We start from the raw sequence: 71,703 nt of genomic DNA, 5'->3' as shown, positions 1-71,703 counted from the left end.
ACAAAAACAGTGGCAGGTTCTAGGTAAGTTATTAATAAAATAATTTATAGTGGCACAGAAGGCTGACCCCAAACAGCTGAATTCACAGAATCCCAAATAAAAGTTTGCAGAATCCAGGAATTCAAATCAGGGCTGCTATTCTGGCATATGGAGCAGTGCTCCTATGGTGGAGCAAAAGTTAGGAAACCATGGCTACAGAGTTACATCCAGAAAGAGACTTGAGGAACCCTGTGACAACCAATACTGAATTAAAATCCTTCATACAAAGATCATTAATCCTGAATCCCAAATTCAAAGGCTGAAGCATCAAGTTCAAAATATGTGTGAAGTTTTGCTATCGTGAAAATGCCAGAACTGAGAGTCACTGGGATCCATGTTGTACACAAGAAAGTGTAAGGGTTTTCAATTTCAATTTCCATGCTTTAGAACCCCTTACAAAGCAGTGTGGAAAGACAGCAAGTAGCATAAGGGAGTTGGAGCCACAAAAAAAAAAAAGCATGCTCAGGTTGTTTGCCCTTACACTGCTTAAACCAGAACTTACAGCAAGAAATCACTACCCATAATAATATTGTCCATTATTAAAGTCCAGGGACATGTTCTGGCTGTATCTCAACTATACACTGGGAGCACTAGGCCACTGCATGAAGCAGTCTCACACATCTTTATCCTGCTATTATTACTTTCAGTTCAATATAAGGAATCCCAGATTGCTGCCCAGGCAGGATGTAGTTGGATCCAAACTATAATCAAAGAATCATTGAATCACTTAGGTCCACAAAAACCTTTAAGATCTTCAAGTTCAGCCATTAACCCAGCACTGCTCAGAGCACCACTAAACCATGTCCCTAAGTGCCACATCTACACATGTTTTAAATACCTTCAGGTGACTCAACAACTTCCCTGGACAGCCTGTTCCAATCACTGACAACCCCTTCATTGAAGAAATATCCAGTCTAAGACACAGCTTGAGGCTGTTTCCTGTTGAGCTGTCCTTGGTTACCTGGGAGAGGAGACAAACCCCCCACCTCCTTTCAGGAGTTGTAGAGAGTGGTGTCTCCCTCAAACCTCCTTTGCCTCCAGGCTAAACAATTCCAGCTCCCTCAGCTGCTCCTCAACAGACATGTGCTTCAGATCCTTTGCCCCTTCTCTGGACACTCTCCAGTGCCTCAATATCTTATTTGCAGTGAGGGGCCCAGAACTGCACACAGCACTGGAGCTGTGCCCTCACCAGTGCCGAGCACAGGGGGACAATCCCTGCCCTGGTCCTGCTGGCCACACTGCTGCTGATGCAGGCCAGGATGGCACTGGCCTTCTTGGCCACCTGGGCACACTGATGGCTCATGTTCAGACAGCTGTCTGTCAGGGCCCCCAGGTATTTTTCTCTCCAGTCACTTTTCCCTAACCCTCTAGTTCTACATGGGGTTGTTGTGACCCAAGTGCAGGACCCTGAAACTTAGTAGTTAGACTTCTTTCTGGAACTCTTGCACAGTCCAAAATATGTCACAGTCAATGTTACCTAATATTGGATCTCAACCATTTTTCTGTCTCCACTGTACCAAATTACCTACAATTCAATTTTTTTTCTGAAAACCTTGAGCAAGAATACCCTGAAGTTGGGATCCAGAAAGAAATTAGCTTGATTACTCTTCACATTTAATTTCATATTCATGAACAAAAAGTATTTGTATCCCCTATGTCAGATACATGGTAGTATTAACTTGCACAACCATGTGATAGGCAACAGTCATTTGTCATATTTACTTCAAAAAAAAAAAATCACCAAAAGCAGACTTGTACCACAACTGCAAATGTCCATGAGTTAAATGCAAAAAAATCATCTTAAAGTGACAATATTTTTTGTGCATAAAAATGTTAAGGTTTTAAGCACCGTTCCCCAACCTGCTGGTGCTAGAAATGGGAGTTTCAAGAGAAGGAGAACCTTGAATTTTTTCAAGGGAATATTTCACGTTTCTTACCCTGTAGTAATGTATTAGTGTGATGAGGTGACAATAGTCCAAGATCATGCAATGATACACATTCACAGAAGAGCTACTGAAGGTGACCTCCTAAGGGGAGAAGTTTCAAACATACTGTAAATAATGTCACTTAAAATACTATAAAATAGTGAATTCCTTTAAAATAACTTGATTTAAACTTTTTCCCAATGTGTGCCTGCTTGGCGTGGTCCAAACCTTTTACTGTTATTCATCTAGAGATGCACAGCTTATCCACAAGTGAGGTTTTGCTACCTGCTGACTCTGCACCTACATTAAACACAGGTTGGTAAAATTCCCCACTAGACCATCACGCAGTTTTTACTGCATAAAGGCTGACAGAACTTCCTTCAGGATAGATGTAGATTTTGGCTTCCTCACCTGGAGCACATTTGCTCACAATCAACAGCCTTTTACTCTCCAATGGCACAATATTTCAGCTGTTCACCCCAGTCAAGGAAATTAGGACATCAGCAATGAAGGGGTGCTTTAATCCTTAAGCACTGACATCTAAAATATATACACTGAGGTTCCAAATGTGATAGCTGGCATCAGTTCCTACTTATATGCTGACTGGATTATTTTTCCAGAGAAGGTTACTGGTTTTCTTTTCAATGAATATAAGCTTCCTAATGAACACCTGAATACAGCATGCTATCACCCCTAAGAACAAAAACCTAGTCTCGGTGCTGTTCCATGGATGTCAGGGTTTTGTCCACAGTTTCTAAAGTCTCAACAGAAACCGTCAAATAATATACAACAGACACCTGTACCCTAACAGAGCAAAACACTAATTTTTCTTGCTTAAGGTCACCCTAAAAACAAATTAATGGGTCTTTCTTGACTGAAGTGCTACAGAAATAGTATAACCACTTCTTTATTCTTCAGACTAGGTATTCTATTACCCATTGTAAACTTAGCCTACTTATAAGAGAAAATTTTGGCATTTGATTTTTCTGCTTATTATTTCCCTGTTAAAATTATAATGAAAAAAATCCTCTTATTAAAAAGGTAGGTATATATGTTGGAAAAAAATACTATGTGAAATATGAGCAGTGACAAACTTGAAAAGTGGTCTCACAACATGGCTATTAACATATGGTACCCTTGGCAGCATAAGTGGTCATTTAATGAAGCCCATTGTAGGTTGTGCATGTAACTTATGCTTTAACTTTTGTAAACATCACCTAGCTGCTATGGCTTGAGGCTCTATACAAATCATTAAACAAATATATTCAACAATTTATACAAAATCAAGAAGCAGGAAATCTCCATTTCCATATTTAAAACTGTCTGCATGTACTTCCCAATAGATGCCCTCCATCTGCGTACTATATTGAAAACAGTTACAGAACTTTGTATGGAAGTGGGGAAGCATAAGTTATACTGGGGTTTGTAACCTTTTTTTAAGTAAACAAGTCAAGAAGGGTCCATGACCACATTAATAAAATGGCTCCTTGAAAATGAGCTATGGCTGCAAGTCATCATCAAATCAAGAATTTCAGAGCAAGCATATACAATCTTTCCCAAGCTCATATCAGGCCTCATCCAGAAATTGAATGAGACAGTCCTACAAAGGCTCAAACACAGTCTTCAAACTTCATATGAGTAATCACATTAGCATCAGTTGAACTTTTCTTGAGCTTAAACCCATGTAAATCTTTGTGGTATTGGTATCTAAATTCATATGGTTATACTTTTATGGAATACAGAAACTGCTGAGTGCATAAGTCTAAAAAAAATGTACTTCTATCATTGATTTTACACCCAAACAGTTCAGAGTTCTAATAAAAGGCACACAGAATAATGGCATAAAATTATTCTTCTCCCTTATTCTCAGAAGCATCAGTCAATGAGAAGAAAAGACTATATCCTATCCATATTTAATTATAAAGAAGGTTTCTCTCTGATTAATTGAATCATTAAACATGCACAGATACATTTCATGGTATTAAATATTAGTTACCTTCCAGTATATTAAGAAGGAAAAATCAGAGTGGATTAAATGGGAAGAATTATTCTTAGAGTACATCTTGCACTGTATACCACCCCTCACTTGTTTCCCAGGAAACCAAAAGAAAGCATAGACATTTCACACAGAACAAGAAAATGCGCATAGGCTGCAGAACAACTGGCAAAAAAATCTTGACTTCTTTTTAATTTATTTATGGTTTTAGCAATTGTACTGTTTATTCCAGCCTTTACAATAGAATAATTTCAGCACTACTCATGATCCAGGGCTGGCAGTTGGTGTCTTCATTAAAAATACAATAAAAACACTACTTTAGGCATTAGTAGATATGGAAAAATGTACTGAACCAAAATATTTGCAGCATATGTTCATAATAACAGAGTATTTATCAAAACATTTTTATCTGAGAATCCATGTTTTAAGTGGCAAATAACTGTGTTAGCAAATGTTATGCCTCAGTTCACAGGTTTGTTTACATATATGTATATATATATACACAATTTACACCCAGAGACTTTATTTCTGTCCTATAACTTCATTAAAAGAGAGCATAAAGGAGAAGATTTAAAAAAAAAAAAAGGAAATTAGGTGTCACTCAAAGAAATGACAAGGCTGAGAGAATACTTTGGAGCAGAGGCTTTAAGCTGCCATGCTGTGCCTTTCACAGCTGCCTACACTTCATGTCATTAATAACCAGTAAATAAGATCTGCAGGTGGGCATATAGGGCACCCTGAGCCAAGAAGCTGTAGCTAGGGCTTCTGTCTCTAAGATGGGTGGCCAGGCTCATTTGCACAAGGCTGCTTATGTTTCCATACAGAAGTGTAACCCTACTTAGCATAGCTTCAGGGAAGCTGCTACAACAGAGAGAATGCTAATTACTGTAACCAACTGGCAATGATGCATCCAAAATTAAATGGCCTGTGACTGAGCAGATGAACAATTTTTATAGCCCTAAGTTCAGGGAACATGGATATTCTGTCAAATTAACAAACAGTCTATTTGGTCTTAATAGGTAAATTGAAGTATTTTAAAACACATTTAGATGTGCTATTAAGTTATCAGTTATTAAGTGCAGCTCTCCTTTCAGCTGAAAGGTGCACAATTTGAATCTAAAATACCTGTAGTCTACTACATTAAAAAAAAAAGAAAACACAACCAACCAAACAAACATAAACCTACAATATTTTATAGCCCCTATAAGCTTAATTTTCAGGTGAAACTGGAACATTGCCTCTGCTCTTACTCATAGTTTCTGTTCATCTCTTTGTACTTACACAAAATTCCCACTGAAGTCAGTAGCAGCTCTGAGCACAGAGGTCTTCAGGTACAGACACTGGAGGCTGCCTCCGCGGTTTGCAATTTCAGTGAAAGCTGGGACTTTTTTCAGGAGAACACTGCAAGATCGAAGTTATTACTTGACTTTCTAGAATGAACATTTCCAAGTAAATCAAAACCAAGGCCAGATACAAATAGTCCTTGATTTTTTTGTCACTGCACTTAGCAAATTAATTACCCATATATTTCAGCACAGATAATACAGCAGTCCAACTCTCCTACAAGCACTTTAAACAAATTAATGTATTCCTCAACTAACTTTATTATACTCCTTAAAGCTGCCAAAGATCTTTCTCTGAATACTAGAAAATACTTGATATAATGGAAAAAAAATAATAAACTATGTGCAAAAAAGTTTCAAAAGGCCGGTTTTATTGCCAGAGTACAATCCTTTTCAAAGGATGTTTTGTAGCATGTAAGACTCACAAAGAAAAACTATTGGTGCAGTATATTTGGCAAATGGTTCATTTATAGACTTGTCAGTAAGCAAGACTCTGGTTCATTTCAAGAAAACAGAATTGTAAGCAAGTCTGCCTTAGTGTCCCCCCAGAAAATAAACAGCTGGATCTAAAACCTACTGCACTTGGGATATGATTACAGAAATGTCACTGAAATCAAGATCTTTAGTTACCGGTCAGACTTTGCTTTTTTTGTGAATCAAATTGAAACAGATGTTTCTTCACCTGGTTTTCTAATACCAAGGTGTTGGATTCACTTTGTTAGCCCTAAGACAAATCTACGACACCTGGCCAACTCACTCTAGCAACCCTTTATAGGCCCTGGATTAAAACTAGGCACTCCTAGAACACAGTTCATCAAATTTATTTAGGATGTTTATCTGAAGATGCAGTGTCTCATATCCTAGAAAGCTCGGTTTCTTGGCAGTGACTCCCAGATGTGGTTGGTGAGATCTTCTCATATGTAGATACCTACATCCTTTTGTTGGGTGAAGAGGAATCTAAAAAATTTCTTACCCATTTTTCAGACAGCCAAAATGGAAGTTATGCACCCTGCACTCCCTTCAAAGAGCTCTTTATGAGTTCCTTGAAGAGAGCATACACACTGAGGGAGCCCTCTCTCAAAGCCACAGGGACACCACCTCCTCCACCCCCATGAGCACAGAGGGATGGGGGGAGCTGCAGGGATGAGCTGCAAGGAGCAAAGCTGGCAAAAACTGTTGCAGCCATCACTCAAGCCAGAATTTATGGATATTGATAACATTATCACAGTATCTCTACAGCTTTCTCATTGGCCCCTCACTCTGCCTATTCATTGTTCATTCCAATTAATTCTCTCTTTACTCTTGTTTCTCCATTTCCTTCCTAACATACACCCCCCCCCTTCCCCAGACAGATTTTAAAAACAATAGCACAAAGCTTATAAAACTGCAGCAGTTCCTGGATATACGTTACATCCTTCCCTCCCTTCTTCTCCTGTCAGTTTAAGATCTGTACAGCAGCCTATTTCTTGACTATGTTGTTCCTGAAACTTACCTCAGAGGCTAAGTCTACATTTACCTGAACTGTGGTGTCCCAGGAGCACTCTGAAGTCACTGAACTCACACCTGACAAGGTAATACTAAACACAGGGTGGGAGATTTCTGTTTTAATTCAGTGACATTACAATGACAGACAAGAACAAAAATTACTTGATTATTGAATATTTTGCTATACATTCTTGCAATGAAGAGATGGAAAAACTGGGATTACAGATTTCAGAGGTAAGTCAAGAAGGAAAGACCTGGGACTGATCTGGATCTATAGCATATTTTATATATTTCTGGCAAATGCCTGGTCCTGCAAGGAGCCATGTACAATGCCCTGGTTGCCACTTCACTCCAGAAGTCTCTGATTTTGAGCCAAGGATGACCATATATATATTAACAAAATGCAAAATGTTTTTTTACATTTTTAAAAAGAAAAGTTTTTAAATATCAGCTGAATTTAATCAATTCAAACCAATTAATGCAAAACTGAATGAAACAGATGTATCTACTAAATATACTCACAGGAAATGCATTGTTTTTCTCTTAAATTATTCTGAAGTTCAAAGAATTTCATTAAAATACACAGCTTTGCATATTCTGGACTAAAAGAACTCTGCATGTTTAGGGAAAGATTTAATTTTTAAAAAAAAGCATTTTCATGAGCTAGAACCTTATATTCAACTGCCATATTCATTCTCAGAAGTGCTGAAGTTGTTGAGTGGTGAATTAGTGACACAATACTTCAGTGGGAAAACACCAATTGGGCCATTTTGCAGGTGTCTGAAGCAAAAAGCCAGGAAGAGTTGGGGCACTGTTACAATCATCTCTCTCTATTGCTTTGCAGGTTTTCTTTTTCTTCTTTTCTGCCAGGAAAGATTGTCTGGGAGTACCAAACTCAGTACAATATAAAACACTGCTCAAATTCACCATAGCATCTGTCAAACCACTGGATAAACTGGGTAACCTGGAGAACCCAATTCCAGCCACCACACTATTGCAAAGAACTGCTCAGAGGGTGATATATTTACTGGATCTCCTTGGCATCCCTCCTGTTTGAAGATGCTAGCTACAACTCAGAATCCACTTCTGGTCGCACAATAGAGAACATACAAGCATTTTTTAAGTTTACAGCTGAAGCAATTTAACATGTCCTCAATTGCATACATTTGCTAGCATTTCTCTGCTGGAAATGATTGTGTCATAGCAGACAATGTCCTTTCTGTATTTGCCATAATGCAAAACAAACAAATTATGTCCAGCATGTTCATAGACCATGGATAATGAAAGCAAAAAAAGAAGTCTGACTTTGCAGCAAATAGATAAGAACAGAAGTAGGTAACAGCTCATAGGTGAAAATATCTTAAATCTTCACAGCTATTTGTAAAATAAATGGGTTATCTGAATGCCCTCTGCACATGTTTCTGACATGATCCTTACAGGATGACTTTTCTGAAAGTGCAGAAAAGCACTGTGTATGACAGATTTAAAGGAAAGGGTCTGATAATTTGCTGCAGTGTGATTTAATTTTTTATGGTAAATGAGTGGTATATTTGATTGGGGAATAGGATTCTGGAAATTACATCAGCTTTCTGCAACTTTAGATAAATGGATAGTCACAAAAATGATCCATTCTCCATCAGCAAAAATAAGGAATGCTAACAGGGGTCCGCATGACTCCATGCTGAAGAGCACACCAGGACACTCTGCTGGTCATGATTTGAAGCTGTATTTCAGAGCCTCTCAGAAGAACTGTGCCAGAATAAATAAGAGTTTTGGAGTGACAACAGTGGGCAACCAGTTTTGATGTGGGACATTAAAGATGAATCATAGAATTTTTCAGAGCTGTAAAAGATAATAGTTGCTACATGATCCCATTACTCCGAAGTCCTCAGTCAAGTGAGATTTTAGGGAACATTGACTTTGACACATTTTTTCTACCAAAGAATAGGACAAAGAACCAAATGTACTGCAGAAGCCAACCAAGAAATTTGTCATTCTCAGCACAAAGTACAGCATTCAAAGTAAAATACCAAGTATGGGGCAGAAAAGGATGCAGCCTGCACAGAGAGTGCTTCAGGTCACCCTTCAGATGTGTGCTCTTACCCCTGACATCTCCATATATCTGCTTCTTAAACTACAAGATCAAGCATAAACAAAAACACACAACAAAAAAAGATAATTAATTGTCAAGATGGAGATTATTAGGTGCAATTGGATCATGTTAACAAAAGATTGCTTGCATTGCTTCAGTACTGTTTCAAGTATGATGAACATGCTATGAGAAGGACTGTGTTCCCTCCAAATGCTTGAGATCAGAGTCCTTCCTCTTCCTTGCAGCACCTCACTTCAAAAATTCCTAGAATTCATGTTTACAGACCCAACTTCTGCAAAAGTACTGGATTTTTTCCTAAGCAGAAGAGAGGCAGTAGCAGGCCCTGCAAGAGCATTCCCAGGTACCCCCACTGTCCTAGAATGAGTCACAAGGTCATGTACGACCTCCATGACAGGGACTGCAGCAGGGCTGGGTACATTCAACCCATGTACCCTCAAACACACACCTCACATGGCCTGTGGGGTGTCTGGGAGGCCAAGGGGCAACCAAGTGCTCTAAGATAATCAGGAAGACACCACCATCTGTGATGGATTACCAGGAATTAGGATATGGCCACTGAGAGTGGGAAGAGAAACATCAGAAACCCTCTTTGCTCCTCTCAGAAAAATCCACACTTAGTCACAATCTACTCCTAGCTGGGATGAGTGGTGTGTATCTTCCACATGAAGAGGTTTATGGGTGACAGATGCCAGTTAGCAAGCCCTACAGGATGACCCATGGGCACTCAGGACCTTCCAGGAGGAGGTGGCAAACCTGCCGAAAAGTGGCACAATGTGCAGTGGTTGCAATGCTGGCTGGCTGCTCAAATTAAATTTTAATAGAACTTTTAAAAATAATTTCAGTGTAAACCACAATGTATGTGAGTGAGCCTAAATTAATAAAAAACTGTCTTTCAAGAATGAAGAATAAATGTAATCTGAGATCAATATTTATGAAGCTGTGATTAATTGACTGATGACCAAATGATTACAAACTTCTGTCTGAGGCAGCTACTCAAATGTATTAGCTTTGACAAAAAAAATTAAAAAAATACAAACTGGGTCAATGAAAAAATGCATTCCTAATCAATTTTTAATAGCACTTAAGATTTTATGATTTTTTAAACTTTCCTTTTAATAATTAATCAGAAAAATGAATCTAATTTAAACAAGGTGGTGTAAGGTGTTCTGTATCTGTTTGATGGTGTTCTTAATGAAGAAATTCAATTAGGGCTGACTTTTCACTATAAATCTCTGGTTTTAAGAAATGCTCTGATTGGCTGGCAAGCATTTGAGACTGGGAGAATAACGGAGGTGAACCACACTGCTCAGCACAATTTACTCATTAAGATTTTACACTGTTAATTCCAGCCTCCCCTTGCTTAACAGAAAAAGGGAAGGGAAGGGAAGGGAAGGGAAGGGAAGGGAAGGGAAGGGAAGGGAAGGGAAGGGAAGGGAAGGGAAGGGAAGGGAAGGGAAGGGAAGGGAAGGGAAGGGAAGGGAAGGGAAGGGAAGGGAAGGGAAGGGAAGGGAAGGGAAGGGAAGGGAAGGGAAGACCATTATTTCTGTAATCTCTGTAACTTTATCAAACTTTTCTGATGTTTTGCAGTGTTTTGACTCATTCTTCACTACATTCTGGCAGACAGATCCTCTGCTGGCAACAGGCACCACAAGGTGTTCTGAAAGGCTTTCATACTTGGAGCAATGCCACAGATAAGGTACCAACCAACACTTGCAGAATAATGACCCAAACATGATCTTCCCTGCAGAAGCAGTCTCCTAAGTCACTTAAATCTCTGCAGGTGGGTTAGTGAGAGACCTTCTATGCATAAAAGGTAGCTAAAATTCACCCCCTTCACTGTTATACTGCCTATTTCACAAAAGCTGTGTGTATACTAGCAAATAAAATAAGCAAATAATATTAAAAAGTCTGTTTATCCATACCTCTTGGTGGTCAGCATCTCACCTGGTACATCTGTGGCTCATTGCAACCAGCCTTCATCCAGACAGTCTCCTGTCCAGTGAAAAGTCCATGGAGACATCCTTAGGCTGAGACATACAAGCAGGGTAGAGAGTACTGCACAGCACAATACTTGTGGAGCTTCTCCCTGTCCTCAGATGTCATTCTAGTATAATACAGTTTAGATAAAATATCTGAACAAGGGTCTAAAGGGAAATCAGCCTCTTGCATGATGACCCTCAGAAAGGAAGAAGGGCATAGTCTAGTGTCTGTTCTAAGTATGAAAGCTGCACTGACTTCAGGTATATCCCAGCATTATCTATTTACTTGTTTGGCTCCTTGCTGACACATCAAGAAAAATGGAAAACATCAGAAGTGCAAGATCAAAAAAATCTAAAAGAGATCATGAAGAATGGGGTTCTTCTTCTTATTGAACTTTGGATGCCTAGGAGCAAGATGTCTACATCTGAGCTAGTCACTTTTAATTCCTTTGTGGGTTGTGGAACCTGAGAGCAGGAATATTCTTCTTTAAGAGGATAAAGTTACAGTGGTTAAACTCAAAATGAAAACTTTAAAAGTGATTTGTCGTCTTTTACTATTTCTTGTGAAGAAGACTTACTGCACTAAGCTTCAACAAGACTGTCAATCTCAAATATTACTAAATCAACAAATTCTTCTCTTTCTCTGTCCCAGTTCTCTTACCCAATGGCCAGAGATCAATCTTCTGGCCTCTAGCATTCATTTTATTTCCTTTCTGGAAATACCTTTTTTTTTTTTCACAGCCAAACCCCAAAATGCTGTCTTAAAGAGAGAGATTGAATTTGCTTACATTTTAAAATTAAAGCCACATGGGAACTCCCAAAGAGCAGGTGGCAAGAGCAGCCTACTGTCCTCAGGCAGCATAGAAAGGGGTATCTGACAGCTACATATTTCCACTGAATGGCCTCTGAATGGCAGCCGGTGAATCCCTGAGATGGTGTCGCACAACAGGAGCCAGTGAGGCCACCATGCTGCAGGGCTCCTCAGTAGTAATATCCTGAGCAGGAGGAACCTGTTTTCATCCTTTTGTGACCACAGGTCTGAATTAGGCACCTAGAATACAAGGCTTCTTTACTGAGTTTTAGGCAAATTTCACTCCGTATTCCCCTAAATCATGCAAAACTGCCAAGGAAACCCTTTTATAAAAGCTGAATATCCATCCAGTCTTGTTCCCAAAGAGGAAACTCTTCAAAGCCAACTTGAACAGACTTCACTGTTGCAGAAGTCACCACTGAGGGTGGACAGTTTGGCTATCAGTGGTTTATACCTACTTGTGTTGGTACAAAAAAATGACCTTTAAGTTAGGTTTTCAAGGCATAACACCTTACATCCAAATATATATATTTATATTCAAATTATAGGAAGAAATGCAACTGCATTATTTATCAGATTTGTCTGGGCTAATCAGCCATGAAGACAGACATTTCATACCTTCACCTGCTTCTTCCTCTCTCTGCACACTGCTGGGAAACATGTACAGATCCAAAATACAGGAATTTATGTACTTTAAGCAAAAAATATGGTAAGTTTATTAATATTTATGAATCAAACAATATATGTCTCAAGAAGAAAAGACTTAATTGTCTCAATTTAGTACTCTGACCAGTTTGTCTTGTGCTATATTGGTTTTCAAGCTGTAATCAAAGAACTTTTCACATTTTGTGACAGATGTTATTTTCATATTTCCACTATTAATCCTCTCAGGCTTCTGAGATTTCAGGATCAGGTAGTGAAGTTGCTGAAGTGTTTACAAATTAACCCCTGATCCTAGGAGATCATTCATGGTTAGAGTCTTGGCTTTTAACCCATCCTTTCTCTGTAGATTTACCAGCAGTGGCCAGATTGTTGGAAAATTGCCTGACTGTTTGATCCTTATGCCCCAGTGCCTCAGCAGAGGCATGCCAGGCATTCCAGGAATTTTTTTATCTGTTTCATCCTGGCTCCAGCCCTCTTGCAAAAGTATCCTTCATGCTATATGGACTATGGTGCTCAATAGCCTGGACCTGTTAAACATTTGTTACCTCCCATATTTACATGGTATTTCTCAACTCCCCTCAGCTGCAGCAGATTGTTACCCCTCCAGCTCCTTTCTCCTTGCTCTCTGAGGTCTCTCTTTCAGTACTACAGAATTAAGTATTTTCCATACCCCTGAAGAGTTGGTAACATCAACCCATATATTTCAATAAAACCTGAGGCGCTACTAGATCACAAATAATTTTTTAAGTATTCCTTCACGGACTAGGCATACAACTTCAGCAGAAATCCACTAAACAAATATATTTAACCTCCTTAAGAGAAAACATTTTCCTTTTAGCAGCTTGTTCAGAAAAATAAACTCCTTTACAAGTTATTTTTGGTTGAAAGAAAATATATTCATCCCAACAGAGCTTGTTCTCTAACAGGTCACTTTCCAGTTGCATACACTTTTTTGAAGCAGTGGAAGTCATGTCTTTGAAAGGGTTCCTGCTTTATCCCAGATTCATTTAAAAGAGTTTCACATGTCAAATGTGAGATGCATTTCCTTGCTTTTGATTTCTCTTTCATGCATTTACCCTTTCTACTCTCTATATTGTCTATTCACACTTTTTCATGCGTTTACCCTTTCTACTCTCTATATTGTCTATTCACACTTTTTCAATAAAAGTCAGTATAAAAATAAAGCTAAGAAAGATAAATAAGAGGGATTCACTGCATTCCCATGTAGCTTGCTGGCTGCACAATAAACTCACTCAAAGAATTTCAGGCTCCACTGGTTCTCTTTCAAGCTCAAATTTCTCAAAAATTTTACATTTCTCTTGAAAACATTTCTCTGAGCACCATTCTACCTAAGCAGCATGTCAGTGGTGCCAAGATTAAAAGAATCTCAAAGAGGATGTCCACTCACTCCAGCCTATATTAATTAATGGTATGTGCATTCTGTTGGTAAATGGTTCTTTTCTTATTTGGCAATAAGCATTTTTTCCTGAAGTTTACTAAAGCACTCAATTTTTATCAAGCGCACCTTATTCAAACCTGTCCTCTCCTACTCAAGCATTGTATTACCACCAAATCCACTAGGTCTGGTTTCTGCTGGAATGTCACCACGGATTAGCTTCCTCACTTTATTTGCAGTGACTTACCTATATCAAATTGAAATGCATCCGTGCAACTCTGCTATGTCAGTCTAAGATACTTTCCTTGTTAATCATTGCATCCACAACTTCATGCTTGTTTGAATTAGCTGCTCAGCATTATAAGCATTTATCTTGTGGTGCAATGTTAAATCACTCAGGTCTAAAATTTTCAGCATGCTGTGGTACGTTTACAAGAAACTACAGGAATCCTGGGACTGAGGTCAAGTGATCCTCATATCCCCCCAGCACTGCTTCCCAGCTGCTCTTCAGAAGTCCAGAAAGTGCAACACAAAAGCTCCATGATTTGGAGAGTTGTTGGCACAAGCTGGGTAGCCGATGCAAAATTTTCATCCTTGGATTTGGTCCCTTGGTTTTCATGGATCAGAATCTTCCACACAGCATCATCACTCACAGCACCTTGTAGGGTGTGAGGGCTTCTCCCAATCCTCATTTTATTGTTGCCCCCAAAGCTGCACGGGCTGTACAAATCCCAGCTGAGCTGACCAGCAATGCCATGGGCCAAGAAGCAAAGGCTGGGAGGGCAGTGTGGGAGCCCAGCTGTGATGCCAGGTGTGAGACTGCAGCAGGGCATGGGCTCCTGCAGATGGACTGGAGGTAATGGGGATGGGGGCTCATGCCCTGGCAGCTTCCACTAGAATAAGTGCCATGAAAATGTGTTCCCATATCCCAGGAAGTACAATGACTTGTGGGAGTGAGACCAGAAGAGGCCACCAAGTTGGTCAGAGGGATGGAGTACCTCTCCTAAGGCTAAGGGAACTGGGATTGTTCATGATAGAAAAGGCTCAAGGGTGACCTAATTGTGGCCTTTCAGTACCTGAAGAGAACTTACAGGAAAGATGAGTCAAGATTACAGTGAGAATTGATAAAATATTTGTGTTAATCATAAAAATATTGGGGTTTGTATAAACCAGAATACTAAGGTCTGAAGTGAAGCATGAACTAGATAGAGGAAAATATACGATCAAATCATTGTTTTAAATCCCCCTGTTATGAATACTATGTTTTCTAAATAAGTTGTATCTACTACCAGTTTGCAAAATCAGACTTCCCGTAGTCCAACAGATTTTGCAAAATCAAATTCCCTGCCTTTGTTTGATCAATGCTGCCTATCTACAAAGACCAGACTTCCCGATTTTTGCCAGTTTTTATCTACCAAGATCAGATGGTTATCTACGAGACTGACTATTGCCCAAAGATTTTACGGATGTTTATTCGACCACCACTGCTTACCTGGCAAAGTTAAAAATTACAATGAGAGACCATACTATAAGAAGAGGCTGCAAACCAAGGTTTGATGGAGCATGGAGTGGGCAGTGACTCCTCACGTTCCCCAGCCCTGCTTGCTCTGTCTATATAAAATAAAACAATCTATATTTTGCTGAATATTGAGACTTTTTGTTTCTCATTCATAACACTATTTACAAGGGCATGTAGCAACAGGAAAAGGAGGAGCAGATTCAAATTGAGAGAGAGTGGGTTTGGATTAGGCACTGAGTGTTGAGGCACTGGAACAGGCTGTCCAGAATTGTGGATGCCACATCCCTGGTTGTGTTCAAGGCCTGGCTGGATGGGGCTCTGAGCAGCCCGGCCTAGTGAAAGGCTGGGGGGCTGGGCCAAGATGATCCCTAAGGTCCCTTCCATCCCGAGCCATTCTGTGATCCTGTAATTCCGTAACTCTATGATTCTAAGATTCTGTGATTCAGGGCAATTAGCAGAATTTAAACAGCCATTTATTTAATTCGGCATGATGAAACCTGAGCACAGCATAGGTTTATCAGGGGAAAGGAGATCACCCTTCTGCACAGGCACTGGTGCCCGCGCTCCCCATGGCGCTGTGCTTCCCCCCAGGAATGCCGTGCGTAGGCTGAGACCGCCACGGACTCGCGGGCCATCTCCTCGGGGAGCAGCCGCCGCGGAGCAGAGCCGTGAGGGGCCGCAGCTCCCGCCCGCCCTCCAGGGGAGCGCTGCCAGAGCGCGCGGCGCTCCCCTGCGCTTGGCCTCGCCGGCTGCCGTAGCGGGGCTGGCGGGGGCCGGGGCCGGGGCCGCCCGCCCGCGGGACTTCCGTGCTGCTGGCGCCGGGCCGCGCCGCTCCGGGCCCGCCATGGCGCAGCACGGCCCCAGCGTCACGCTGTCCCTCACGCTGCCCATCACCTGCCACATCTGCCTGGGCAAGGTAACGGCGCCGCCGCTGCCCGGCCCCTGCGGGCCGGGGGTGGGTGCGGGGAGCAGGGAGGGCCCGCCGCTCGCTGCAGCTCTGAGGCCCTAGCGCGGCTCGACGCTCTGACCCCCATCGGGATTGTGTCTTTTAAGGCTCTGCGGCTCCGTGCGGAGAAGGAAATTGGGGTGTGGGCCGTTCCCGGCTGCGGCCGAGGCTTGCTGGCACCCTTGGGATGTTGGGAAGCGCGCGTTGCCCCGGCGGGAGCGTCCCGGAGGTGCTGAATGGGCCTGGGGGCACCAGGTCGTTGAAACGTGGGTATGCAGCTCCCGAGGTGCAGGTGTTCAGGGTCGGGGGTTTTCTCCCAGTACCAGCAGGATACTCTGTTATAAAATGCTCGGGGAGCTTCTGTTTGAGCGTGGTGCTGTGTCGCGAGGACAAGTGAAACAAAGAGGGGGTGTATAACCAAGTAGATTTAAAAAGTATTGAGCAAAAGTGCAGCAGTCTGGAGAAAAAGTTTCCGTTTCCTCTCTCTGACCCTTTCTCAGTTCCTTTCTCTTCTCCCTCGGGAAGCAGAGGGCTCTTGCTAGTCTGTTCTTCTCTAAAAGCCCCAGAGCTAATTTCATGGCTGTCACTAATTGCTTCTCAAATTCTTTGCTCATTCTTTACTACTCTTATTTTTTCCCCCCTCGCTCTCTTCTCTTAAAGCACAACAATTATTACAGGGGGAGAGACAGCCTTTTATGTTTGTACTCTGGCATTTGTTGTTTAGTTTGTTTCTACCTTACCTGGCCTTTACTCCCAGACCTTCTCTGTTGGGGTGATAACGAAAGAGCAGGCACATTTGATGTGTGAAGTCGGAGCGAAGCGCTGGTAGTGAAAGTAGTCAGACGTCGTTCTTTTCTCAAGTCTCATAATTCTGACAGCGTGTTACTTTTTAGCAACCATGTTTACTAATTTCTTGGCTTTTTTTGTGAAAGCCGCGCAAGTCTTCCTGGCTGTTGTCCTGTTACTTTTCTTTTTCTGTTTATCTGTCTAATGAAAATGGAACAGAACCCAAGTGTCCTCTGTATGTAATGCAGTGTGGATTCCCTTCACTCTGCAAAAAGTGGAAGGAGTGACAAGAGAGTGAAATCAAATTGACAAATATATTTGCTATTTGAATCCGTTCCTAGTTACTTTCTGGTCTAAGCACTTAACAGTTTGGTTAGGTATCCATTCATATCTTGCTGTAAAGCCACTGGCTTATTCCAAGCCACTATTTCATACTTTCACTTCCTTTCTAGATGTTCCTGAGTTTGTACTGGTTGACTTCCACACTCTTTCTTGCTCTCTTGCACTGAGATAATATATAAACATTATAGAAGTGAATCTGTTGGTGATACATGTAATAAATATATTTTTCTGCTTTCATATTTAGACATCTGTAAACCTGTTTAAATTTTGGCAGCTGACAGCTCTGACTGCCCTTTCTTTTTAATACAGATCTTTAGCTTGGAATGTCACTGAAAAACTTCACCAGAAAAACACATCTTCTCAGGATTAAAGTTGGAGAAAGGAATTTGTTTAGCCTGAATTAAGGAAAAAATCTTGTCAGTTTTTGCTATCTTTTAGGGGGGAACAGGGAGTATCATGGAGGTTTGACATCTGATACTTCTGTGGTATGTAGCATAGACTTCAAATCAGGTAGAAGACCCACCCTAAACTCAGAATGTATCTCTTGCTGTCCCTGCAAAATCTGCAAAGGGCTGACTGCAAGATACAGACTATTCACTGTGCATAACGATAAGAGGATAAAAGAGGAGATATTGCAGAGAGATTCTTTCAATGAATTGGCCACTCATTGTTTTTTAATGAAACTGAAATCTTGGGCAGCAGGGACGTGTTAGCCCATTTTGTTAATGTGAACAGTGTCAGAAAGTACATTGGCAAGATGTGTGAATAATCATTTAAAATAAGAGTGAATTGCTTGGATCAATTTCATGTTTGTTATGTGAATATTCTTGTGGTACAGTCTGGGCTGTCGTCTAACATACCTGAATGTTTTAATTAGCCTGCAGATCGGAAGCCATCTGCTTCAGACTTTACTCGTGGGCTTTACTTGTCCCAAGATGTCTGAAGGTCTCTCTTGTTGGTTTTGGTGTCAACAGGTTGCTTGGGCTCGAGACACAGTTCTGTGTTGGTTGAAACAGTGCAGGATGTCTAGGGATTGGTTCACTGTCTGATTTTCCATGTGCCTGCTCCTCCATTAGTGCTGCTGCTTGAAGGCCCAGGAGTGCCTTCAACACTTAGTAGATGTGTACAGGATTGGATTTTGATCTGCATAGGAATTGGCATTATGCTGGAGGGGAAAAATTAAGAAATTGCTCAAAATCACCTAGCTGATCAAGCCTTCTGAAATAAACTGTAGTCTTTCTAGATAGACATTATGGTCAATGAATGAACTGGAACTGTGCTGTAATTAAAGTGCTTTTTATTAATAGGTATGTCCTGGTCCCCCACCCCCTGGGGCTTGTCACAGTCGGTGGGAAGGGCAGTGGCACTACCAGCCATTGTGTGACATTTCAATAGCGGCTTTTGCTGTTCTGATGTGCATTGCTTTGTGTGGATCCTGAGCCAACTAAAGTATAAAACCCCAGCCCTGAAATGAAACTTGTAAAGGTGTGTAAATCAGAAGCACTTTACCCTGGAGAGTAATAAATGTGACTTACTATTTTGCTAGAGATAGGGAGTAATCATTCATGTGCAAGAAGTGTGCTTCTGTGTCAGGTTTGGGGTAACTGAGGGTCTCTTGCTCCCTGGGGGGAAAACCTGCATTCATGAAATGTCTTTTCCTGTTTGGATTATTTTATGTTATTCTGCTCTGTATCTTATCATCACCATCCATATAACTATTCTCAGGCTGCTTTAGAGTAAGAAATAAGTATGGCTAGAGAAAAACACTTTTTTTCCCCTTCTAGCTGCAGGTGAGAAAGCTCTTTTTGTTATAAAAGAAAGCAATAAGTAACAAGACTTTTGAAATTAGAAATAATAGAGATTGTAATATTTAAATGTTTCCAAAACATTAGTGTGCTAATACTTTTAATAATCACAAAAAACCTCCTAATTAGAGGTGAAAGTCCAGTCTCTCTCTGTTCATACCTTCAATAACTTGAATTTCTGTTTATGTATAGATAATTTGTTTGACTCCCAGGACTGTCATATTGGAGGTCTTAAAAATATTGTGAATCCTGTAAGATAACAGAGGCATAGAGAGTGAATTGGATAAGAAAGTGACAGATCTGGGCCTTAGTTCATATCTGTGAATATTTCAGTGGTTAAAGATTTGGGTTTATCTTGTGCAGTGCTGATCATACGGGTACGATTGCTACGTACACATCTGATCTGTTGGCCCAAGTGGTTACTGACTGTCCTTTCCAGGTGCTTGCTTCTCCCTGCCAACATTTCATTTTTCCTTTTTAGTCTGACTGCTTTGCTAATAGAATGAAAGAGGAATATCTTGGAGATGATGAGTAACTTAACTTAAAGATGAAGATTCTCTTGAACTTGGGTTTTAAGTGCAGTACAGCATAATTTAAAGTAATATATATTCTTCTTATATATATACTTCTGTGTCTACAAATGCATTTCCTGGGAAAAGGAGTGGAGGAAAAACAAATAATTATTTGAAGACCCCTAACACAAATACTTACATTAACAAATAAGAGATTTGAAGAGTATGTATTACAGTAAGCAGTAGCAAGCTGCAATAAAGCATAAAGTCTTTTTCATCATATTTGGTCCCTCTGTGCACATTTACTTTGAAATAGGGTTTATAGTTAAATGACAAGAGAGAATAGTGCATTGTCATTAATATTTTGTAAAAGTTTGTTTACCCTGCTGTTTTAGAAGGGTAGGAAAAGCTTGAAAGAATCTGTGTCTGATTGGAATATTTAATCCTTCAGTTAGCTGCCCCATTCTTGGGTAATGACTTATTTAGTAGCAATGCATATCTAGCAGGAGACTTGAATTAGTGATTGCTGGTTCACATTTCAGCTCTGTGGTTTTGGCCCTGATCCTTTTAAAAGCTGATTTCCATGAAGCTGATTATCCACAGCCTAAAGTTAATCTGTAACACTTTATGTTCCAGTGATATCTCTTTTGCAGGGAAGTGTTGGATGGTGCCACTAGAGATCCCTCCATGCCTCACTTTTGCAAATGCACCTACTTTGGTTGTGTTCTACTTTGGGAGGGGAATGCATTTTGCAGGAGTGGCTGGCTGTAGTTCTTGGAGGTTATGGGGTAAAGGGAAGGTGCTGCTGCCATTCTGGTTGTTAATGAGCTCTTGGTAACAAGGGCCTTAGTTCTGTAGAAATTGTTGTAACTTTGGTGCCTTCAATAAGAGGGAAATTCTGCATTGTGAGTGAGGAGGTTTTGCTCCCTGAGAAACAAGTGTCACTTTCCTGTAAGGCCAGACTTTCACTGAGAGGTGGAGTTGTATATTTTTGTATTTTGTTACTTGACAGAATTTTAAGGTATTCATAAAGTCTGATTGTTTGTTTTTCTTTTCTTTTTATTTCCCCTTTAATGCTAAAAGGTCCGTCACCCAGTTATCTGTGTGAACAACCATGTTTTCTGTTCCATTTGTATTGAAGTGTGGCTGAAGAACAATAATCAGTGCCCAGCTTGCAGGATTCCCATCACGCCTGAAAATCCCTGCAAGGAGATTATAGGTAAGGACAAGTTTAGGCTTTGAGATAACTTTCTGGTATTTACTGCTGGAGGAGATTGCTTTGAGTCCAGAGGTGTCTGGATACCTTTTCCTCTGTGTTTTTTTACCGGCATCTAAGGAAGAATTAACTAAATCTTTAACCTTGTAGCTATTAGGGATGTCACTGGAAAGTTCCAAAGACATTGTGTATATTAATGGCTGGATTATCCAAACACACTAAGTACCCAATGGTTCTAATGATTGTTTTTAAATCTTGGTACCTTTAACTGGAAAAAATGCCTTCTCACCTATGCATTGCAACCTGTTCACCTAAGAGACCAGCATTTAGGTGAGCAACAGTGTACTTCAATCCAGAATCTTGAGTGAGTATGTGGTATTTTTTTGGTTTTGTTCATCACTTCATCCTTTTTTTTAAGAAAATTTCTCTTAGCACAGAAAGAAATAAGACAAAGCTGCAGCAACTACACGAAGATCTTAACTTCCCCAGAGCTAGGAAATACTGCAGTCTTTATTTCATATAAAATATCAGCTCTGCTATTTCATTCTAAGAGAAAAACTTATCTGAATAATCTCACTTTAAAAGCTTACAGTAACTTCTACTAATTAAATGTATGCTTGATACCCTGCCCCTTCCTTTCAGCTCTGTTTTATTGGTATGATCTCAAATAACATAGGATTCTGTTAAGGAGAAAAAAAAAAGTTGATAATGTTAAAGTTTTCTTCCTGCTGTGAATCAAGATTTTGACTTCTAAACATCACTGGCAGCTATTCAAGTTGAACCTGTTTTGAAAGTGAAAGGACTTTAAATCTTCCATAGTAGCCAATTGGTCCAATATTAGCTGCATTTGTAGCGGATAATATGAAAAGTGATGTAAGGTGGATTACTAGTATTGAATTGACTGAAAAGGAAACAATATCAGTGCTTCTTTCATCCTATTGTTGCTTTAGGGGGAACAAGTGAAAGTGATCCTATATTTAGTCCAGCAGTCAGAAAACACCTACGTAAAACAAGGCTTGAATTGCTCCACAAAGAATATGAGGTAAGGACAGGGGGAGTGTTGTGACTTTCCAGATGAACTGCAGCTGTTAAATTACAGCATACAAATGGTCCTTTTGGTTTGAGTCCTACTGTTGTTCATTTGAGTGAAGGTGTGTACTGTATCTACATGAAACTCAGTTGCATTAAAATGCTGCCTTTGACTAAGGTTACAAGAGAGCATTTGGTGGTATTTGAAGTGGTCCCACTGAAGTCACAGTAATAGTCTCTCTAGACAACAAGGAGCCAAGTACAGCCAATTCTTTAGTTTTGTGGGAATTCCACCCCCATGTGGTATGGGAGCATTTTCTTTATGCATATTAGGTGTAGGGAGCTTTTTGTTTTTGTCTTCAGTACAAACACAAGCATTTTCTGAAATAATTCCCTGTTGCTCAGAGAGACTAAGTTCCTTCTTAAAGTATATTGCCCACTGTAACCTTCTGGCATAGGTTAATTTTTAGCTTTTTGTTTTATTGTTTTCTGAAAGTGAGTAAATGCTTGAAAGTAGAGCTGAATACTCCAATCTCCTGCTGGAAAAATACTCTCTTGGGAAGAAGATGAAAAGCTGTAAATAAGGAATGTGCTTAGTTTGTTTTCTCAGCTGTTGATTCCTCAGTGGCAGCAGTGTGAAGATATCCTATTTTTGAAGGAAACCTGTCGTGGGGAGGAGAATGAGGGAAAGGAAGTGGACTCTCTATATCTTTAACCGTAGGGAAGTAAGAGCTATCTTTTATTACAAGCTTCCTAGTAGCTCAGGTTCTTTTAGTGTCTCTGAGAGAAGGAGTCAGAAAAAAAGACACTTCCTGCCTTTCTGTTGAATCAACTTGAAATTCGTACAGCTAGTCATAGGATAACATACATTTCTTTTAAAAAACACTTAATTTAAAATGTTTTTTTACCATACTGGGAGCAGAGGTGGGCATGATTATTTGTGAAAATATGCCTTGGATTTATGTAAATGCTGTACATGGCCTCCTTAAGTAGTGTGACCATGACCAACTCATACACTTGAATTGGTAAACAGTGTAGAAGACATGTTTTCAGCACAAATTATTTCTTTTATCCCTTTAACAACAGGCTTTAGAAGGTTTTTGCTTCCCTGTGACTTCAGACAGATACAGCTAAGAGCTTTATTCTTTGCATTTTGAGAGTCTTCCCTAAGTTGCTGCTTTGATGTAGCTGGAGCGGCCTTTTCCAGGCAGTGTTCTGTCCATTTTCAGTTTGGAGACTTTCAGCATCCTAACATGTGACATTTCAGAATGATATGAGAGAAACACTCTTAAATAATAGCAAATGAGTCAGCAGAGGACGACCTTAAGAGCACTCTTGATACAGGAAATCCTCCCACAGAGTGCCCTAATAATAGATTCATGTTGCTGAATGCTTTGAAGCTTTTGGTCTGCCCGACAGTTTGTTCAGGGTCCTTTATGTAGTCAAGGGATTCCCTGCACTAAAACCTTCAGTATACTTGAATGTGCATGTTGATTAAAATCCCGCCTAAAGCACAGTACGTAAGTATACTTAGATATGTGTGTAAGTGAAGGCAAGCATCTGGGCTTGCCAGAACCCATGTTCCTAAAGTGCTGTGGGACGTTAACAGTATTATTTAATAAATCTCACAAATTATTTTAAATCTTCTGAATTTCTGACACCTTTAGGATGAAATAGAATCCCTGCAAAAAGAAGTAGAAGATCTGAGAAGCAAAAACCTCAGTTTACAGATACAGTTGAAATCTCTTCTGGATCCTGTGGCATCAGCTTTGTCTTCCCAAAATGATGGAACTAGCCAGTCAACAAATGAAGCAAGTACCAATGGCCCAGAAAACCCAGAGGAATGCAGCAAAAAGCTGAAAACTGCCAGTGATATGTGCGAAAAACTGATGGATAATGTAGAAAAGCTAAGGGAGGTAATAAATGTAACAAACACATTTCTTCAGCTGTTTTGTAGTGTAACTGTTTTATGTTCGTTAAATGGGAATAAGAGCTCCCATGACCTTCAGGTACTTCATAGATCTAGAAGAAGGAGGAAAAATATTGAATTCCAGTGATTGTTGGTGTATCATAGTATTTCCATTGCAAGTGTCAGTTATTGCTTGTTCTAGAGAGTCCTGTCCTCTTCTTCAACTACTCTGTCACTCTGTGACTGGGTAATTGGATTATGGCAGCACTTGTCGACAATACTGATGACCAGATTTTTCAGGCTTGCAATAATCTATATAATATATCTGTTTTGCAACATTCAGTGGGCAAACACAGTACAGTTGGCTGAGGCAGATTTTGCACTATTGCCCTCCCTGCTAGCCAATATTTTTGGTGCAATTTGCTGAGAGAGAGTAACTTGACCCTTTGACTGAAAATAGACAAGCTTCAGCATTTTATGACCAGAATATCCTTTACTGGAAACCTGCGGCCTTTTTATACATCTTGATGTAATATAGAAGTGAATCTGATACTGCAGAAGCAAGGATGAAGGAGATAGGAATGTGAAAATACATCTAAATAAAAGTATCTTGTAAAATATACCTGCAGGCACAAGTAAGATCACCTTAAACATTGAAGAAGAGTGACATTTCAGATTAATTTGAAGTCCAAGTGGAAAATAATGGACTTGTATTTATTCAAAATGCTGCCTTGATTTCTTCTATTAACAATACTGGTTTACTTCTTGCAAAACTGAATTGTGGTGCATTTAGGACTTTTTGTTTTTTAAGTTTTTAGCATTAAAGGTGTTCACATTTTTTCTGTGCTATAGACTTGGAGGCATACATTGTACTGTTCTGCCATTTTGTTAATGGGATAGTTCTAGGACCCTGGGAGCTTCAGATTCACTTGAAGTTGTTAAAAGAGGACTCGCAGCAAGAAGTTCTTGTCCACCTATATTTTTGTTGGGAATTTTTTTCATTAAGTTAAACTGTCCTGCCTCTTTCTCTTTTTTCTTTTTTTTTTTCTTTCTTTTTTTTTGGGGGGGGGGGTTGGGGAGAATGACTAAGTTTTTTAACTTTTTCCGTAGGTAAGCAAAAAGAACACTGTAACAGGAACCAAGAATGGGTTTGCTTGGGTATTTTTTCAGTATAACATTAACCTTAGCAAGAAAAGAAGTTTAAGCATATAAAGAAGAGTTAGAAAAAAATAGAGGCTTAGATAGGTTTTAGGGAAGAATTCTTAAACTGTTGTCATAGAATCATTTAGGTTAAAAAAGACCTTGAAGATCACTGAGTCCAACTCTTTTTTTCTCTATCTGTTCCCTGCTCAGGAGCTGCTTAATTCCATGAGTACCTAAAGTCAGTTGACTGCAGCAGACCTTGCCTCACTTGTCAGCGTGCACTGCCCATCCCCATTATGAACAGCAAGACCTCTTTCCCACACACTATCTGGAACCAGAAACCTTTTTATCTCTGAAAGTACCTGACCCAAGAGTTTTAACTGGACAGCACTTCCCAGTTGAACAAGATCCCTTAGCAAATGTGATTGCCACCACTTTCTTTTTCAAAACTTGGCTGAATCAGGAAATAGCAACCACCTTTATAATTTATTGTTCTAGAGCAGACAAATACAGGAATGCCCAAAGTAGGCATTATTTTTTGAGTGGGTCATAAAGCTATGGGAGTGGTAAACCAAACTCCATAGGAGAAAGCCTAGACTAAGTACATTCATTAAAAATGCAGTTACATGAACTCATTAATGTAGACATTGTGCTGTGAGTGGGGATCCCTTGCAGATTACTGACTTGAAGCACACTAGAGCACACTCAGGAAGAAGGACACCAGAGGGGTTCAGTCCTGCCTTGCCATGTGCCGCATGGATGCCTTGCCTATCAGTGCTACACAAATAATGAATTTTTTTTACTTGATTGAGTAGCTGGGGGAGTTGTGTTTTTTGGAAAGAGAAAAACAGCTTTGGCTATATTGACAGATGGTTTGATGATGCTTTGGAGCTGAGCACTCCTGAATTGTCATTCATTGCTTTCAGGATAGTTTTTTGTGGTTTTATTTTTTAAATGCCAAGTAGTTGACACTCAGGCCTAGGCTCACTTCTTTGCCACAAGTCTCTAGTTATCTTTTCTGTCCTTAGGAATATTGTGGTCTTGGGGATGGAGGGTGTTTGTTTATATTTTTCTGCTCCATTTCTCTTCCCCCTCACCTGGAAAGGTTGCTAGGGATAATTGTATGAGCATTTAAAGTTCTCTGCCTCTCTTCTTGCACTGTTTGATGCTTCTGAAAAAGTACATTTCACTCCTGAGCCCAGATGCATAGCTCTTTCTTCAGATCTAGCTCTAGATCATACTTTTATTATGCAGTGGAAGCATTATCTAATTGAGGCTATGAATTACAAGTCCTGAACTGGTGGTGCTGTTTTTAGCATAGGGAGATTGAGCAGATTCTAGGAAGTGCAGAGAGTATATTCTTGTTTGGATAGTGGCATTCATTGTTCTGAAACATGGTGGCAGGAAGACTTCTCTTTATATGAAGTGGCTTGTTAACAAGGGTGTCTGCTGAACTGAGAAGAAGGAATTGACCTCAATTCAAGGAGTAAGAAGGGTTGTGAATCGGAAATCTTAATCATAATGTCCTGGAAGAAAGTGAAGAAAGACTGCAAATAGCTCGTCATAATGGATTTACATCCAGAGGATAACTGTGCTTTAAAAACAAGCCAAAACCCACAAAGTATTCTTGCTCTAATTTGGAATGGGGGAAGCTGTTCAACATTAGTTTTGCTGATACCTGCACATTGTAATGTTAATGTACTTAACGTATTTAGTCATGTGAAAAAAAAAAAAACATGGAATTGCCATTAGTACATCTCCTTAATGACTTTCTGTGCTAACTAAGATAGCTGTGTTTATTTCCCTAGATAGGACACTTGCAATGTATTTTGGGAATATAAATAAAAAATGTCTGTTCACTATTCAGTTTTGCAAACCATTTCCCATGGTGATTTTTAAGTGGTGTCCCTGTCTGAAGGCTGTTTCCTGCCTGCAAGTTTCTAGTTCTGTCTCTTTAAAAAGGAGAAACAGCTTGTCCTATAAATATTAGAAGTCATTTCTGTTTCACTGTATACTTACTTTTCCCTTTTCTTTTCCTTAGGCAAATAAGAAACTGAGCATGGAAAACAATAGCCTTTTAAGAGAGAATTTGCGACTAAAAGCTGAAGTTGATAGTAGATCACCCCAAAAGTATGTGAATATTTTAAAAGCTACTGTCTTTTATTTATAGACTGTTTAACTGTTGCAGGCCTGTTTAACCTAAAACTGTGGTAGCGTACATGGTGTTGCATATGTGTCTCCAGGTAGACTTTGGAGTTTTTGTCCTCATGGACTTAGCTGTAAAATGAAACTTAAAAATAGCAGCAAGTGGGTGAGAAATACAACTTAGAAAATCACAGCAGTGGAGGAATATGACTTGACTACAAGTGCTATTCTTTTATTACGTGGCCAGTATTGAAGTACCGGATTCATTGGTTGAATTCTACAGTTAAGTTGTTATGGGGAAATTTCTAAATCTGGTGTATGGTCAAAGTAGAAGGTCTCTTACTAAGTGCAGATATTCTGGTTGCTTGTGTTTGTGTTTGTTTTGTTATTCCTTTTGCTGCCTTCAAGGTTTATTTTGTGGGCTGGGCTCCTTGTTCAAGGAAGGTTCCTGATAACTTTGTGTCTGGCCAACATGTGTGGAATTGAGCTTCTGCAGCATGAGAACATCATTTCCAGAAATTACATCTGTGTTTAATGTTCTGTTTTAACACCAATGACAGTACCCTCAAAAAGTAAAAACTTCACCATACTTATTAGAGCTGTGTTCTAAGGTACCTCTTCTTGGGACTACTTTGTGAAGCAATGTGTTGATATTTTTAAAGTTCTTTTCCTTTATTTCATTGGTTTTCTACCTTTCTTCTCTCGTTTGTTTAGATATTAAAAAGCTAATAGCAATATTGGCCAAAGGTTTATGCAGAGCTTTTGAGGAATGGGGTTGGAAGGTGTCTGTGTACTGTGAAAAGGAAGCTCTCTGGATTTTGTTCTAGTTCTGGCAACACACCTGCTGGAAGAACAAATTCATCCTTGTAGAAGAGCTTACTTGCCAGACTTGCTTGTCATTAGAGACAACAGGAAAGAAGATGCATGACCCTTGGGCTGTGGATACATGAAAGCACATTCTGCCCTGAAGACCCCTAATAAGATAGAGCCCTGTTTAAGGCCTTGGCAATGGCTTTTATGCCATGGAATATCTCTTCCCATAACTCAAGAGTGTTGGCAAGTATGGCAAATGTAAAAAGTAAATAGATATAACTAAATAAATCCTAGAAAAGAAGAGCAAGAAGAGACTAGATAATCTAAACTGTTTCTTACTTTTCTAATATCAGGTAAAATCCCCAGTGGAGACAATTTCCCTTTCTTCTAGCTTGTGCATGCTTTACCATGGTTGCCTAAAACAATAACCTGTCACTTTCTCCTTTAAAAGCACAGATATAGCCAAATCTTATTACAAATTGGATAATGTCATGGTCTATTTTATAATCCAGATGCCCACTAGATTGACCTGTCTGTGTCTCCCTGCTATTTTTTTTTTTTTCAGTCTCCTGAATAAATATAACATCCTTCCTGCCTTTAAATTATCTTTGGCCTGTGCTAACTCTAGAGCTGTGCATGGGATTTAGGACATGAGTTGAATCAGGCTTAAACTTGCCTAGGAACAGGTCAAACACTTCAGGAGTAGGTATTTCTGTACTCTGCTTCTGCTGTATTGAGTCTTGCCTTTGCTTTCAGCCCGGTGGTGTGCCACAAGAATTTAAGTACATGCAAGGAAAAACTTGTCTTGAAAGAAACCCTTCAACACATTAAATTTAGCAACTTTGCTTCATCCAGCCTGTACCCATTCATTCCTCGTCACATCTTAAAGGTTGAATTTGTCCAGGTCTTCTAGATGCATATGACTTGAGTGAAAAAGTAAACTTGTGTTTATTTGATTTTGCTCTGCACTCAGGAATCTCTAGGGTCTACGGTTTTCTGAAGTCATAATGCATAGAACTGGTACTAGACTACAAGTGAAGTCTTGGTAGCACTAACCAGAGCAGAAAAACTGTCTTCTGTCTTCTACAGCATCTTATATCAATACCTTGCAATACCTTTTTTGTTGTTTCCTTTTACCTGACACTTCTAGCACAATGGCCAGTACCAGTTCTGCCAAATTGCTGTTTAAAAAGTTACCTTCCTCTACTTCATATTGCATTTATGCTTTTAATGTCGCCTTTCAAAGTGTGGGAATTAACTCATTTATTCAGGCTTTCTTCAGATTGATGTTTTGATATATATCATGCTCCATTCTTTCAAATCCCAGGTACATCCTTCAAATCTTGAGAAGTCTCCTATCTTAATTGTTGTTAGCAGAATTTTTAAATTAACTTTCTTCCTTGTGGTCATTAGACTGGTCAATATCCAGATCAGATCTAACATCAACGCATGTTTTAAAATATTCTTTCTGCTCTGATGGCAAAGTTTGGTAATATTTAAAGGGTCTTTCAGCTAGGCTTCACACTTCAAAGAGGGCTTGCAATAATTTTTTTTTTTAACTTGCCTATAAAATCAGAATTGAAGGCATAAACATCAGAGCCCAACAATGTCACTAGAATTAAGTTTCTTTGCAAGTACATGGATTTGCCAGTATAGATGTTCCTGTGTGCTTTATTCAGATGTTTTCAGAAGATAATTTTTGTAAGAGTTTCTGAGTAGTCTCTAATGTAATTTAAAATAGCTACTGAATTGGATTTTTGTAATTTAGTGTCACCACTGTTGTTTCATTTTTCATATATTCTTTAGCTTCAGATTCTCAGGTATGGGTTCATGCTTAAACAAATAACTAAAGTAACTAAATAAAACTGGTATCAAAGTATTTTGTAAAGGTTTTGTCAGTATTCAGTCCCTGTATCCCAAGTGTAGTTCATTTTATGCATGGTGACATTGGGGCTAAATAGCACAACAAAAATTGTTTTAGTGGACTTTGCTTTACAGAAGAGGCAACACTAATGGCAGGTCCCTTTGTAACATGGATTCTACCTCTTACATCACAGGGAAAAGTATAATTAGCCTCCTTCAGTGGTCAGTAAAAAACTTTCCTTTTATCACAGGCTCAGATTGTTTTTTTTCTTTGTTGTTATCCATTAGAACCTGCTGAAAAATATCATGTATGTCAATAAAATCGATAGTTTTGCCATGTCAGGAATTTTTATACATTTTTAAACTGATGATGCTGATTTATTGATTAGCTTTTTATTTTTTTCCTTGAAACATTTTTGAGATTAGGCCTTCACCAGAATACCATACCATACCATACCATCATATAGTTGGGACACAGGTCTGAAAGGCAAATGAGGGTAGGTTTCTTGCTCTGATTTCTTACTGAAGACCTGCATTAGTCTTCCATTTCTCAGGCAAATCTGACTGATTCATGGTTGTTGTTGTTGGTTCTTCCCTTACCTTTTGTCCTGATGAATTTTCAGCGACTTTCACTTTCCTGATACAGAACAAAAAGCCTTCTAAAACTTAAGTTTTGCAGGATAATAAAGCCCTATTACTTCCAGCTCTACTTGAAATAGAAAACTGTTAGGTCTATTGGCAGGGTGCAGTAGATCTAAAAGCGTTTTTGGCAAAGGGATGTTTGCTTTTTACCTGAAGAGAAATAACTAGCAAGTCCATCTACTCCAGGGTATAGTGTATTTTATGAATGGTTAGATTCAAATCGGTTTGAACCAGACTTCTAGGCTTCCTAGGAGTCTTTTCCCTAAATATTTAATTGCTTCTGCCAATTAAAATCCCAGTCTGAAAAATTATCTGTAACATGCATAAAATTGGTGCATTATCTCTTTTCTCTGGTTTTGCAAGTTGTTTTATTGTTGCAGTTTAGGGGGGGAGGAACAGTTCTTCTTCACTTGTACTGTTTATCTTGTCTGGATTTGTGACTTCAGGTACAGTGTAATCTAAACCTGTTGACTTTCTAGGTCATTCTTTACAACATTCAGTTTTTACCTAACTCAAATATTTCTGCATGTACCAGACTATCAGTCTGCATTACACCAGACCTACAAATAGACTTCTAAAAACCTGTGTCCAGGATGCATAGGGTAAGAACATTTGCTGTCTTCTCTGATAGAGAACTGGGCCACAGTCTCACCTCTCTGCAAGTTTGCTGGTCCAGAGGAGTGACCATTTTCAAAGACTACCTGCAGCGTGGCCTTAGAAGTAAAGTAGAGGAAAGTAGCATATAACAGCCTTCAAATGAACTCTGAGTTCTTGAGTCATAGGATTAAATCCTGAGAAAGTGCCCACTTCGGGCATGAAGATCTAAACCTTAGGCAGATGGGTAAGGCCATTCAGATCACACTCTGGTTTTGTGGGTTTTCCAGTAGGACCTCTTTTCAGTGGTTCTGAAGTAATTCTTTCTAGCTTTTGCTATTGCTGACCCTGGTGATAATCTGCCTTTCTTACATGGAAAACCAGTGGTGATTCACTGTTAGATGTTAAGATGCTTGGAGAGGTTTTGCATATTTGTCTAAATTCAGCCAATTCCCTACATGAAAGTGGAAGCTCACTTCAAAGAATGTACCTGACTTGTCTGTTCCCAGTGGATGGTAAGCCTTTACATTTTGCAGGTTTTGGTGATTTTTGATTGCTAGGAATAGCCCCTCAACTGGCAGCAACAGGAATTTTTTTTTAGTTCTGATGTCTATGCAAATATGACACACTTTTAAGACAGCTGTATAAAACCTGGGATGTTTCCAAGATGTTTCTGCAGATCATCTGTCATTGGTGATATCTAGGGGAATTGAGGTACTGGTACAGCTGATACATGATATCACTGAAGAACTGTAGAAACTAGTAGGTCTTTCAGCTAGCTTGTTCTTGAATTTCTTGTGTTTCTTCCCATCTAACTGCAGAAACCAAGGAAAAACGTGTATCTAAGTGATGAGACTGGCTTTGGTTGTACGCTCTGGCATTGCCCTTATCTCAAACTGTAATAAGCCCTGAGTGTACCTTATCATTTTCCACTTTTCACCCTTTGTTTCCTTTGGAGGATGGATCATGCTCATGCATCCTGAACTGCAGGGTGGTCCTCAGCCTGGGGCATCAGATTATTAGAATTAGAGAGTCAATTTCCATAGCACCCTTGCACCCCAGTCTTTGAGAAGTGGTTATACAAGAAAACTCGTTGTTGCAGCTGCCTGCTATCCAGAAAGAGAAGAGTTTGTATCAAGTTGTATGGTTTTAAACTGACTCAAGGGCTCAACCAGACAGACGTGCTGCAGTTAGTGGTCACTGATGTATAAAATAAAACCTCAAAACTGAATTTACAGAACTGATAAGTAAGAAGAGAAGGAAGAAGCAACTGAAAAAATTGTTCTTCAACTTCCCAAACAGTTTATAAATGGGCTTCTTCAGAAGCTGTCATGGTTTAACCCCAGGCAGCAAGTTAGCCCCACATAGCCTCTCACTCACTCCTCTCTCAGTGTAGAGAAGTGGAGAAGTAAAAGTGAAAAAACACACATGGGTTGAGATAAAGACAGTTAAGTAGGGAAAGAAAAGCTGTGCACAAGCAAAGCAAACCAAGGAATTCATTCACCACTTCCCACAGACAGGTGTTCAGATGTCTCCAGCAAAGCAGGTCTCCGTCTGTGTCTAACAGTGACTTCAGGAAACAAACACGATCACTCAGAATATCCTACCTTTACTTCTTCTTTTCCCAGCTTTTTATTCTGAGCATAATGAGTTAATGGTCTGGAGTATCCCTTTGGTGTGTTAGGATCAGCTGCCCCAGCTGTGTCCCTCCCCAGCTTCTTGTGCACCCTCAGCCTCCTCGCTGCTGGGTTGAGAGGTTGAAGATGTTGTCAAGGCATCTGTTGTTAAGAACTGCACGGGAGCAACTAAAACATCCCATCAGCATTGTTTCCATCACATATCCAAAACATAGTCCCATAGTAGCTACTGTGAAAAAAAAGTAACTGAATCCCAGATAAAAGTGGGATAGGAGTACTCAAACATAACTGAGGGAGCAGTTTTGGAATAAAGCAAAGGAGGGTGACTCCAGCAATGTTAGTTCTTGCTCACTGTAGGTGAGAGATGACCACAGCTTTCTGGTTGGAGTCAAGCTAGAATCATACTGGGACAAGGAAAAAGGACTTTGACTGAGGAAAGGTCCTGAAATATGAGCTTGAAGTGTTCATCAAGACATCCAGTGTGGCTTCAGACACTATAACTTAGCCACTATGTGTTCCTGGGGCTGGTAGCTGTGATACAGGGTCTGTAGATTCATCCTTCCAGAGTGATGTCTGGGGGCCAGCAGTCCTGTAAAAGACTTCAGGTGATGTAAAATATTGTTAGGTGTCTGTGTTGAAGGATGTGTTCCTGAAATGTGTTCCTGTTCACTTTGAGTGATAATTTGCTTTTCTGGGCTTGCAGGAGATGGGGAGGGTTCTGGTTTCTTTAACTAGAATATGAATGTTTTCAAACTCTCTTCTGACTTGCTAGATCAGTCACTAAAGCACCTATATCTGGAGTAATTGGCTGTCTCAAAAATCTGTGTCCTTGAGAATTTGGGAAATAAATGTATGCAAGTCTTTAAGCAGGAACAGAAAGCAACTACTGTTCTAATGCCTAACTGCAGAAGTAACTTTGTAGGCAGCTTGTCATATCTTACATTTCTGAAAAACAAAATTTCCAAGCACATCCCTCTGCAACAATTAACATATTAGTGATGCTATTTGCCTTTGAACAACATACTGTATTTTTTTAACCTGAGGACACTTGTTATAAAAGTTACACTTGAGAATATAGTGCTTCCTCATAAGCAAATCTCAGGCTGTCACTATGCTATTTGCATTAAATAAACATATTACACCATTCTTCCATTAAAAAGGAATTACCAGGTATGCATATAAATGTAAACATGTTTTAATTTTTATGTCAGCATGTCTGTTACAGGAGACTCCAGAAAATCTTGCTTGTTTTACAGAAGCATTTTTTTCTTTCTCTCACTTGGCTATTCAGCTAAATGTTATTTTTGCATCATCTTTGTCTTTTATTAAGGAGTGTAGGGTTTGCTCCTGTAAGACTGCGTGAATAAGTCTGTAAGAGAAAGGCAAATTAAAATACTTTTGGATCACCTTAAGAAGTGAGAAAGGTCTTCCTTGGGCCCTGCTGTGCTACAGTGACTCCTTCCGTATCTTAAACTGTAACCCATGTTTCTTTAACTGAAGAAGGAGATAAGACAAAATGTGTTGTATAGAAGGATGCTTATTTCATGGAACCCCCTTCCCCTGAAAATGCAATGGAAACTTTCTCGAGCTGTGATTCTGCTTTTACCTAGTTTCATAGGGGAGAGAGAAAGTCTTCTGTGCCTGTTTTCCTTTTTCCCTCTTGTGTGTAGCTAGAAATGGACGAACTGCTGATAAGCAGTTGGGGAAACCTGATTTCCAGAGAGTAAGTAAATGAAAAATGGTCTGTCTTCTTTTTTTATGAAGGTGAAGATAATTGGGTAGATGTACTGTGGAAGTTAAGGGGTCCTTGCCTCCGCTGAGTTGTAGTCCAGGTAGCTTCTTTTGGGTAAAAAAGAAACCTTACTAAATATCAAGCTTCTACACTGCCATTTCTTTGTCTACAAGGAAGTGAGTGGCATGCACCAAAACTAAGTGAAGCTTAGGCTGATCTGATTTAAAAAGTGGTCTGCTATCTGTGACAGAAGTTACTTAGACTGTTGTGTAAATCTTGTCCATCACTGAACCATCTGCACCAAAATCTTCAGAGTTCTTTAAATATGCAGAACTCGCTGAACAGTGAAATACATCAGTAGATCTGGTCATTCCTGCCCAATTCTGGGGGCTTATGATAGCCCTTACTGCTTCCCCCAGCTGCCCAGTTAATTGTATTGCATTTGTGAGCATGCAGCAACTTCCTGCTGCTTCGGGCTCACAATTTGAAGAAGCAGAATATAGTTTGATTGTTTGCTGGAAATGCATGATGGATCCATGGCTATTTTGCCAGCATAGTTGCAGGCCACAGATACACTGAAATCTTCAAATTTCACTGATCCAAGGGGTTGCATTGGGACCATTTTGTGAAGAGGTGAGCTGATGTAATGTAAATTCAGTGTGACTCTGAGGGAGGGACAGGCAGACAAAGAAAAATGTAGAAATCTCAGGCAGTGTTTGTGCTGGAAGAGTAAATATAAACCTGTGCTGTAGCATGAAGCTGCAAGATGGAAAATAGAAATGCAGTGTAAGCCCACATACAGAATTGTCTTTTTTTTGTCATGTAAACCCTTATTTGTCAGAGTTGTAGGGTGGATGCAGATGCTTCCCTCCTTTCTAATAATATCAGAACTTTAATTGTTTTTCCTTTCTGTAAATTGAAAGCCTTGGATGGAGAAGGGAATTCCCTGGTGCTCACCTGTCAGTGACAGGTTAGAATTAGTCAGGGCATATAGCTGAAGCCTTCACCTGCCCTCTGGGGAAGGTCAGTCTTGAAAGCTGGTGGAGTGTGAGGAGAAGCTGGTGGAGGATGAGGGGAAGGCTCGTGGGGTTTCTAGGATGAGCACATTTTCAACTGCTGTATCCTAGCAGTTGAAAGTGTTCTCAAGCTGGAAACCCCACAAGCACACAACTTTCACAAAGCACAAGCAGCAGGTTTTTGTATTGGAGTCAAGGTAGAAATCAGACTGCACTGGTTGTAAAGCTCAGAAAAACAAGTAACCCAAAGTAAGTAGATATACTATCCTCAGGATGGTGAGGAAAAGCTGTCTGTCTAACGGGAACATAATTGAAATGGTCTATGTAAGTATTTAAACCACCTCAAAGGACTAATGCAATTTCGGCATTTCATATCAGCATTTTGTTTTTGACAAGGTGACATTGTGAAAGAAATGTATTGTAAAACACTGCTGTACTGTTGGAAAATGATTGAATGTAAATATTTCAAGATGTAGACCACTGTTCAAATGTTATCATAAATCTTTGCCATTGTTTTAGGGGATAATTCTTCATGCATATTTGAGTTGAATTGATAGAACCAGCCCCTGGAAGGGTAATCTGCTTGTTACTGCCTTGCTACCACTAATACTTTAATTTTGTCTGTTCGTGTATCACCTCCACCTTATGTTATTTGTGATGATTTCAGTATTTATTTTCTTAAGAGAAGTTCTGATTTTTGTTTTCAAATTACCAGAGTGTTTACTAGATTATTCTATCTTGAAATGAGCTTGCAAACCTTCACAAGAATGTCTTTTTTCCAGCTTAATATTTTCTTTGTTTTACTTATTGCAGGTTTGGTAGGTTTACAGTAGCTGCACTTCATTCCAAAGTGGAACAAAGTGAACGTGAAATGAATCGTCTGAAAAAGGCACTGGAAAGGAGTGATAAATACATAGAAGAAATAGAGTGTGAGCTTCTACAGCTGAAAAAGGCAGGCAAAGGAAGCCAGACAGTGAGTGCTGTTAGTGAGAGAGTGCTTTCCACAAATGCTGAAGGAGGTGAGAGCAGTGAAGATACAACATGTTTGAAAACCCAAGCTGAGGAGAAAAAGGCTTTGAATACCAGTCAAAGTCCTGACAGCCTTGAGCAGCTGACAAGTGGTGGAACTTGTTTAAGCTCTTCTAGTCAAGATGGCTTGAATAGCTCAAATACCCAGTGTGCCCTAAAGAAAGGACTATTTCCAGGGTGTCGCAGGGTTCTCCTGGATGAAAATAGTACAAATATGGATGCCTGCTTAGAAGACCAGTGGAATAAAATTGAGGAATGTACCCCATACAAAGATGAAGAACTTTATGATCTTCCACCACCGTGCACTCCTTTTCTGTCTCTCAGTCGCCTTCAACTGAACACTCCTGATGGAAAAGAAAATGCAAGAAAGCCATCAACATTCCTGAGAAAACTGAAATTTGAAGAGTTTCATGATGCTTCAGATGACTGCAGCAAAGATTCTTCTGAGCACAGCACAAGCAGCTGTACTAGTGCAAAGAAGCTAAACTGTTTTACTGCAGGAAAATCAGGGGTTTGGGGTACCTGCCCAACAAATTTTGTTGAGAACTTAGATTTTGATGGATCAGAGCAAAATTCAGTAGCTGGCCTGTCAGATGAGACAACAGCAAAGTCCAGTGATAAAACAAGTTCTTGCTTACCTAAGAGGTTGCATACTCTCTGCTCTTCTGAAATGAACCGCACAAGAACCTCCAGCGAGGCCTCTATGGATGCTGCCTACCTCGATAAAATTTCTGAGTTGGACTCCATGATGTCCGAGTCAGACAACAGCAAGAGTCCGTGCTATAATTTCAAGTCCTCTTACCTTGACGGTTCTTCAAAGTCAACAGAGTGTGCTAAAATTCTGAATGGAGCAGAGAAGAATCTGGAAGAGATGAATGAGGAGCAGAGTATGAAGTGTCCAGAGACAAGCGATCTGGTAGCCAACAGAACTGGCTGGAAGCCTGCAATGTTTTCCAACCTCTCCCCATCTGATGTAGATATGAATGACCACTTTCCACTGTTTACAGGCCAAAATGTAGTGGCTAATGATGCCAAACCTCCAAACTCTTTATTTCAAAGGGACTTTTCCCCAAATGTACTGTTCAGTAACTCACAAAGGTTGTTTGAGGAACAGAAGTTTGGTTCGTGTTTTTTAAAGATGTCATCTGATCTGCCAAGTCAGATTAATCCTCCTTGGGTGTCTTCCTTTACAGCTGAAAGGAAAAATAAAAATGTCAGTCAGTCAACCAAGAGAAAAATTCAAAACTGCCTTTCCAGTGCTAGTCCATCAAAAACCACCAAAAACTGATTCTGCTTGCAAACCAAACGTGACTCAAAGTTGTAAACCTGCAAATGTTTAATATTTACAGGTGAACTTAATTTTTAATGACTTCCATGCAATCTGATCCTGTCATTTTCGGCGATGTGAAAACTGAGAATTTGCCTGCCCATTGCAAGCTCTTTCCCAAGGAAAAACCATTCCAGATTCTTTTCTTTGACTGGGCATTTTATTCACCTGGGGGCTTGGGAGTTTTTGATGCTCTTTAAGTTTTCAGATTACGTGCTCTGCCAATTGTGAGCACAGCTAATGGCTCTTTGACAGTTCAAAGTGGTCCTGTCAAATTAGTCATTTATGTAAGAATTAATTTTAAAGGTTACATTTCCCATTCCTAAAGATTGCATTTTGTGCATGTAAGGCAGCTACTGGTCATATATCCTATGGATTCATGAAATTGCTATAAATTATTGTTGGTTTTGCCATCAAACTTGCCTCCTAGAGGAAATGTTCCTGCTTAGACTGTTTCATAGCACTGGACTGTACTGAAACTCTTGTTTTAAGTGGGTGAAAGGTAGCAGCCCCTTTCTTTTCAGGGTCACAGCACTTCAGTTAGAAAACATCACTTTTAACACTGCAATTATGGCTTGTCTCTCTTTGAAGTTAAGCACAATTTTTAATTTAGTTCCCAAAAATCATTGTTATTCTAAATGTGTTTAGTATGACTGTATAGACCGTAAAAATGGGTTTGTATGCTAATGATTTGTTTACCTAATGTGCACTGAACATCTTACATTAATACTGTACCATTTTACATTAATACTGCATGCTTTTCTATGTGAATTGAATAAAACATGTTATAAGCACTGTAATCCTTGATGTTGCCTCAAATATTGAATTAGCAAAAAAAAAAAAAAAAAAGGGTGGGCTTTTTTTTTTCCTAATTTGGAAATACATATCTAAGTTTTGTAAAGCATAAACCTGAGCTTATTCACAAAAAAAGAAGAAAAATCTCCCTTCCTCCTCCTCCTTGTTAGACATACTACTATTCCAGTGTCAGCATCAATACACTTGATGGAAATGGCTTTCAGCCTCTCTGGAGGTGACTCTTTCATAAAGTATTGCATAGGTCAACATAATGTGATGGCCTGCTACAGGCAGGAGACCTAATTAAGCAGCAGAGCAAAATTGGTTTCTTTGCATTATTGTGTTTTAAGTTTTTTTAAGGCCATATTTAATTACAAGATGCAGGATTTTTTTCTTTCTGTATAGACCTCTGATGGCATTTCTTAGAAACAGACGTCCTCACTTCATCAATACCTATGATATGAAAAATCAATACACTGCCTTTTGTCCCTTTGAAAAGAGTGATAGCCACTTGGAAAATTTCAATGGACTGGCTCATCTTGTAGAGTTCAGTTCTGTAAGCTGTTTGAACAAGAACTACACTTCCTGTTATAATGTAAGCATGCATTTGTGGAATTGATGTGTTCATTTTGAACTGGGACCTCTTTTGTGAGCTTTACCAAAAAATCATCATTCAAGCCATGCATGCCAGGACCATTTTATGGTGATGGCATTGTGCTTGCATATACTGCTTTCAGTATACTACCTGAGTTTTTAATCTTCACAGAAAAATCTAGTTGTTCAATTTTAATATATTTTTCAGAAATTAGGGAGTGCTCAAAACCATCTGGAAATAGTCTCTTGCTTGATTTGATGAGTTTTACTAAAAGTCAGAAAATGCTGCCTTGCTTCAACTCTTTGGGAGAAGGGATAAACACTATTAAAACATCCTTGTGTTGCAGAGCCATCACAAACACACAGTAAGTGCTGTAATGTTGTGGGTTTGTTTTGTTGTGGCATGGGGTGAGTGAATTTATGGGCTTCATAAATGTTTTGACCCAAAAGTGTCTTGCAGCTTGAATGGATAGAAGAGCCAAGCCTAAGGTTAAAAAGGTTGCATTCCTCCTGGCTTAAAATTTGGTAGTATGCAATACCAGTGCAACATCAACTCCAAAATTTCAACTATATGTAATGACTGGGGTTTCTTCAGGTATAAATTTCTCAGCCGTACGTGGGTTTTAAGTTCTCCAGGCTGTGTTCTGTCGATGCCTTGCTTGCCTAATCTCCCTCTGCACTTGATAACATGACCTAAACTAGAGCTCATTGCTGTTAATTTTTTATAGTAGTAATGTAGAACTGGAAAATTGCTTGCGTAGTAATGTAGAACTAGAATACACAAAATCTTCAACTTTACTATTAGAATTTTTATTTTTATAATAGACGTTTCCAAGTGATGTACAGATGAGATCTATGATGTCTAATGATATTTAATAGCTCATAAAATTTTTACTTCCTCTAGTAATACCTACTATACTAAATACAAGGCATTTTGCAGATTTTAACACATGAGAACGCTCTAATGCTCTCCAGGACTAAGTAGCTCAAGAAAGCGAGCCTGCTTCCGGCCTAAGTTTGTTGTTAGTGAAATCTTTTGGGTTATTTGTAAGAGCAGGAGTCCCAAGATCAAATTTTTACTTAGTTATCCTCTGTTTTACTTACACAAAATCTGGCAAGTGACCTGCTTATCCACCATTCCCTATAGGCCATGTGAGAGTCCATTAATGTTTGGTATTGCTCCCTCAGCTACCAAAATAGCTCTGCCTACAAGCACCAGATACTGTCTTGGGCTGTGTTTGGTGTCAAATGTGCTCCATTGTCTCTTCATTAAGAACCTTTTAAAAGGGGGAAAGGGGGACAGTGCACAGTTTCTATACACAGTACAAGGTGTGCTAACTTGGTCTCTCATCCTTCAACCTTCTTCAGTTCTCACCTGTTTCCCTCACCCAGTAATGCCCTTTCAAGGCACTTTAAACTGACTGAGTCTGATCCTAATTCTTGCACAGCATCCAAGTCATGCCTCTGACTCCCAGTAACTACACTTGAAATATAGCCCTTACACACCTCTTTTTTGCTGTGGTTATGGTTAAAGTTTTGCAAATTGTGGACACTCCTTCCTTTCTATTTTTTGGCGTAAGAGCTTCCCCATGTAAATTGACTAAGGCTTCTATGCTTCTTCCTTCCCAGGTTTGGACCAAGGAAAAGCAGCTCTGAGGTAGCTCAATATGGGTGTTCGTGGTTATTCCAAGGATTGCCGACCCCTCTGGCTACTAATCCAGATCCAGCCCTTGCCTTGATCTCTTGCAGCAGTCCTCTACTGCTTGTCAGGCATGGCCTAAAGGGGTGGCCTGGCTATCCTGCCTTTGTGGCCCAGCACTGAGTTACTGCCTCAGTGTCCCTCAGCCCTAACAGGAAAAGCCATCTTCATTAGCTGAAAAGTGGAGGGAGGGAAAAGCACAGTTGGCATAGGGGAAAGCTTGTGTGTGTTTTGACAGCTGTAAATGGGGTGAGAGAGAACGGGAGAGTGAAACTGGGATGTAGAACAAATGAAGATGAGTATTCCTGGTTTATTCAGCTTTTCTCAGCAGAAAACATTATCTCCTCCCTAAAGCTCTTAGAGGTTGTGTGGGTGCCGGTTCTCAGGGAAGCTAAGAAGACAAGTAGCCAAGCTACTGCTACATGATGCTCATGGGGCCATCGGGTGCCCATTCCAAGCCAGCAGAAATTGCTGGAGGAAGCCAGGGACAGGATGAGAAGTGTCCCTGACCCTTTCCTGAGACACTCTCTCCTTGGTAGCATGTCTGGGAAAGCAGTACAGAGCAGCCACAGGGCTGGGCAGCTCTGCAGCCACCAGACTGTCTCAGAAAACGGGATTGCATTTTTATCCTGGCCACCTTAGAGCCGTCTCCAGATTTTGGGGAGAGAATTGTTGGCGCTGGCTGCCAGCCAGGAAAGCAGCACGGAACCCGCGTGCCCGGCCAGAGAGTGTCGTGGGGATGTGCTTTCCCCAACCCTTCCCGCCCGGGGCTCGACCTTCGCCTGCTCAGCCCGGACTACGGTCCCCAGCTCGGAAAAAAAGGCCGGGGGAGGCCGAGGTGTCCCTTCTCCGTGGCTCGCTCCTCCCCTGGTGCTGTCGTCCCCGGGCTCCCCCGCCCCATACAAAACCTCACTGCGTTTTTTTTTTCCCCACCTTCACTGTTAACAAAACGCAATGATTAAGACTCGAAACTAACAAAGAGTTTTTCTTCCACCTTAACCTTGCACACAATCCTTTAACAAATTAATTAATCCTAATGAATTAACACTTCATTTATTTAAACGCGCTACAGTTCATGAATTAAATTTTCATGCAGTGATTAAAGGCTGTTAAAATATGCATGATTTCGTTAAAATTTTATAATAAATCAGGGCAATGTGTTACATGACAAGGCAACTACTTCCCAGCCCCTCGGAAGGTGCTTTGATTGGCGCGGGGGGGGGCGGGGGGAACCGAGCGCTCCGCTCCCCGTTTGGGCAGCCGAGCGGACCCCGGAGCGCGGTGAGACGCGGCTGGAGACCGACCCCAGCCCCTCGGAGCGCTCCTCCTGCCTCCCTCGGGGGGCGAAAAGCTGCGTGTTCGGCTACCCCATCGAAACGCGGCGTCCGCGCAGCGCCGGCGATCGAGGACGCGGCTCGCGAAAGCCAGCAGCCGGTTTGTTTGCCCACGGAGCGGGGCTGCAAGGGAGCAGGGTCTTGGGGTGCTTTGGCTGGAGGGGCTTCTCGCTGCGTTTTTTTAATTCCTCCGCATCACTTGAAAGACAAAGCGAGAAACTTTACTACCAGCAAGACCTGTAGTGTTTTCCACGGGACCTCTGCTTAGCTGCTCCGGTCTCCTTCCTTTCCCGAAAGGGGACGTTTTGAACTGCCTTGGGACTTAAATAACCATCAAGCGTTTCAATTTTTAATATGACAACATTCTACACTTTGGCTGCAAAAGCAATTATTGCGGCTTGTACATCAGTAATTAGCAGGTCTTTGCTGATGTAAGGAAAGTCCTCATTAGGACAAGGAAATACTTTTTGTGCATTCACCCAAAGGGTTGGTCGTGTTTTGTTGTGGGTTTTGTTTTTTTTTTTTTTCTTCTGAAGGTTAATTTTGATCATTTAAAGGGAAAATAGCTTTTACTTTAAATGGGATATTGACTTTCTGTGAACTTCACCAAATAACACATGTACTGTAGGTTTTGTATCAGTGCTCCCAGTAGGAGTAGGACAGGGTAGGACAAATACCGCGACTACAAAGTTTAAAGCTAACATGTGCTGAAATGAAAATATCCTGAGGGTTTAGAGTGAGAGGTGAGATCCACACTAGCTATTATTTTAAGTCGGGATATATAGCAAACCATGATCAGGCGTTAATGGTTAATATCATAAGCTTTAGTATACTCATCTTTGGGGAATCTTAAAAAGAGAAATCAAATACAATGGGTTACAGTAATTAATTTATAAATCGTTTCGCTGTGGGAATAAGGGGTTACTTTATTGCTTTCTCGAGATAGGCGGTTCAGTCAGTAAAGGAATTCTGCCTATTTCTTGCATTTGAAGCCGGAGAAAACTACGGGAGACAAGTAAATGTATATGTATGTGTGCCTCCCTTGCTTTATTGAGCATCTCGAGCCATAAACGTGGGACTACAGAATGCTAGCGTCACCAATGAACTCGCTCCTCAAAGCCTGCGAGTTTATTACCATCAGTATTCATGAGGCTGGACGTACCCACGAGGAATAGAAATAACAGCGAACATTAAAATAAAATCTATTATCAGGCCCGCGTGATTCTGAGCCTGGCTCAAGCCCTCTGCCCTAGGAACTGGCAGCGTGTGAAAGGGGAGTCACCGGGGGATGGTGACAAGGGGTGCTGGTTCCCGGCGGCTCCCGGGGAGTCTCGTCGGGCAGCAGCCCCTGCACTCGGTGAGGCCAAGTAAGCAGCAGGACATCGACGGCGCCGGGACTGGTTGCTCCTCAGTGGCGGAACTTACGATCAGGCTGCAATTCTTAGCGTTGTTACCCTGAAGTTAGCGCTTTAGTTAAAAATAAAAATAAAATAAAATAAAACAACAACAACAACAAAAACCACCACCAAACAAAAAAAAAAGTCCCAAGGACTGAGAAGAAAAGTTTTTCTCCTCCGGGACTTGATAAGTGGCTGACCAAACGGTGCTCCACAGAAACCCAGCTTGTCCTGCTCCTCCTCCTCTCTCCTGAAAGATCTGACAGAGGGCAGGCTTGGCTGCAACTCCCTGAGGAAACCTCTGCCTCGGGGGAAGCAGGGGGAGCGGGCGGGAGCCGGCAGCAGCTCGCCTCCTCCTCGGGGTGGGGAGGCTTCGCTCCCCCGCACGCCGCCATCCCCGTCCCTCGGGCGGCCGCGATCCGGGCTGTTTCAGTGATGGAGCGAGAAACCCCTGACAGGGTGTGTGTCTCCAGCCGGGCGGGACAAATTCCCCCCCCCCCCCCCCCCCCCCCCGAGGAGAATCCAGTAGGACGCACATCGCAAGCTACAGAGACGGCGTGCCCACTGCCACCCCAGGGTCCAGAAGACATCTTGGAGGTGGGACCCTTAGAACTCCTAAAGGTCCTCGCCCCCTTAGCCTCCGGCTAAGTGCTGGGGGAGAAGGGTTGAATTCTCTGCCTTTCTGGCCTAAAAAATAAGCCAGGAAACAGCAGGAGTCGCTTTAAATGTACTAGTGGGTGGTTGATGTTTCTCCAGCCAAGAAGGTCTGGCCCAGCAGCACCTGCCATAGCGGTATGTTCCCGTTCCTCTGGTGCCTGCCTGCCTGTCTGCACTCCCTGCCTGCCCTCCCTGCTTCGACCTAGTCCCTGTCAGCCCAGAAATTAAAGACCCGGCCGCAGAGGCAAAGCAAGCGCCCCGTGGTATGTGGGCAGGACGGCAGGTCACCGCTCAGCCTAGGACCCTCCATTCGGCCGCCTTTGCCACCGCTTGCAGAGTTTCCCCTTCCGCCAGCATTTTGCTTTAGGAAACCTGATGAACTTGGCCTGACAGCATCCTGGAGAGCGGGGTTCGCGCAGAGGCGCACAGACAAGCACTCACGCATCCCAAACGGAACAGCATCCCACGCCTTCCTCCACGGGACAAGGACGTGATGCCGGTAATCCGCCTCCCTGCCCCGCCGGGTTTAGCCTAGGAGTACCGCGGCTCTGGGCTGGATCTCGCCATGGTCTGGAACAGCAGCCTGCTCGGCTCGGGCCTGGCTCCTGGAGGTGGGAGCTTTTCAGCAACTTTGAGAAAAACCGTGATAACTCGCACTTCCTCTTCCTTACTCTTCCCCATTCCTTTCCTAGGAGGGTTTTCCTTCACAATAGATGGTAGCTGAGAAGCAGCTAGAATAATTTACGGCTTAAAAAAAAAAAAGTCAATAAAAACACATAAAGTATGATTAGTGGATTCTGATACAATGATTTCGATAAGTAAGGAGAGCCCAATCCCAGTTTCAAGTTCACCCCCATCACAGATGAAGTTGCATTTTACCACCCCAGGGGACACTGTAATGGATGGAGACCTGGCTCCCTCTCGCACAAGTAATTGGCAGACGTTCCCTCCTTCCTCCTGGACTGGCTAGGGAACTAGGGAGGGCTTATGAAGACAAATGTGACTTCACTTCGGGTTGTGGTGTGCGCTCTTGTGTGCCCGTGTGTGTTTTCTTGCGTGACCTTTCGGCTGTGTTTATGCGCATAAATAAGAGGCGTTCAGGAGAAACAGAACAATTCCGAGGCACTCCCAGGCTGTCACATCCCTGATTCAAACACGTCGCTGCCTGCTTGCCTGCAGCCCTGCTGAAACAAGCAAGGCAGCATCTGATCGGTCACCGAGGGACGGCTCCAGCTTGCCCTAAGGGACAAGATTCACCTTGGGTCGTTCTCTAAGGATTCATACTAGTCTCACAGGCTCAGTAGCAGATTCACTCCTTCCATAGTTTTGCCTCCGACTTGCTATGCAACTACAAGAAAAATTAGAATCTACTCTAAAATGGGTCAGAAATCACGAATCACTCATAATACAAACAGCGTCACTGCTTAACTGTTTGATTCAAAGGCAAGAGTATTCCAAGGATAAACCACAGAAAAGGGAGGTAAAGAAGAGAAAGAGAGAAAGAGAGAGAAGAAAGAGAGAAAGAGAGAAAGAGAGAAAGAGAGAAAGAGAGAAAGAGAGAAAGAGAGAAAGAGAGAAAGAGAGAAAGAAAGAAAACGTTTTCTGCCTTAGGCCACGCAGTGCAAACTTGGGTTTTCCCGCGGAGCAGGTGTTGGGGCTGGGCAGCAGGAGGAGAAGCAGTGCAGAGCGCACACGCACACACACGCCCCGCGTGGGCGCAGCGGCTGTCACCCGCGGCGCCTGGCACAGCAGCCCGTGCAATAAAACTACACGGGGTGGGGGAAAATTAAATTACAGGGAAAACAATAGCTTCTGGGTGGTTCAAACAAATGTCTGCCGCTGTCGGTCTTCTCCAGAAGCCCGTGTAACAATCGCGGCAGGAGCGTGGAGCGGCCGGACGACGCCCCCTTCTTTGACAGAGCTCCGCTGCGCGGAGGGGCAGAGCATCTTTGTGCTCCAGTGCCGAGGGCCAGGCCGGGTCCCCGCGCCGCTCCGAGGGCAGGAAAGGGGCGCCCAGCCCGCACCCCGCCCATCCCCGCCCCATCGGGGCGCCCCGGGCCGCGCTGGCGGCCGCGCAGCGCGCACGTGTGGCAGCCACAGGTGCCGCAGCCGCCCGGTGCTCGGTGCCACTCGCTATAAGAGTGGCCCCGCCGCCGCCACCCCGGGGAGACGGGCGAGGGCTGCGGGAGATGCAACAAGGCGCGGGGAGGCAAGGATCGGGGGCGGCGGGAGGAAAAGGAGGAGGAGGAGAAGGAGGAGGAGAAGGAGGAGGAAAAGGAGGAGGAGGAGGAGGAGGAAGGGGGGGAGACAGCTGATGTCTGTCAAAGCCGGAGCCGCCGCGCTCTCGCGAGAGCCCGCCCGGCGGTAGCCACGGGATGCGGGGCTCAGGTGCGGGCAGAGCGCAGCGCAGCGCGCCCGGCGCCGGGCAGCGTCAGGCAGAGAACTGAGTGAGGGAGGGAGCGAGGGAGACGGCGGGGGCCGGAGGGAGCCTTGCCGCCCGGTCGCCTACCCAGCCCAGCCTCGGCCACCGCGACAGCGGCGGCGGCGGGGGCAGGGTCTGCTGCGGCACCGCCGCCACCACCGGCTCCGCCACCGCCACCCGCCGCTGTCAGCGGCTTCCCCCGGCGGGAGGAGAGAGCCCGGAGAGCACTTTCCCCCCGACTTTAGGAGTGTTTGTGGATTTACATGCCAAGCCTTCAAGATGATGTCCATGAACAGCAAACAGCCTCATTTTGCCATGCATCCCACCCTACCTGAGCACAAATACCCCTCTCTACACTCCAGCTCGGAAGCAATAAGAAGAGCATGTCTACCAACTCCACCGGTAAGGGACAGACAGCTGCAGCTCTCTTCTTTCTTTCTCTCCCTTACACGCACACACTTTTCTTTCTTTCTCTCTCTCTCTCTCTCTTTTCTGTATACTGCATGTATGTGTATGTGCATTAATAAAAAAAACCGCTGCAAGGCACATTTTGACAAGCGGCGCTTAATGTTTTTTTCATGTCTTCCTCTGCAATCATCTGAGCGCCTGTGATCTTTTTTGAAAGCGGTGTTCACACGAGTCTCCGACTTCATCCACTTTCTGTATTAATTTTTATGACTCGGCCTCTGAAAAGGAATGCGTTTTATGTGCTCTTGTGTTTGACACAATTCCCCAGCTGAGAGTTACAGATCCATTTCTTCTCCTCCTTTCTCTTCTCCTTTCGTTCCATTCCGCCCCCCCTCTTAATTTATTAATTTATTTGTTCCCTTTATTCCTTCCTTCTCTCCTTTTCCGATTTCCCCTGCTTTTCTTACCTTTCTACTCTTTGCTTCTTTTCCTGTTTTGCTCTCTCTTCTCGCTTCTTCCCCCTCCCATCCCCCCATTATTCTACTGTCCCCCTGTTTCCCCTCACTTCCCCGGGCTGTCGCCGGCTATACCACGCTTCCCCCAATCTCTTGGCTCTTCCCCCCGATCCCGTATTCCCTTACACGCTGATCCTACTGCCGGCTCCCCGGCCGTCACCCCAAATTTACCCACCTCTCTCTCCCCTCCCTCGACTTTCCCCTCCTTTCCCACGACGCTCCCGCAACCCCACGCTGTCCCCCGCCCGTCCCCTTTCCCCCTCCGCACTTTGCCCCCTCTCTGCCCCCTTGCCCTCCTCTCCCCGCACCCCGCTCTGTTTGTGTCTCCTGCAGTTGCAGAGCAATATCTTCGCCAGCCTCGATGAGACCCTGCTGGCGCGGGCCGAGGCTCTGGCCGCCGTCGACATCGCCGTCTCGCAGGGCAAGAGCCACCCGTTCAAGCCCGACGCCACGTACCACACCATGAACAGCGTGCCCTGCACCTCCACCTCCACCGTGCCCCTAGCGCACCACCACCACCACCACCACCACCATCACCAGGCGCTGGAGCCCGGCGACCTCCTCGACCACATCACCTCCCCCTCCCTTGCGCTCATGCCCGGCGGAGGCGCCGGCGGAGGCGCCGGCGGCGGCGGCCACGACGGGGCGGGCGGCGGCGGCGGCGGGGCCGGCGGCGGCGGGGGCGGCGGCGGCAGCGGCGGGGGCGGCGGCGGCCTCATCTCCACTTCGGCCCACCCGCACTCGCACATGCACGGCCTGGGCCACCTCTCGCACCCGGCCGCCATGAACATGCCGTCGGGGCTGCCGCACCCGGGGCTGGTGGCCGCGCACCACGGCGCCGCGGGGCAGGTGGCCTCGGCGGCGGCCGTGGTGGGGGCGGCCGGCCTGGCCTCCATCTGCGACTCGGACACGGACCCGCGAGAGCTGGAGGCCTTCGCCGAGCGCTTCAAGCAGCGCCGCATCAAGCTGGGGGTGACCCAGGCCGACGTGGGCTCGGCGCTGGCCAACCTGAAGATCCCGGGCGTGGGCTCCCTCAGCCAGAGCACCATCTGCCGATTCGAGTCCCTCACCCTCTCCCACAACAACATGATCGCCCTCAAGCCCATCCTGCAGGCCTGGCTGGAGGAGGCCGAGGGCGCCCAGCGGGAAAAAATGAACAAGCCCGAGCTCTTCAATGGGGGCGAGAAGAAGCGCAAGCGGACTTCCATCGCCGCCCCGGAGAAGCGCTCGCTGGAGGCGTACTTCGCCGTCCAGCCCCGGCCCTCCTCCGAGAAGATCGCCGCCATCGCCGAGAAATTGGACCTCAAAAAGAACGTGGTGCGGGTTTGGTTTTGCAACCAGAGACAGAAGCAGAAACGGATGAAATTTTCCGCCACCTATTAGGGGTGGGCGGGAGGGGCGGCCCCGGCACCGGGGGCACCGGGGGGGCCGGGCCGGGGCCGAGGGGGACGCCCACGCACCGCCACCGTCGCCTGAGACGCCATGGGAGGCTCCTGGGGACCAAGGGACGATGTAGAAATTAAACGCGAACTACTCGGGGAGAGGGGGGGGCGCGTGTGTGGGGGTGTGCGCTATCAATTATTAAAACAAAAAAGACACCGGGACACCAACGAGAAGAAGGAGAGGAGGTAAAAACGATCTAGAAGCTCGGGGGGGGGTCGCTTCTGCGGCCCTCTCCCCTCTCTGCCCCCCCACCCCCCGACAGAAAGCGGGAGAAAGAGCAACTTAAAGCGTAAACACACACAGACACACACCAATAAATACCGTGACAGCAACAGCCACAAACCGAGAAACCTAAGTCAAAACTTTCCGAAGGAAAACAAAACCGACCAACAAATCCGGAAGGCGAAACTGTCGGTGATGATGATGCTACGTTTGGTTTGGGTCTCTTTTCATTACTTTCTGCTTTTCTTTCTTTTCCCTGGCTTAGTAATGAATGAGGACAGCGGTGGTTTGGTGCGGGAGAACTTTTTCTCTGGTTGGCTTGGGTTTTGGATTTTTGTTTGTTTTTATGTTTATTTTTCTTTTGGGTTTTTTCGGGTTTTTTTGTTTGTTGTTTCGCTTAGTTTTTTGGGGGGTTTTGGTTTTTTTGTGTTGTCTCTCGAACGCGGTTTTGCGTGAGGCTTTGGCGATGGGTCTTGTCTGTGCCGGGGGAACGGGACAAGGGCCGGGAGCGGGGGCGGCCCCCCGAGGCTAGAGAGCAGACCCTTTCTTCTCCGTTGTTGCCTCAATAATCCTAGCTAGTTGAAGGAAAACAAGGGGGAAAAAAAGTTACTCCACAACCCCTTTGTCTCTCCTCCCTCGCCTGCGTGGTTTGCGTTTCCAGCTGTGTCCAAAGACAGGTTCCTCTCTCTGCAGAGATGCGTCTGGAGGCAGACGCCAAACCTGCCAGAGCGGGGATGCTCTCCAAAAGATTATGTTCAGACTCATTAAGGCTTGTGGTTAACTATGTCCTGTATCCTCCTTCCCTCCCCGCTGCTCCCAACAGTATGCCCCCCGGCATCCCCACGAAATCTGCTGGATTTAGGTTAAGGTCCTCCCTTGGTTTCCTCCAAGGGCTGGAGGTTATTGCACCCGGTAGGCAAAAGAAATCAGCAGTGAGGGGTTTGAAATTACATTTGTTTCTGAGGGGTGTGCATGTTGGGAACAAACACACGACAAAAAACACTTGGGCTTAAAAGTCGTTTATTATAAATCATAAACGTTATGTGGAGGAAGACTTTCGGGAGGGGTGTGTGGGTTTCAATTTGCACTATTACAGTCTCCTGGATTGGAAGCGATGATGTTTTTCTGTAATAACGATGCTGGTATTGCTAATAATCGTCAAGGTGCGTTACATGTCTCGCGGACTGAAAGCAAACAAAATTATCAGGGTTTGTTAGGTAAAAGGGGAGCGACGTGCAGAAGCCATCTCTGACTCTGTCTCTTGCCGAGACTCTGCTGAGGCTTTCGAATAAAAAAAGAATTTCTGAAAAGAAAATACCATTCCGTTTGAATGAAAACAATCAATATAATGAAATTATGCATGATATGACCTGAGGGGGGGGGGGGGGAAAGACAAAAAGAAAAAAAGAAAATTAAAGGAAAAGAGGGGAAAAAAGGCATAGAAAGATCCGTGATAAAGTCTCGATATTATCTATTTATTTATCTATTTATTTATCTATTTATTTATCTACTTATTTTATTATTATTATTATTTTGTGTATCATTGTTTGCAGCGCAAACATTCTATGCATTTTGAAACTGAGCACTAAATAGACTAGCTTCTGGTAGAATCTTTTGTGGGTGGTGTAATTTCACAGTTTAACTGCCTGTTTTCACCGAAAACACAAACGTTCTTGTCACGTTCTTGTATTTAGATTTAAAAGAGGAAAAAAAATGAAAAAAAAAAAGAGGGGAAAAAAGATAAGAAAGACGATTGTAAATATTTTCTTTAATGCACAAACCAACAACAACAACAACAACAAGGTTACAAACTGCAACCACGTGTGGATCCTGAAATGTCTCACTGAATAATCTACCTGTCCATGTATGTTTGCTGAGCTTTCTCCTTGGTTGTGTCTTTACTCTATTACTTTAATTTCTATCAGAACTATTTCTGTACGCCAAAATACAACAGGGAGATGTGTCCCAGCATACTTACAAATAAAACAAACGTAAAACCAGAATAGTTATTATTAACATTATTGGGTGCATTTGAAAAAAAAAAAAAAAAAGAAAAATATTTCCACGGCCGGTAAATTCAAGATATGGCCGTTAGACGATAAGACTAATTCTACCAAAAAGAAAATAGTGAGAGATGTATTTTTCTGCTAAATCCAGAAATCATTACTTTGAGATAGCTCTTATGTGAAAATCGGTGCTCTGAATAAAATTAACTATATATTAGCTGCGTGTGTTTCTTGAAGTTTATTCTATAACTGCAGAATATAAATCAAAGTAAAATTTTAAGGAGGACTTCTGAAGTATTTCTTTTCAGTGTGCTGGAAAGGATTATGCACCTACAAAATATGTATAAAGAAGAAAAGCTTGGGTGGTTTCAGGTTTATATGTTGTTCTGACTGGCCTAATTGCACTTAATTATGTAACAAGATACTTTATTTTTATTTTGGGTTAATAAATACGAAAATCCTAAACTGATCTCTCCTTATGTTGTGAATGCAATTGTTTATTAGGAACGTATAGGATGCCACCTACTGCTTCAAGTGATCAAAGAACCTCTTTCTATTTTCTGATGACCTGTGACTAGATCAGATGCCAAATGTAAAAAGTTACCTAATAGCTGGGATTATTTCTTCTGTAGACATATTTTAGCCAAATCTTTTTAATTTTGCCGGTAAATCTGTGAAGCAAGACACGTGATGTTCAGAAAAGAATAATACGTAAAAAAGCTGTGATTTTAAACAACTGTTGATGTTAAAAAATAAGCACTAAAGGTATTTTTTAAAAAACCCATAGATCTCGTCCACCGGAAAAATTTACTTGTTTCTGTTGTTATTAACTTGAAATGTCATCAGAATTTTTAATAAATGCATTTGTAAAAATATTATTTTATAGAAAAGTATTACCGGATATCATTTTTTGGAGAGTCAGGAATGAACAAATAAAAATAATTACAAATGTTGGGTTTTCTTTTTCATCTGCCCCAAACAACTGAAATGTTGAAAGCGATACCACATTTGTATCATTCAGTAATGACCAATGTATGTATTGAAAAGTTGAGGAGTTTGTTTTGTAATAAGTACAATCCTTATCGAGTACACAGAAAAAAGGTATGTTAATAAAACAGACGTTGAAAATAAAAGCTTTGCAAAGTTTCCTATTTTTCATGGTAGGAAACTGTGCAAAACCAAAACGTCCTGCTCTCTGTCAGATGAATCTGAATAGTTCATAAAACCACAAGATTCTCTTGAGGCCTTTTTAATAAATGAGAGAGAGAGAAAGAGAGAAAGAGAGAAAGAGAGAAAGAAAGAAAGAAAGAAAGAAAGAATTAAAAGGTTTAACTTAAGGACTGTCAAAACTTTTGAATCCGAGGAAAAAGTAAGACAAAAGACGGAGAGGCAATGCATGTGTTCGCATTTATTCCCCAGCAGTATGCAGATTCTCGCATAGAAAAGAGCCATTTGTGACCAAAAAGATGTAGATATCCCACTCCAGGGGCCGGGTGGCGGCTCTGACGACTCCTGAACTCCAGCCTGTGCCCCTTGCCGATGAACGTTTCGGCGCTGTCATCCCTTGAATGGTCTTTTTCTCCTCAACAGAGGTACCTCGCCGCTTTCCTGGCATGATTTTCCAGTCCTAAATCCGCTAGACGCGATCTGGCTCCCGGAATTTCTGCGTAACACTTGCTCTCCGCATGCTTTCAACTTAGATTAGGCCGTCATAAGTGAGTAACAGACACCCACTGCCATGGTCGTATTGATTTTTACTCTCCTGTGATATTAAGACTAATTCGGTCCTGGTTCAACAAGTAAAAAGACTCCCCGGAAGGAGAATGAAGTGTCCTACAGCACTGACTTTATGGTTTATGTGCCTCCCTCCCCGCCTCCCTGTGTTCCTCCTTTCCTCCGAAGAGAAATAGATTTGTCGAAAGATAATTATTTTAACTCTGACGGACTCGAGCGCATAAAGCTTGATAGTGCCGGTGGTGCCCTGTGTTATTCTGACATTTCCCAAACGATTTTAAATCCCTCCAGTTATTTATATCTCGCTTTTCAGCCGGCACTTTCTCTTTTTTTTTTTTTTTTTTTTTAAAAAAAAAAAAAAAAGCTTTTATTATATTTACCTGCTGATTCCGAAGCGGAGACAAGCCTAATTGATTTTTAAAAGATCAGCAGCAGAATTCTAATCCGCTTGGGAACCTGTTTCCACCTGCCAGACGAGGGTCTGATTATGGGTAATTATGTTATTTAAGAGTTGATGAAATAGCGGGGCCCGGCGCTGCCCGGGCCCCTTCCCCAGCCGGGGCGCGGAGGGGACCCGCACGGGGAGAGCCCCGGCGCGGCGGGGCCGCCGCCATCACGTGCGCCGCTGCAAACACAATTACGGGGCCGCCTTTAATAATTCATGGCCTGAGACTTAGAAAATTAATAAAATGAATTATAACAAGAGGCTAATTAAAAACTTTAGTAATTGTTGTCAAGACAGCTTGATGGGAGGCGTGCTGCACGAAGCTTCCCCCTCCCCCCCCTTCCCTTCCTTCCCCTTCCGCTTTTGGAAAGCTTTTTCTTTTTCCTCCTTTGCAACCCCTTTGCACCTGAAGGAAGCTCAGTTTGGGAGAAAAGAGGGTGGATGAATATATAGGTCATCTGGATATATAGGTCCCAGAGATGAGACCGAGGTGGTAAAGCTGCAAGCAAGTTTCTTCGCATTGAAGCAAGATAGATAGGCAGGCGGCGGGTGGGTGGGTGCGTGGATGGATGAATGAAACCCAGGGCTCAAAAGTTAATTTGAAATAAGATGTCACATATAAATCTTTGAAGAAGCAGCCGTAGCAGAAAGAGCGCCTGTACCGGAGGGTCCCAGCCCCGCCGGAGAGCGGACGGGCAGCGGCCGAGGGCAGGGCAGGACATGGCAGGGCAGGACATGGCAGGGCAGGCAGAGCCCGCGGGCACAGGCGGCACCTTCCGCCTTCTCTTCCGCACCACCGACGGCAGCGGCAGGTGGTGCGGGGCCCCCTCCGCGCCTCCTGCTCCGCGGGGGCGGAGGCGCCGCGGGATGCTCGCCCTCCCCCGCCGAGTCCCTTTCCGCCTGCCGGTTTAAGATGCAACTTCGAGGCGGACTCAGCTCGGTGTTCCCGCGGGCAGAGGGGCCATGGAACCCGGTCTCTGCACGGGTGCGGATTTATGGCCGTGTTGCCAGCCAAGCCCTGCTCGGGAGCTCACCGTGGCTCGTCGTCCAGGGACAGCTGCACATGCAAAATCTGCTTCCCACATTGGAGTCACAGTCCCTCTGGGAACGCAGGCCGTCCTCCTTTGAACTGCTTTTTAACTCCTTCAGCCTGCTTACCTAAGTGTACCAAAGGCTCTCTAACTCCGGGGGGAAGTGGTTAAACACTTCTTTTTGTTTTACTATAAAATTAAAATTTATCAGGCAGTCAGGGGTAGGGGAAATTGCTTTTAAAAAATGGTGTCTTAAGACGTTCATCACTCTAAAGGCTGTACTTAAAGTATTTAAAAGGCTTTATATAAAAATTAATAATTTTTTTGGAAGACACTCGGCCCTGGTACGTTGAAGATAAATTGTAACTTCTCACTGATTTCCACAAGCGAGCCACAAAAGACTCCAAAGTGCCTCCTTGGGTGAGAATGCCGGCCGACCCTGCTGTAGCACGGGGCGGGTCCCGGTGCGGGCACAAACCGCCCCGAGCCCGGGTCCAGCTGCGGGAGCAGACGGACGGCTCATACTGGAAACATCGGCGTGCGGAGAGGGTTTTTCATCCCTTGCCCGGGTGGAGGAAATAAATTTAAAATTGTGAGGCAGAGCTAAAAGGTGTAAGATCTGTGTGTGTGCTTTTGGTTTGATTTGTTGTTGTTGTTGTTGTTTTACTTCATTTTTAAAAGGGTGTTGCTTGACAAGAAGATAGCATGTCAACATGAACACATCTTTTTACGGTCTATGCAAAAAGGAGACGAAGCGCCGATATACATATCTTACCTCTTGACTGTGGTCATTATATAAACCGAATTACTAACAAAAGTTTGTTTGGTAACTAATTATAGCTCACTAAATCTCTGCCTCTCTTCACTTCAGCATAATGTATACAAACTTTTGTACACGCGGATCAGAATAAAACAAAGTGTTGACAGCATCCAGCAGTGGAAATTCACTTACACAAGACTTTTTTTTTCACTGAAGTGTTGACAATAAACATTTAATGAAGGCAGAGACTTGGATGTCTCCAGACAGTGTCAGAATACTTTAAACAGACCATTAGCATGGCTTCTTCTACTTCAAACAGAGCACACTATACCATAACATTATAAAAATACAAAGTATGAAACAAATAATCTGTTTATACAGATATTTTAAGCTGTTTTCACCAGCTCTGACATCCCCTGTATTTAGTAACAGAAACTTACTCATTTCAGATTACTCGCGCTTAAAAAATGTTAAATACAGTTAATGCAATATTAATCGCCCTTTGGTGATATAAAATGCAATATTTTCAGGCTGCTATTGAGCTTTTCTAGAGGAAGAGCTGATGAAAACAGTCACAGCTGAATAGTGGAGAGAAAAAAGCTCTGTATTTATTGCTTTTGTTTGGCTTTTGGCTACAGAGACAGGAACATTCTAATGGGGTAAGGACATTTATTTTATCTGCAATCTATTGCTGCTAGAGCAGGAGTGGCAGATGGGGTTTGGTGTTATATTCACAGAGTAATTTAGAGCAAATCCTAATAACTAATAATGATTTATGTTAATTTCAATCACTTATGTGACTTTATTAAAGCACTGCTCTAAGAGGAATAGAAGGGGAGGGGGGAGAGGAGAGACTGGAGAGAGACAAGCTGTGTCTGTCTGAAACCAAACCGCATGCTTGAAAGGTTGCTGAGGTAGGCTCCAGCAAAATTTCTGACGCGGGCAAGCTTTTGAGACTCTCTATTGTCGGCGCTAATTTCTTAAAAGAAAAGCCCCGTGTAGAAACCCCAGCCACCGACGAGAGGCAAAGCAGAATAGAGAGGGAGCAAGAGAAGAAGAGAGCGTGCGAGGGAGACTCGTGTTATGCAAAATATATTGATTGTGTGTGAGGAATCTGCGATGCTGATGTGCTGGGCTCCCGAAAGAATAGAAGAGGCTACTGGCGAAATAGCTAAAACAGCCCCAAATGTACATACAGGATACGAAACTCTTGCTCCGGGCTGCTTCAGGTGTGGTGGAGATCTACAATTCTCTACTCACGTTGCTTCGGCTTTACTCCTCACCAAAAATCTCTAGGAGGCTTTGCCCCACGGGATTTTGTAGTCTTATTAGGGAAAAAGAAAATAATTGTAATAAAAAAGCAGATATGACAATGACCCTTTCGTATTTTCCCCTAGAATCTTCAGTTTCATTATCAACTGCTAATACTGAAATGTGCACACACATAAACACAGGGGCACATGTCGCTGTGTGTGCATTGAAAGAAGAGATATTTGTGAAAGCCAGGAAATCTCTAAACAGCTAACGCTGCTCTGCAGATGGTCGGTTTGATGTAAGAGAGAGGAGTACTTACAGGATTTTGAAAGGGGAGGGGGGGGGTTGCTCTTGGCTTCTGGCAATTTACTTTCCCAGGTACCTTTATGCGCTTTTCTGCCTTAAGGCATACAGTCTGGAAGTAAAACAACATCAAAGCTCCTTATTAACACTATTTTACTGAAATCAGAAGATTAAGCTACCTGAAACGTTTAATCTGGTATTAGCATTTATTTCCCAACAAAACAGCCAGAACAGAGTTGAAAAGAGTCGGGGCAGCTATCTACAGGAGACTGCTACGGCGGGTGATCTATGTTTCAGCCAAAACCCTTGAAATGTATTAAATAAACTTCTTTTTTTTTTTTTTTTTTTTTTTTTGCTGCACTCTAAGCCACTATTTTGTCGAATATAATTACTCCTTCTAAACACCACGGCTGGGAATAACCTCCCTCCCACACTTCCAGATGCATTAGGTGCGTGTTCCCTAACTTTTGGGTCACTGGCATTTTCTGCACTGCAAGTTGGCACTAAATTGTATATGCGACCGGATTCCACAGAAGGCAATTTTTGTGTACTCTGTGGTAAAGGAGTTATATACACAGCAACACCTCTTTTTTAAATCTAGAATAACAAAAAAAAAAAAAAAAAAAAAAAAAAAGAGAGAGGAAGAGGCATCCTTAAGACTATGTGCAAGGAGTAAAGCCGATGTTGCTTTCGTCCTCTTCGTTTGAAAGCGGCGCAGGACTTTCAAACCCGCCTGGGCGTGCACTCCTGCTTTTTGAACTCCAGCACGGCGGAGACGCCGCGGGCGGGCTGCGCGCAGGCGGAGCGGCGGGCGGAGCAGCGCGGAGAGCAGCGGGGAGGGCGGAGAGGAGCGGAGGCTCTTCAGCACCACGGAGAGCTCCACCGGGCCGCGGCGGGCGGCGCGGGGCGAGGGCAAGGCTGTCTGTCTGCCTGACTCTCCCTCTGTCCGTCTGTGGCTGCACAGAAGCTTGTAATATGTTAATAGCCGTGGGGTATGCCCGAGGTACCATCTCAAGCTGCTTCGCACACCATATGTCAGGCCGTTAGCCACATGGATCTATTAATCAAAGCGGGAGAGAGAAGAGGGGAGAGGCGGGGAGGGGGGGAAGGGAGCTTTTCATACCCCACCCTGTGTTGCTGTACACTTTCTCCTTTCATTTCTCTCAGATATAAAGACTCGGAGTACCTCGAATAGGCAGCTGTAATTCTCTTTTGATCTGCTCTTTTATAGCTTCGGTGTAACCAGCTCGGGTTAGTAGATAGTGATATTTGAGGCAGGAAGGGGGAATGAGTCGAGCTCTCCCCGGCAAAAGATTTGGTTTCAAGGTGCTGCTCAACTTCTGTGACAAAGGGGGTCTCTGTTCCCCCCTTCAGCCATCTCCTTGCAGAGGATGTGTCTGAGGAGAAGGCTTTTTCTAGCGAATCGTCTCTCCCGCAGGCACCCAGAGCTCTGGCCATCCTCACCACTTTTATATCTGCCCTATTGCCTACTGCCTCACATAATTTCTTCAAGGAAAGTTTGTCCCACGTGAGGTCCACAAAAGGACTGGATCCACAAAATTATCGAGAGAGGGAGAAGAAGCAGTCTGTGTAGGAGAGTTCTGTAAAAGCTCTTGTGTACGTGAATTTTTCATGCAGCCCTCAAAGAGTGTCCACATAAAATTGTGCCTTTGAGGCTCAGCGCCCGAGAAGATGCACGGGCTCTCAGGTCTGGTTTCTACTCTTTGTTTGGACGACAGGGTTTTGGGGGGACTTTGTTTTCAGGGTTAGAATGAACATGTTTACACGGGTTCCCCCTGGACCTCGTTTTCCAGTCCGTAGGGGACGCACAGGGGCACAGCCCCGGCAATTGACACTCCGGACCTTATTCCGAGGCCACTGTTTTGTTTTTTTCCCCCCCCCTTTCACGGTGACCTAGAGGGAACATTAAAGAGAGTGACTTTTTGCTCAGGTACCTGCTGCATAAAGTTTTGAAATTCTAGATTATTATAAATGCAGCAGCTCAGGCAAAAGGCTCAGCAAAGTTACTGAGTGGTGGAGGAGGGGAGGGCAGGATAATTTTAGTATGCCAGGATCCTGCAGCAAGGACGGTGCGGGTGGATGGGGCAGGTCCACTACCCCTGATCTCCAGATCAAGTGACACGCATGTGTGTGATGCAAATGATGGAAAAACACCCGAAGAAGAGGAAGGATGCAGGCTACAGCTAACACAAAGATAAGCTCTGTTGTTTTCCAGATTTTTATAAAAAAAACACAAGATCACCTAGCTAGTTAAAATTCCTTCTGTAGGTACAAAGCATCACAGAGAGGCAAGTTAGAGGGAAGAGGTGCTTGATACTATTTCTGCAATTGCAGACATAAGATAGCAACCCTATTGATAAGTATTATATGGTACAGTGCATAGGTTATGCTGAAGTCAGTCTTTAAGACTTACTTTCAACTTATTTTATAACATTTTTCCTCTTTCTGTGGCTGGAAAAATAATGAGTGCATATGTGCTTAGATCTAAAACTGGCACCCATCTTGCAGAACCTTTGCTTTAATACAGATTGCATTGAACCTGCAAAAATATGAGTGCCTTTCAAAGCAATGTTTTACATAGGTAATGGTAATTTATAGAGGTAAATGCATGGGCTGAGTGTCAGTTGATTCTGCATTTCCATCTAGCAAAGAGTCTCTTTTTACCTTTAAATTTTGGTGCACACACCACCCATCATTTTTTCCCTCTATTTAAAAGGTAACCCATATATCTGTCGTTTTAGGTTTCCAAAGACTCGTAACTTAATTCCTTCAGGCTATTCATCAGCACAGTAATTAAACTAGCAAATGGATGTAAATAAAGTGAAATTGGTTTCATGACAGATGAGCCAAAGAGGCCTCTGACATGAAACAAGCCAGGACAATAATTATTTCTGCACCGGGCTATATGAGGAACTCCATCTGGATTTATTAGGTGCTGCAAGTTATTTGCTGGGAGAAGGCAAGACAGGAGGACTCACTTTAATTTGACGGGGTTTTTTTCCCCCCTTTTTGCATCCTAAGTAGGTTAGAGATATAAAAATCTGGAATTAACTTTGGCAATACTCTGAGATGCCTCTACCCAATACTCTGAGATGTCTCTACCTGTAAAAACACGGCAGGAAAAAATAAGTAGTACAGGAAAAGCTTATTAAACAATTTCTTCCCAAATGCTTAATAGGAGAAAATCTACCTTAAAAAACTCCTCTTGAACCATCCCCTGTTAAAAACAATCCAGACCGCCGTGACAGCCAGTGCTTCTCTTTTCCACAAATATGCATACAAAACAGTAGAGGCAATAGAAAGAAGGCAGATTTGGAGACCTTGGGAATTCTGAAGAGCTCCTTTTAAAAAATAAATAAATTATAATCTCGGCTAAATGGTGTATGTTAAGATCACCCCGCTCCCTCTTCTCTGCCGAGGAAAAGTTTATTGCTGGGGAGGAGAGAAGAGGAAAGGGCTGTGAAAGGGAGGGTATGGATCCTGCAAGGCTCAACTGTAATTGGAGCCATCAGGTCCAGCTTGGAGTGGAAGTAATATACAGAATAAATAAAAAAAGGGCTCTCACAGCAGGTGCAGATTAGTCCCTTTTCCCCTGAAAAGATTAGAAACTGACTGCTTTATGCTTAAACGTACTCTCAATTATTTAAGCGCCCCTTCGTGATTAGCAAGTAAAAGTAACGCTCCAAAGCGCTGAAGAAATGAAGCAAGAATAACACCGCTTTCGCCCAGCTCACGCAGGCTTTCCAGCGCACGGCTTGCTCCCTGCCGGCTGACAGCGCTCAGACCGGGGAACTCTCTTTAGGTACACACACCTATAGGGTGGGGATGCGGGAGGGGGGAAGGAGAGAGGGAGGGGAAAAGGAGGGAGAGGGCAGGTTCAGCGTGGTAAAAATTCCGCTATCGAGGCAGTGCAGGCTACAGCCTAGCCTGGTTTCAGAGGCGATTTGGAACCGTGGGCAGATTTTCGCAGGAATGCTGAATCCTCAACATCTTTTCCATTGGGAAGGGGGCGACAAAAAAAAAAACCCCAATCTCACACCAAAATCCCGAACACAGCCCTTCCCTCCACCCCCTTCCCAGGCATTCTCTTTGAATGGGCTGGAAATGAACCGCGGACGTCTGTGTTTGCATACGGCAGTTTGATCAGGGTTCACATCTTTCTGCAATCAAATCAGAGGCGCTTTCCTCCCTCATGGAGAGGACTATGATAACTGCAAAGCCGAGGAGAGATCCTAAAGGGACTGAAATCCCCTTACGTCTGAAGCCGTTCCTTTTAATACACACCAGACTAATTATTTTAAAGTTCTTGCAAAATTAGAAGACATAGCCCAGTCCTTTAATTAGAATACACTGTGAATAGGGATAGCATATGGAGGGGAATGTCAAGAAGAGGGTGCCAGGGGCAGATCCTAGGAAATCTGTATTCATTTCTGCCTCCTATTTGTTCAGTAATCTCTACCATCATAACTAAATCTTGGAGCACTGATGTAGTTCGAGTTGTTGTTGACTCAACGTCAAAATTCAATCACTGGGGGTTTTGCATCAGCCGGGCCACTTATTTGTCTAATAAATCCGTCATTTTGTAAGAAAAATATTTGAGCAGCCGTACTTGACCTCTTGGTATCCACAAGCCACATTTATTTCTACCAGTTTACAAATGCAAAATGGAGATGATCATCTTAATGCCTCGAGGTACTGTGTTGATTTCTGATTGGATTTTAGATGGAAATGTCTATTTTAAATACCCCGTGATTAAATTGTACATATAATAGAATTCATGCCACTTCAAACCAAATTGTGATTTGCGAACCCTGAATTTATTTTAAAGGAAATATTATTTAAGCAAAGACGGTTTCTTAAATGATTTGTGACACCCCCCGCGGTAGGATTTTATTATAGTCGGGCATCTGTCTCACTGGAAAAACTTGTTTTGACTCTGGAGCATTCGTATGTGACGGAAAGGTGTCAGACGGGGCGGGATGGAGGTACTCCCTTTTGAGAGCTCTGCCTGGCCCATGCCACCCCGCGCTGGATGATGTCCTGCCTGTTTACACGCATATTTCTTCCGAAAAAGGGGCCGCGCTGCACAAGTTTATTTGAAACCGGGGGAAATAACTTTCTAGAGATCTTCTGTGCTGGGGGGAGGGAGACGGGGAGGTACGAGACCAGTGTCCGGAGAGGGGAGGTTTGGATCCTTCCTCCGGGCGGGTGCCGGCTGCAGCCACCGCCACATGGCCCAGGAGCCCCGGGGGCTGCCGGCACCCCCAGCCCGGGCTCTCCCGCTGCCTCCCGCCCCCAGGGAAGTCCCGCGGCCCCGGGGCCTTTCCTCCCGGCCAGCGGGGAGCTCCGGCACAAGCCGCTTTGCGGGAGGGGTGCGGGACGGCTTGTCTCCTTCAGTAAGCACCCCCCACCAACTCTCTTTTCTGGCTCCCACCCCTCGAGTTCTCCCCTTGGGCGGCTGTCGGGGTCTTTCCATCTCCATGGAAATCGAAGGGGCGGCTGTCAGCACGGGCAGCGGTCATTATTCCCGCATTAAAGCCAGCGATCGATTCGTTCCCCAGCACCCACTCAAGCTGGACCACTAAGGGCCAGGCTGGAGCCGCCGGCCTCGGGGGCGCTTGCCCGGGAGCATCCCCCGACAGTCACCCCCTGCGAGCTCCGGCGGGAGTGCCCGATGCAAGGAAGGGGGGAAAAGGAAAATATTTCAGCATGTTGGAAATATTAATGTTGGCTTGTAGGAATTAATGTAATGGGTCATGGTTATTAACAACTTATAAAGGCTTAAATCAATATAAATTAATTTAATTATAATTTCTAATTGCATTATGCATGATCAATTTGAAACACTACATTAAAGATAATTAGAGCAGGGTGCTAGTCACTAATCACTTCCCTAATAGCTTAATGAAAAGGAATGCCATGTATTACCTGTGGGGTGGGCCCATGAAATAATATAAATGCTTGTTTTCCAATGGAAAATTATTGTACCTTTTAGTCAAAGTTTTAATCACTTTACTGTAAGCACGGAATGGGTTTCGGACTTTTTACATGGCCTTGGTTAAATTTTACCCGTGCTGATTGAAGTGCTGATGTTTTACGAGTCCACCTATTGATGACCCAAAGGAAGACTAACTTTTATGTAAAAGCGTCAATGCTGTCCTCAGAAGTTAGTGCCAAGAGGTCACAGTAGATGGAGGTCCTAGCTTAGCATAATGGGTTTAACATTTCCATGACATCATCAGGGAATCTGAAAAGGAGTCTAAGGATAATCAGAGTGGTCATTCAGAAGCAGAGTAAATATTTTATGAGGATATATAGAAGACAGGAAAGAAGGTTGTCAGAAAGGTGAAGCTCTGCTTCTTCATGCTCTATGAAGAAGGTTTTTCACTTGGTACCAATTTTGATTGAAAACTTGTGTATCGTTAATATATATATAAAAAGGCAGATCATGACTGTTGGAGAGATGAATTCTCATTTAGTGGATGATCTAAATAAATTTGTATTCATGGTTGTCTTGAGGGGTTGCAGGTTATTTCTCTCTTACTTTTTATATAAATACATCCCTAATTGAATATTTGCCCTGCATATGGTCACTTACTTAGGGATCTGTTCCTACATTAACAATAAAAGTTCATTTATTCCTAAAATTAAAAGCAACCAACATAAATTAATGCCTTGTACGTGGACACAGTGAGGCAGATTAATTGGAAATGCTTTCCTTGTGATTAGCTTTATTTTCTTATCTTTGCTTGATAACTGGAGCAGTACATGCAGCATATGTCTTGGTTAGACTCATTATATAATTCATAGTTTTCAGAGAAGTAATGTGTAATTAGGGAAACTGAGATTTGAGGAGAACAGTAAAGAACAGTAGCATATAATACTCACATATGTCACAGCAAGACCTGTTTGGAGAATTTTCCTTCTTTTAAGGCCTGATTGAGACCCAGAAGTTTTGGGACTCATGAGGATAACACTACCTGAATAAAAAGAAGTGAAAAAGAAACCTTAAATGTCACCCAAGGACTATAGCCCTTTAAGGCTAAGTTATCAGGAACATACTGGTTTTAGTACTGAACCATGACTGCAGACAACTGTGGATGGAAGGATTTCAGGGATATAGGGCTGTTCTTTTTCAAAAAGGCTCCTGTCTAAAAGTGCATTGGAGAACAACTGTTCCCCCATTCCACTATGTCCTGCAGAGGGAAGGTAGAAGCAGAAATAAGCTTACTTTACATAAAAATTTCTAAGTATTTCAGTGAAATGGGACAATCTGCAGCATGAATCTGGTCATTCGCTCTGTTGTTCACAGTTTGAAATGATGTGGCCTCATACTGCCAAGAACCAGGGACAAGATCTGAGAGCAATTTATGAAAAGGTTTTAAAAGCACAGTTCTCAAATCTCAAACTTGCTGCTTTTCTTAAAAACACCACCACCACCACCACCAACAACAAAAAATCCTTTGCAGAGGCCCTTGTTTCTTGAAAGGAAAGCTCTTATATAGGGAAGTAGAAATAAATACATATGGCATCTAACACCTCAAACTAAGGGTGGGATATCAACATGGCTTAAAATACCCAGATGAAATACCAGTGGAGACTGATAAATACCAGTGGAGACACAGTCTTGTGGCTTTTGTATCCTTTCAGCTACAGTATCTATTCCAGCTGTTGTGACTTTCTTGCATCCTGACCCCTGCTCTAAATAAAATTATTTCCATGACTTAATTTTGTGTCACAAGTGAGGAGTCCCTAAGCATGAGCCTTCAGTAGCCAAAGAGCTCACAAGAAGAAAAATAGTCCCCTGGATTTCATAAATAGCCCAAGGACTAAAACATGTATGTGAACTCATTTTGAGATATGCCTTAATCTTCTCTGCCTTGAACAAGATTTGCACCAGCCTATGTTTTTCCTTTCTGCACCAAAGTTGGGGAAGTCTTATCTACCAAAAGGTGCAAGCAAGATACCAGCTTATGCATCTGCTTCTGAGAATATTGATTTTTCTCCTTTTTTTTTTAAGTACAAGCATAAAGAAAATCTTTGCTTTTGCAGGGGACCCTTGGTTAGAAAAGCCTCACCTCTAGGTTGTTGAGTGGATAGGTTGAGAACTACGCGAAGTCTGTTCTTTATGTGGTTTTTTCATATAGCAATTGATTTTAGATAGCACTGCAAACCAAGGAGGGGGCATGAGTGCTCTTTGTGTGCCAGGGAAGGGAATGAAAATAACTGTGAGATGTAGTGACAACTGAAACAAATATATTGCTTTGTTGCTACAAAACTGTCCTGTGCTCCTCTCTCTAAACTAAATCCAATTGTTAATAAAACAAATACCTTAGTGGTTCAAACACATCTTTGCATGCTTTTGGACACCTTCTGGATGATTGGCATATTTGCAACGGTGGCAATTCACTAGAGCTTTAAGATTAATTTTTGTAAATTTTTGCTCAAGCTTTTTTGTTGCATGCAGAATTGATTTTTTACTCACCTAAATTAAATAAAAGGACAATTTTAATTATTTTTAATAGTTATTTTTTATAGTTTATTGTTATTTAAATAGTCTACACTTTCAAAAATATACATTTGCTGCCTGGCATTTCAAGGCTTCCCCTTTTCTGATTGATGGATTTTTTTGTAAAAATTCACCGACAGCTGCTGGCAAATATGTTAGCAGAAACTTTAAAAAGTCTTTGTTTTTTAAAGCTTCAAAACTAAACCTAGAGGCTTTAGTTTGCAGTAATAGAACTAAGTAAATTTTGATCAGTGGCTGTTTTAGTGCTATGCAGGTGAGATAATTGCGTCTGACCAGGTTGTCACTGTGATCTTGATAGTGACCTAGATAGTGAGTGTCACGCTTGGTGTTAATATGTTGGGTTGCAACGCTTTATTTTAAATAAAAAGAATAACCGTTCAAAGACTGTATCACAGTATCAGCTAATTGGACACTGGGTATCATGATTTTTTGAAAATATCCAGGGTCACGCTAGAGAAGTTTCTAAGAAATATCATATAAGGGAAGGTCTTTTCAGCATCCATGGGAGACTGAGGAGGATGATGCTCTTAGCATGTAATTAAATATTAATAAGAGGGAGAGGTTGGACTTATTTTTATTCTCTAAAACATTGTTAATTAATCTCAGTCTGGCATTGAAAACGTTAGGCATATTACTGTGTGTCTCACCTTTTTAACCTTGTTTGCATGTTTAAGTAAACATATTTTAAGGTTTTCTTGTGATTAGTGACAAAAACCATATGTATGTTAAATCCGTGCTGGGCTTGGGAGAGGAGCGCATTCTGGCTCAAATTCATCTGTCACAAACTGAGTAAATCATGATAGCCACCAACAATTTTATCTGTATTTGAGCTCCACATAGTTTGTTGTCCATAATAAAGGACAAGAAATTGGAGCTTGAAGTTATCTACAAAAAAAAAAAAAAAAAAAAGAAAGAGTAGAAACATTAAAAAATAAACTGGATTAGGAAACAGATGAATATAATGACCTTCCTTACTCTCAATCATATGCTGCCAGATAAGTGTTTGAGTCTGAAAAATTGCACTAATGAAGCTATTTGAAGGCTTTTGTGGACAACTGCTTACTCTTTGAAGATTAAATGAATGATGTTGATGTGATTAATCTTAGTACAGGGAGTGATGCAGCAGCCAGAAAATACCTTGGTGATTTTCATAATTAAACTGAATCAACATTTCAAAGAAATGCCAGTGTTATCACTTGTATATTAGAATTACATTCATTAGACAGAAGAAACAAATAATTTGAGCAAACAAGATTTTCCTTTTGGTGTACTGAGACTTCTGTCATGTCTCAGAGTATCTTACTATAAATCATCATTACTGCTTAATTTTATTCTTGCTTTTTCAGTTAATTTTTTCTGTTTATTTTTTCTTAACCATCCTAATGATTCACTGTTGCTTGCTTCCTGATTACTTATTTTACTATTAAATAGACTTTCCTGGGTTTGCATTTAAAATTGCCTGCCTGTTGTAGAGTTTCAAATCATTGACACTGGAAAATAATGTGAGTAGGTGCTGGTTTATGTGCATAAGGGACTCTGGCATCCCATTGATCTCTAGCTTTACGAGGAGCCATCCATAAAGGATAGGACAAGTCATAGTATACAGGAGTGACAACAAACTGCATAAGACTAAGAACACAAATGGTTGTTTACAAGGATCTGTGGAAATAACAGTTTGGATCAGATTCTGCATGACTAACTTATTTCGTAAGGATCTTACATATTTCAGTAGGACTACCCAAAGTAATATTCCTTAACAGCTGCTAAATTGGCAGAATCTGGTTTCGCATAATTGAGTCACCTTAAGTGGTCTTTAAGAGTGCGTGTGTAAAATATTTTAATAATATACGCACGCTATTTCGTAACATGAGGAACTCAAGGTATTATATATCTCCCAACAAACATCCACAGACACAGAGGTGGACACACATAAGCACATATGTTCTCAAAGACAGTAAACTTGCCAACCTGCTAAACCATTTTGGTAGAAGCAATGAGCATGAAAATATGGTCAGCTGTTTCTTTTATGCAAATCCAAGTGAAGGTGTAGGGTTAATGATTTCTGCATCAATACAAATTCACTGTGTTACTCTTCCTATCACCACTTTAGATTATTGGAAAGGTTGCTCTGTGACTTTTGATAACCTTGATATTTACAGTGTACTTCTAATTGTTGCAGAATCTTTCAGGGTAGCTTAATATATATTGAAAAAACCAAACTTCTTCAGTATAGCGGATAAAAACCTAGCTTTTCACCTTGAGGATGTTAATTTTAGCTCATTCCATAATCTGAAGTAGAATGAGCTTGATGGTCTTCACACAGTCTCTAATGGGCAATTATCGCCAAAACCAACAAGCAGCAGTTTTCTTCCATATTCATTTTCAAAGTTGTACATGGATGTGGAACGTCCACTGATCCCAAGGAAAAGTTTCAGTGTTGCTGTTGAGATATGATATAAAGATGCTCCCTCTCCCCATCTGACCTTCAGTCTCTTCACCAAGCCCTGTCTTTCTGCATAGCACACTCCATTTACCTGAGGTCATTTTTCCCATGCCGCCTCTCACTTCTTCATACAAGCAACATTGTATTTTCTATCTTCCATACATAATTTTGTGTATGGCTTAGTAGGTGTTCCTTACTCTCAGAATAAATGTGATTACCACTAGTACCAAGGCACCTGCGGGGGCCAGACCCCAAGGTAGCTGCTGCAATTAACGGTCTGAAAGTGAATCTGATGAAATTCTTGTGTTGACTGATTTCTTATGCACATCTGTCATGCTGGGTAGCATCTCTCTATTTATCAGGTATCATAGAGTGAACATTGTGACCAAAGAAAATGGTCAATGAGCTGTAGGTTCATTTCACCTACTTTTAACCATAAAAGAGATAAATTGCCCAGTCTAAGCTAACAGTTAGGTTTCTGCTATTGTTCATTAATAGAGAGGTAGGCATTTCTGGATGGAGATTTTTTTCACCTGAGGACAACCAACTGCAATAGCTAAGCTGAATATTCTCTGGAGGTGCCTATCAGTCACCTCAGCCTTTGCGGCCCAGGTCTGCATGAATGTCAGGTGGGTCTGAAAAAGACCATGGGAAAATAGGGAGTCTGTTCATTCAGGAATTTGTTTTGGCTGAAATGTGTGAACATGAGAATGACTCCCTAGTCATTCATGTGGAAGGAGAAATAGCAGGTTGATTGGTTGGGCTAGAAACTTCCTTTGCCTTCTCAGAGTTCCAACTTGGTTTCTTTGCCTTAAGTGTGATAGAGCAGAGGACAAGAGGATAAAAAGAGGATATGTCCTCTACTCCCAGGGTCAATAGCGAAATGTACTTTGTATGACTGTATATTTAGCTGTTTTTAAATTTCTGTTACTTGCTTCTACTCTTAAAAATTAATGCAGTGGACATCTCTTATTGTATCTCAGATATTTTAAATACAGTCTGCCTCTTTCTCCTCTCCCCCTTCTCATCCCTGAACTTGCCCTAGAATTGCATGATCCCAGCAGAAGGCCTAGCTAAGATGAGTGGCTGAGCTTAATGAAGTGCACATGCTGCCAGTGTGAGGCAGGATGCTCAGGAGGGTGCTGCACCATTGGGCTCCGGAGTTTGAGGCAATTGTCTGGCAAAGGTACAGACAGGAAAGGAAAAGTAGCTGAGATAGTTAGCTGTGATAGGCGGCTCCCACAAAGAGGTGGCAAGGAAGCAATAACAGAGAGTGGTTGTAAGAACAGTATTAATCATCTGTTATACCATGGATATCATGGTTCCAGCTACATGGATATCATCAATTCCTTTTGCATAGATACAGCAATACTGATTTCTTCCTTTGGGACAGAACAATTAATTAGGATGAGATTCCCTTCAGCTGGCTTTAGACGTTCAACAAAAAAGCATTGAACCTGAACTGTTTGTTCAAGGTCTCTTTGGAGTCAATGTAAAGCTATTACACCTCATGGGAATTCAGTCCACCTCTCAACAAGTATCTCATGCAGGATAAATGAATCACTCCTTGGAGGTACCTATTTCTCTTCACCTTTTAAAGGGTTAGAGATAGGGAGAATCAATCCTTTTCCTCCTGTAAAATATTTATGTGATTTCAGCAGTCATCTGACCATAAAAAAGACAGGCAGGAGCACACTGTACGGCACAGACGTGTTGTGTGCATACACCAATATACATACATGTGCATTCATGGAACCACAAGTAGTACAGGGTCTTAATTCATTAGGGAAGCAACATTTTGGAGCACTATGGAACAGTTCCAGTGGCGAAAATTGAAAGGCAAAACCTGCTTCTTCTGTTGGAGACTTCCAGTTTATTTACCCTGTTGGACACTAGGAAGACTACTTTTTCAGACTTTTGAGAAACAGACAAATTGGGGAGGGTGGTAGTTATAGGTGAACCTTTATTAACCCCCTGACAGCCTGCTGCTGTAAACAGGAGTTGCAATGACTATTGGTTGAACCATACTGTTTGTAAAAAATATTCAGTAAGTATGGATAGAAAGAGTTTTAACAATGAAAGCAATTAAAGTATCTTCAGAAATAAACATTTTAAAAAGGAGTTAAAGCTTAAAAACATGCTCCTACTCATCATACATAAACACCATACTCATAAAAACAAGGAAAAAGGCAACAAGAAGTACCTTTTATTTTGCTCTCCCTGTATAATGAACATTCGTATTAACCAAAAAAGATACAGCTTATAAACCTTAATTTTGAGTTAGTTATTCCTGAAGTTCCTTTATATATAATTTTAATATATAATATACATTTTTATTTCCACCTATTTTAAAGGTATAAACAAATAATGTACCCAAAGAGATATTGTTTTATAATTGGTTTGTGATAGAGTATTTGTAGTAGTTGTTTATCCATAATAATGTTGTATATTTAACACAAAGATGGAAAAAGTGCAACATTGTTGGCTTAAGAAAAAACTATGTGTTTTTGAGGTTTACATTTCAGTATTAATAATTAATGAGTATACAGATTATTTTGTTTCCCCTTTAAAGGATGGTTACATTTCAAAATTATGAAAGAGTTTTTAGTAATTTAGTTTTTAGGTGTTTAACTGTAAAATGGTTTGTGATGAAATATGGATGGCTTCGTTGTTTTATAAGAATGGTCCTTAGTCACATTAAGTCGTACTTCTAAATTTTTTCTATTCCAGACCTTCAAATGCCTTTCATAAGTGATGATGTGGAAGTTTCAGAGAGACTAGTGAGATGTGATTCTGTTCATTGGATCAGGAGACTCAAAGATCTTGGTTATGTTTCTTGCTGAGGTGCCAAGTACCACTGGAGAGGTTGTAGGATAACCAATATATCTATATTGTGTTTTGGACTGACAGATACAAACCAGGACCTGTATACTTGACTTATTGAGGCCAGGAGAGATATCTTATGCTGTCTGGAATGGCACTACATGCTATATTTAGGAAAAGGAGTCCCTCACTGACCTAAGGAGACAACGATTTTATGGAGAGATGACTTGCACCCTTGAAGTTGCCTTTGTCAATGATAAAGGGAATCTAGAGTGACTTGTCTAGCCATGGGCATTTAAGCTGTAAAAGTAAAGTTAGGTGAGCTGAATTTTACTTTTAAGATCCAAGCCCAAAGCCTACTTCTCTAGTCTTCTGTTCAGCTGCGAGTTCATCCTGGGAGGTCCATAAGATATATAAGTTTCTGATTTCTCTTCTTCCTCTGAATTTCGTAGAAAAGATGGGTAACAAAGTTAGAATTTAGGACCATAAATTGTTAGATTTCCAGCTCCAAAGTCTATTGATGTTGTACCATGGAAATAAGGGACCTTAATGCCTTACAGCTTCTAAGTATGTCTGTTAAAACGCAACTGGAATTGATCCTGTTTCTCTAAGTCTTATAACTAGGAAACTTATTTGAGAATTGGGTTCAGCACTTTTTTCACCTTGAAATGACACTGAGGTTTAATTCAGTTGTCCATGAATAAGTTCTTAGTGCTATTTCAAACATCCCAGTTTTGTCTGTCTGCAGAGCTGGTGGACATAACACAGGAACTAAGTGGACCTGGGGTGTCAACTAAAGGGCAGATGGAGGTCTACCCTGCACACATTTGCAATCCAAGATGCCTACATACAGGCAACTGGCTGAATCTCTGAACATCAGTGTATCAGCTTCAGAGGGAGGCAACAGTATAGCCAAATTCTGCTGCTGATGTTTCATAACTATTATCTTTACATGAGTCTGCTCCCGGTAGGAAAACTGTCTGGACTGCTCTTTGGAGCAGTTCACTCCACTAATCAATTAAGAAGCCCAAGCACCCAATTTAGGCAATCTGTGACTGCCTAATTTATGTTCTTAATTTTCCTAACTCTTAAAAGGGAATTAGGAGTTGATT

The 71,703-nt window shown here is 42.1% G+C and overlaps 2 protein-coding genes across 4 annotated transcripts; both read left to right on the top strand.

Annotated features, from left to right (window-relative positions):
* Window positions 1-16,088: 16,088 nt before the first annotated feature.
* OBI1 (ORC ubiquitin ligase 1) lies at window positions 16,089-38,731 on the top strand. Its single transcript, XM_062514809.1, has 6 exons — window positions 16,089-16,185; window positions 20,744-20,879; window positions 21,827-21,918; window positions 23,573-23,821; window positions 26,999-27,087; window positions 36,213-38,731. Exons 1-6 carry the CDS (start codon window positions 16,114-16,116, stop codon window positions 37,714-37,716), a joined length of 2,142 nt encoding a protein of 713 aa, XP_062370793.1. The 5' UTR covers window positions 16,089-16,113; the 3' UTR covers window positions 37,717-38,731.
* Window positions 38,732-46,932: 8,201 nt separating this feature from the next.
* On the top strand, window positions 46,933-48,959 carry POU4F1 (POU class 4 homeobox 1). Of its 3 annotated transcripts, none has more exons than XM_062514807.1 (3): window positions 46,933-47,055; window positions 47,910-48,171; window positions 48,265-48,959. In XM_062514807.1, exons 1-3 carry the CDS (start codon window positions 46,933-46,935, stop codon window positions 48,957-48,959), a joined length of 1,080 nt encoding a protein of 359 aa, XP_062370791.1. The 3 variants fall into 3 exon arrangements, with proteins under 3 accessions (XP_062370791.1, XP_062370792.1, XP_062370789.1); XM_062514808.1 differs by having other exon boundaries at window positions 47,910-48,172; window positions 48,272-48,959; XM_062514805.1 differs by having other exon boundaries at window positions 47,910-48,959.
* Window positions 48,960-71,703: the final 22,744 nt, after the last annotated feature.

This window comes from Cinclus cinclus, chromosome 2, assembly GCF_963662255.1.
Source record: "Cinclus cinclus chromosome 2, bCinCin1.1, whole genome shotgun sequence".
In the NCBI taxonomy this organism is placed as follows: domain Eukaryota; kingdom Metazoa; phylum Chordata; class Aves; order Passeriformes; family Cinclidae; genus Cinclus; species Cinclus cinclus.
The sequence above is the reverse complement of the archived record's forward strand: the minus strand, read 5'-3'. Positions and strand labels throughout refer to the sequence as shown.

Bases quoted from the DNA above. Each gene is read 5' to 3' on its own strand.
- OBI1 (XM_062514809.1), top strand. From the start codon at position 16,114: ATGGCGCAGCACGGCCCCAGCGTCACGCTGTCCCTCACGCTGCCCATC. The intron at 20,880-21,826 runs GTAAGGACAAGT...TTGTTGCTTTAG, and splicing joins TCCCTGCAAGGAGATTATAG to GGGGAACAAGTGAAAGTGAT. The intron at 27,088-36,212 runs GTATGTGAATAT...TACTTATTGCAG, and splicing joins GATAGTAGATCACCCCAAAA to GTTTGGTAGGTTTACAGTAG.
- POU4F1 (XM_062514805.1), top strand. From the start codon at position 46,933: ATGATGTCCATGAACAGCAAACAGCCTCATTTTGCCATGCATCCCACC. The intron at 47,056-47,909 runs GTAAGGGACAGA...TGTCTCCTGCAG, and splicing joins CATGTCTACCAACTCCACCG to TTGCAGAGCAATATCTTCGC.